Source organism: Triticum aestivum, chromosome 1A (genome assembly GCF_018294505.1).
Source record: "Triticum aestivum cultivar Chinese Spring chromosome 1A, IWGSC CS RefSeq v2.1, whole genome shotgun sequence".
NCBI classification, from domain to species: Eukaryota; Viridiplantae; Streptophyta; class Magnoliopsida; order Poales; family Poaceae; genus Triticum; species Triticum aestivum.
The window spans coordinates 567,457,322-567,529,410 of NC_057794.1; the positions used below are offsets into that span (position 1 = coordinate 567,457,322).

General features: G+C 44.9%; 1 protein-coding gene and 1 long non-coding RNA gene across 4 annotated transcripts; one reads left to right on the forward strand and one right to left on the reverse strand.

Moving 5' to 3' along the window:
* Positions 1 to 10,102: 10,102 nt before the first annotated feature.
* On the reverse strand, positions 10,103 to 13,545 carry LOC123068520 (uncharacterized). Of its 3 annotated transcripts, none has more exons than XR_006431816.1 (3): positions 13,287 to 13,545; positions 11,793 to 12,792; positions 10,103 to 11,040 (listed from the first exon to the last, which is right to left on the reverse strand). It is a non-coding gene; the product is annotated as an uncharacterized lncRNA (long non-coding RNA). The 3 variants fall into 3 exon arrangements; XR_006431814.1 differs by having other exon boundaries at positions 10,103 to 10,689; positions 10,778 to 11,040; positions 11,793 to 13,545; XR_006431815.1 differs by having other exon boundaries at positions 11,793 to 13,545.
* Positions 13,546 to 27,629: 14,084 nt separating this feature from the next.
* Positions 27,630 to 30,927, forward strand: LOC123181632 (WRKY transcription factor 28). The gene is made up of 3 exons (XM_044593949.1): positions 27,630 to 28,362; positions 29,695 to 29,853; positions 29,964 to 30,927. The coding sequence occupies exons 1-3, from the start codon at positions 27,884 to 27,886 to the stop codon at positions 30,520 to 30,522; spliced, it is 1,197 nt and encodes a 398-aa protein (XP_044449884.1). The 5' UTR covers positions 27,630 to 27,883; the 3' UTR covers positions 30,523 to 30,927.
* The last annotated feature ends 41,162 nt before the right edge of the window (positions 30,928 to 72,089 follow it).

Genomic DNA, 72,089 nt, shown 5'->3' on the forward strand with positions numbered 1-72,089 from the left:
GCCCCGGCTCTAGGCTGTAAAGCATGCCGCACTGAACGAGGGAGTAGTCATCAGCACGTGTCTGCCAGGCATTCATAACGTCTTGGTTCTGTGGGACGGGTGGATCACCTAGCGGTGCTTGTAGGACATAATCTTTCTTGGCAGCTATGAGGATGATCCTCAGGTTCCAGACCCAGTCCGTGTAGTTGCTGCCATCGTCTTTCAGCTTGGTTTTCTCTAGGAACGCATTGAAGTTGAGGACTACATTGGCCATTTGATCTGCAAGACATATTGTAAAGTTTTTAGATTAAGTTCATGATAATTAAGTTCATCTAATCAAATTATTAATGAACTCCCACTCAGATTAGACATCCCTCTAGTCATCTAAGTGTTACACGATCCGAGTCGACTAGGCCGTGTCCGATCGTCACGTGAGACGGACTAGTCATCGTCGGTGAACATCTTCATGTTGATCGTATCTTCCATACGACTCGTGTTCGACCTTTCGGTCTCTGTGTTCCGAGGCCATGTCTGTACATGCTAGGCTCGTCAAGTTAACCCTAAGTGTTTTGCATGTGTAAAACTGTCTTTCACCCGTTGTATGTGAACGTAAGGATCTATCACACCCGATCATCATGTGGTGCTTCGAAACGACGAACTTTAGCAACGGTGCACAGTTAGGGGAGAACACTTCTTGAAATTGTTGTAAGGGATCATCTTATTTACTACTGTTGTTCTAAGTAAACAAGATGCAAAACATGATAAACATCACATGCAATCAAATAATAATAGTGACATGATATGGCCAATATCACATAGCTCCTTTGATCTCCATCTTGGGGCTCCATGATCATCTTGTCACCGGCATGACACCATGATCTCCATCATCATGATCTCCATCATTGTGTCTCCATGAAGTTGCTCGCCAACTATTACTTCTACTACTATGGCTAACACGTTTAGCAATAAAGTAAAATAATTTACATGGCATTTCTCAATGACACGCAGGTCATACAAAAATAAAGACAACTCCTATGGCTCCTGCCGGTTGTCATACTCATTGACATGCAAGTCGTGATTCCTATTACAATAGCATGAACATCTCATACATCACATATAGATCATTCATCATTCATCACAACTTTGGCCATATCATATCACAAAGCACTTGCTGCAAAAACAAGTTAGACGTCCTCTAATTGTTGTTGCAAGTTTTTTACGTGGCTGAAGTAGGGTTCTAGCAAGAACGTTTTCTTACCTACGTGAAAGCCACAACGTGATTTGTCAACTTCTATTTACCCTTCATAAGGACCCTTTTCATCGAATCCGCTCCAACTAAAGTAGGAGAAACAGACACCCGCCAGCCACCTTATGCAACTTGTGCATGTTAGTCGGTGGAACCGGTCTCACGTAAGCGTACGTGTAAGGTTGGTCCGGGCCGCTTCATCCCACAATACCGTTGAAGCAAGATAAGACCAGTAGCGGCAAGAAAGTTGACAACATCAACGCCCACAACAAATTGTGTTCTACTCGTGCAAGAGAACTACGCATAGACCTAGCTCATGATGCCACTGTTGGGGAACGTTGTAGAAAACAAAAAAAATTCCTATGGTTTCACCAACATCCATCTATGAGTTCATCTAGCAACGAGTGATTGGATGCATCTACATACCTTTGTAGATCGCGAGCGGAAGCGTTCAAAGAACGGGGATGACGTAGTCGAACACGACGTGATCCAAATCATCGGAGATCCTAGCACCGAACGGACGGCACCTCCGCGTTCAACACACGTACGGTCAGCGTAACATCTCCTTCTTCTTGATCCAGCAAGGGGAGAGGAGAGGTTGAGGAAGATGGCTCCAGCAGCAGCATGACGGCGTGGTGGTGATGGAGCTGCAGTACTCCGGCAGGGCTTCGCTAAGCACTATGGAGGAGGAGGAGGTGTTGGAGAGGGAGAAGAAGGCAAACAAAGGCGTGGATCAAAAAGCCCTCCTTCCCCCACTATATATAGGGGTGCCAGGGGGGCGCCGGCCCTAGGAGATCCAATCTCCTAGGGGGGCGGCGGCCAAGGGAGGTTTCCCTCCCCCCCCAAGGCACCTAGGGGTGCCTTCCACTAGTGGGACTCCTCCCCTTTGGAAACCCTAGGCACATGGGCCTATTGGGCTGGTGCCCTTGGCCCATGTAGGCCAAGGCGCACCCCCTACAGCCCATGTGGCCCCCCGGGGCAGGTGGCCCCACCAGGTGGGCCCCCAGGACCCTTCCGGTGGTCCCGGTACAATACCGATAACCCCGAAACTTGTCCCGATGGCCGAAATAGCACTTCCTATTTATAATTCTTTACCTCCGGACCATTCCGGAACTCCTCGTGACGTCCGGGATCTCAACTGGGACTCCGAACAACATTCGGGTTACTGCATATACATATCCCTACAACCCTAGCGTCACCGAACCTTAAGTGTGTAGACCCTACGGGTTTGGGAGATATGTAGACATGACCGAGACGACTCTCCGGTCAATAACCAATAGCGGGATCTGGATACCCATGTTGGCTCCCACATACTCCACAATGATCTCATCGGATGAACCACGATGTCGAGGATTCAAGCAACCCCGTATGCAATTCCCTTTGTCAATCGGTATGTTACTTGCTCGAGATTCGATCGTCAGTATCCCAATACCTCGTTCAATCTCGTTACCGGCAAGTCACTTTACTCGTACCCTAATGCATGATCCCGTGACCAGACACTTGGTCACTTTGAGCTCATTATGATGATGCATTACCGAGTGGGCCCAGTGATACCTCTCCGTCATACGGAGTGACAAATCCCAGTCTCGATCCGTGTCAACCCAACAGACACTTTCGGAGATACCTGTAGTGCACCTTTATAGTCACCCAGTTACGTTGTGACGTTTGGTACACCCAAAGCACTCCTACGGTATCCGGGAGTTACACGATCTCATGGTCAAAGGAAAAGATACTTGACATTGGAAAAGCTCTAGCAAACGAACTACACGATCTTGCGCTATGCTTAGGATTGGGTCTTGTCCATCACATCATTCTCCTAATGATGTGATCCCGTTATCAATGACATCCAATGTCCATAGCCAGGAAACCATGACTATCTGTTGATCAACGAGCTAGTCAACTAGAGGCTTACTAGGGACATATTATGGTCTATGTATTCACACGTGTATTACGATTTCCGGATAATATAGTTATAGCATGAATAAAGACAATTATCATGAACAAAGAAATATAATAATAATACTTTTATTATTGCCTCTAGGGCATATTTCCAACAGTCTATCCGACCAGGTGGCTGCTTTGATATTTGGTTGTGGGGGGTCTGAGGCCTCCTCATCGAATTCGGGTAGCAGCTTCCACTTTGGGTAGCTCTTGTAGGGGCGATTGTCGCCGTACCTTGCTGCAGTGTTGAGTATTTTACTCCATATGATTTGGAGTGTGTCTTGCGCGGCCTTGAGCCTTTGCTTCTGCCTTTTAAGACTCCTCGTGGTGGCGACAAGCCTTTTACGGGCAGTCTACTACTCCGGGTGCCTGTCCGGCGTTATGTCGTTCGGACCATTATCCTTGGTAGGATTTGTTTGTTTGGTTTGATTATCCAGATTGCCGTTGTCCGGCAGCGGTTCGCCCTGCTCTAACGCTGGGTCTGTGTGATCGCTATTTCTGTCGAGCCGGGATTTGGGGCGGCGCTTGCGACGCCGCTTTGGCTGCTTTTCGAGGGAACAAGCCTTCGGTGCGTCCTTTCGCTCCTCGTTGTCATCTTTTGGTGCATCCACCATGTATACGTCATATGATGAGGTGGCATTCCAGGGCCCAATAGGCGCTGGTTCTTCATCGTCTCCTGCATCGGTGTCCATACCGTCGATGTCTTCGGAGTCGTAGTCGAGCATGTCGGTTAAATCGTCGACAGTGGATGCAAAGTGGGTGGTGGGTGGGCTTTGAATTTCTTCATCGTCCATATCCCAACCTTGCTGACCGTAGTCCGACCAGGGCTCTCCTGATAAAGAGAGAGACTTTAGTGTCTTCAGAATATCACCGAAAGGCGAGTGCTGAAAGATGTCTGCGGTAGTAAACTCCATGATCGGCGCCCAATCGGATTCGATCGGCAGGGGCGCGGAGGGTTCGTAGTCCGGAGGGGAGTCCGGCTCCTTGGAGTCACGAGTCTCGCGGAGTGCGGGGCTGGTGTTCGGCTCGATCGCCGTAGAGATCACAGCCCCCGAGGCGGCGTCCAACCACCCATCCTCGATCGGCGCAGTTGGCTCCGAATTAAGGGTCGAAGCCGATGCGGGTGCGGCCTCCAGGGCACTGTTCGGCGGCAGAGCTAGATCATGCTCGTCGTGACAGTGCGGTGCGCTTGGCAGTGGCTCGAATCCGTCGAGGATCAAGTCCCCGCGGGTGTCAACCGTGTATTTAAACTTCCAAATCTGACCTGATGGCCAGGGGCATAGCTTTCGATCTGCTCCATATGGCCAAGTGAATTGGCCCGCAGTGCGAAGCCGCCGAAGATGAAGATCTGTCCGGGGAGGAAGGCTCACCCTGGACTGCATCGCTATTGATGATCGTAGGAGCCATCAAGCCTAACAACGACGACACAGAGGAACTCTCAATGAAAGCACCAATGTCGGTGTCAAAACCGGCGGATCTCGGTTAGGGGGTCCCGAACTATGCGTCTAGGCCGGATGGTAACAGGAGGCAAGGGACACAAAGTTTTACCCAGGTTCGGGCCCTCTTGATGGAGGTAAAACCCTACGCCCTGCTTGATTGATATTGATGATATGGGTAGTACAAGAGTAGATCTACCACGAGATCGGAGAGGCTAAACCCTAGAAGCTAGCCTATGGTATGATTGTTGTTCTGTATGTTGTCCTACGGACTAAAACCCTCCGGTTTATATAGACACCGGAGAGGGTTAGGGTTACACAAAGTCGGTTACAATGGTAGGAGATCTACATATCCGTATCGCCAAGCTTGCCTTCCACGCCAAGGAAAGTCCCTTCCGGACACGGGACGAAGTCTTCAATCTTGTATCTTCATAGTCGAGGAGTCCGGCTGAAGGTATAGTCCGGCCATCCGGACACCCCCTAATCCAGGACTCCCTCAGTAGTAATTTCAAAAAAATTCCTACGCACACACACAAGATCATGGTGATGCATAGCAACGAGAGGGGAGAGTGTGTCTACGTACCCTCGTAGAACGAATGTGGAAGTGTTAGCACAACGCGGTTGATGTAGTCGTACGTCTTCACGATCCGACCGATCCAAGTACCGAACGCACGGCACCTCCGAGTTCTGCACACGTTCAGCTCGATGACGTCCCACGAACTCCAATCCAGCAGAGCTTCGAGGGAGAGTTCCGTCAGCACGACGGCGTGATGATGGCGATGATGATGCTACCGACGCAGGGCTTCACCTAAGCACCGCTACGATATGACCGAGGTGGATTATGGTGGAGGGGGGCACCGCACACAGCTAAAAGATCAATGATCAATTGTTGTGTCTCCAAGGGGTGCCCCCTCCCGGTATATAAAGGAGTGGAGGAGGGGGAGGGCCGGCCCTCTCTATGGCGCGCCCTAGGGGAGTCCTACTCCCACCGGGAGTAGAATTCCCCCTTTCCTAGTAGAATTAGGAGCCCTTCCAAGTAGTAGGAGTAGGAGAGAAGGAAAGGGAAAAGAGAAGAGAAGGAAGGAGAGGGCGCCGCCCCTCCCCTAGTCCAATTCAGACTAATCATTGGGGGGCGCGCAGCCTCTCTTCTCTCTTTCCCCTAAAGCCCAATAAGGCCCATATACTCCCCGGTGAATTCCCGTAACTCTCCGGTACTCCGAAAAATACCTGAATCACTCGGAACATTTCCGATGTCCGAATATAGTCGTCCAATATATCAATCTTTACGTCTCGGCCATTTCGAGACTCCTCGTCATGTCCCTGATCTCATCCGGGACTCCGAACTACCTTCGGTACATCAAAACACATAAACTCATAATATAAATCATCACCGAACGTTAAGGGTGCGGACCCTACGGGTTTGAGAACTATGTAGACATGACCGATACATGTCTCCGGTCAATAACCAATAGCGGAACCTGGATGCTCATATTGGCTCCTACATATTCTATGAAGATCTTTATCGGTCAAACCGCATAACAACATATGTTGTTCCCTTTGTCATCGGTATGTTACTTACCCGAGATTCGATCGTCGGTATCTCAATACCTAGTTCAATCTCGTTACCGTCAAGTCTCTTTACTCGTTCTGTAATGCATTATCCCACAATTAACTTATTAGTTGCATTGCTTGCAAGGCTTATAGTGATGTGCATTATCGAGAGGGCCTAGAGATACCTCTCGGACGATCGGAGTGACAAATCCTAATCTCGAAATACGCCAACTCAACAAGTACCTTCGGAGACACCTGTAGAGCACCTTTATAATCACCCAGTTATGTTGTGATGTTTGGTAGCACACAAAGTGTTCCTCCGGTAAACGGGAGTTGCGTAATCTCATAGTCATAGGAACATGTATAAGTCATGAAGAAAGCAATAGCAACATACTAAACGATCAAGTGCTAAGCTAACGGAATGGGTCAAGTCAATCACATCATTCTCCTAATGATGTGATCCCATTAATCAAATGATAACTCATGTCTATGGCTAGGAAACATAATCATCTTTGATCAACGAGCTAATCAAGTAGAGTCATACTAGTGACACTCTGTTTGTCTATGTATTCACACATGCATCATGTTTCCAGTTAATATAATTCTAGCATGAATAATAGACATTTATCATGAAATAAGGAAATAAATAATAACTTTATTATTGCCTCTAGGGTATATTTCCTTCAGTCTCCCACATGCACTAGAGTCAATAATCTAGTTCACATCGCCATGTGATTTAACACCAATAGTTCACATCACCATGTGATTAACATCCATAGTTCACATCGTCATGTGACCAACACCCAAAGGGTTACTAGAGTTAATAATCTAGTTCACATCGCTATGTGATTAACACCCAAAGAGTACTAAGGTGTGATCATGTTTTGCTTGTGAGAGAAGTTTAGTCTACGGGTCTGCTACATTCAGATCCGTATGTATTTTGCAAATTTCTATATCAACAATGCTCTGCACGGAGCTACTCTAATTAATTGCTCTCACTTTCAAAATGTATTCAGTTTGAGACTTAGAGTCATCTGGATCAGTGCCAAAATTTGCATCGACGTAACCCTTTACGATGAACCTTTTGTCACCTCCATAATCGAGAAACATATCCTTATTCCACTAAGGATAATTTTGACCGATGTCCAGTGATCTACTCCTAGATCACTATTGTACTTCCTTGTTAAACTCAGTGTAGGGTATACAATAGATCTGGTACACAACATGGCATACTTTAATGAAACTATGGCTGAGGCATAGGGAATGACTTTCATTCTCTTTCTATCTTCTGCCATGGTCGGGCTTTGAGTCTTACTCAATTTCACGCCTTGTAACATAGGTAAGAACTCTTTCTTTGACTGTTTCATTTTAAACTACTTCAAAATCTTGTCAAGGACGCTCAACTGAGAGGAATGAGTGAGGGGAGTTTTGTCTAAGCCCTAGGTACGGTGGATGTCCGGACGCCTACAAACCTCACCCAACTTTGCTTTTCTATTTGTGACATCCGGCCATGCGTGGACGTTTGCTACATGATGTTAGATGACCTAAAGTGTCCGGACAGCACGATCGAGACATTAGCTGATGGGAAAATGGTTAGACATTTACTTGTTTTAACTACAACATTTAAGTAAAAGAAGCACAATCCACAATCCACAATACCATATTATCTAGATAAACAAATTATGCATAATAGCTCATTTTTTCCGTGCAATAACACAATATCCAAAAAATAAATAGCCGCTTCTTTTATATATACGCACACGGAGAAGAGAGATCTGACAATTCTTTATAGAGAATGCACATTGGTACCTTTGGATTTTTGGATAAACGAATGCTCATGATGCCACATGACATGATCATATGTAGCTAAATCTCTATCCAAACGATGAAGCATTGTTACCTATAACTCATGAAAATCTCAAATGAAAAATATATTAAATAGAGGTATTTTATGCAAACTAAAAGGGCATCTCAGCATGATCTATCGTTTTCTAATTAAGAATTCATGGGTAAACTTAAAAGAAAATCCGGTGGAGGAGAAAACTGATTGGAGCAGTAGGTCCCAGATGATTATATTAGAACTTGTATCTACCTTTTCTCTTGAGGGAGATTAGAAGTTGTATCTAAGACCATTGATGTCATGTGTTCATGTTAAATTAGAATAGCGCAGCCAAAAGTGGTCAATGCCACCGGCTAATAGTGGCCCTGCTGCCTAGCATGCATGTTTATCTTGACGTACGTTGCATGCAGATATTTGTTCACGAATTTATGCAAGTACTGCAGCGACGACCCCATGAACTCCGGCCTCTCCTGCAGGCCATCACTCGATCACGAGCATACTGATCAGCATGTTCGTCCCCCCACTCCTTGCCTTTATGTGGTCTCTTTCTTTCTTTTTGACTTGGATTTAATGGATCTCTCTTGGCTGGTTGATTTTAATACAACTCACGTGCGTATCTAAAATGATGGGATTTGATTTAAAAGAGCGAGGTTGGACTAATAAATATCAAATCACGTCTTTAGCATAGGCTGAATATATATCGGTTGGCTACCAACTACGTGAACCAAATCAGAGGTTGGGAGTTCGATTCATAATTGGAACATGTATTATAGATATAGATTATATATTATGTGGTCGGCCGATGGCCAGCGCCGGCCGAACTTCCGCGTTCGTGTGCATTCAATTGTTCTTTGTAATCTGCATGTTTATGTTTATAAGAATCAATCTGTTCAATCCACGGAGAGGCTGACCTGTCCAACAGGTCGCATGCTCTGGCATCATTTAAAGTTTAGCAGCTTACAAATCCCTCCGTCCAATCGTTTTACCAAGAGGCTGAATCGACTCACCATCCTGCCCAGTTGAACATGTCCGTCAGTGGCAATGCTGTAAAGAAAGGCTACATGGCACTGGCATGCATATAAGTAGGTTGAACCTTCCACTAAGGGCACAAACTTTGTATAGCTCAGTGGTTGCAGCGGTAAGGAAAGATCGTGAGATTGCAGGTTCGACTCCTTAGCAATATCTTTTGCCTAATTTTCTACTGGGCCTGCTTCATTGGCGGTAAGGCCTTTGCCTACTTTTCTATTTTCTATTGGGCCTGCTTCATTGGCAGATAAGGCCCGAGTGGGCTGTCTGCACGCGGACAATTTCTTTAGACGTCAACCGTTTTCTCTGCGGGTAATTAGTACCACCTCGATTGTGTATTTTTATAATACACCTAACATAGGATCAGATGCGGGACGAAACCAAGAATATCATCTTGCTTTTATTAGTATATATATATATATATATATATATATATATATATATATATATATATACTAGTAAAAATGCCCGTGCGTTGCAACGGTAAAAAAAATCAGCTTCCCTAGTACAACGGCTCAAGACCACATGATGCTGCATCACTCACATGCTCTCTATCGCTACCTATCTATCTATTTATCTCATTCAGACATTTCGCGAATTATCGGGCGTTTTATCGACAATAAAAAAATGTGCATGCATGAAGTGGCACACTCTCGGTTATAAAAATATGGAACTGCTGACCTTGATGCATTGGATTTGCGTTAATTGCGATCTCTTTTTTACCAAGGAGACATGTGCATCCCTTCAGACATCACATTTCTTGCTAAATGAACTCTGTGCAAAACACAAACAATTCAAAGAGTATTTATTGGCATGAAAAAAATCCCAGATCATTTTAATTGAGGAACAACATTCATCAGCCGAGCTAATCAGGCATGCAAAGCCAACAGCAACCATAGCATTTTATTGCAACTAAATATAAAATAAATTGCCCCTGAGCTCACAGTTGCATCGGCAGAAATTTTTATGGCACAAGGAATACATTAAAAATCTGATAATCACAGGATCGTCATTGATTCAGTTCAGAATTCCAAGTCAACTCTCATTTTCCTACAGTTCTAAATTATTGCTGGCATCGTACGGTTTGAGGTCATAAATTACATGAAATAAAAATAATTTGTTTTCTCACACTCCACAATAGATCCTTGGTTTTTTTTGAACAAAAATCACAAATGACAGCCACTCCTAACTCTACAACCTTTTAGGATCTCTTTTTCAGTTTCCTTCCACTGAAGACACACCCTAACCTCAGTATTGTCAGACAAAACACATATTCTGCTAAGTTATCCAATACCTCTTAGTCTACCGTGTGCTCTCGAATTTGGTTTCAGTGCAGACTCTTCGGACTCCGCGGGGCGCTATCCCTACTGCAATCGTCATCCAGCCCACCGCCACTGTAATACGCAACCACGAATGATTCCCACTGCCCCATTGCCCCCTCTGTCCAATCTTGCTTCTCTTGTTTAGATCAGTCCCGCACCCCGCTCGTGTACACATCAATGTGCGTGTGCGATGGCCAGTGCAACATCTCTCTACATTGGCATCATAACAATGTTATGCTTTACCCGGTGCTCCATTGTATACCACCCATTATCTGATGTCCGTAGCAGCCTTATCATCGCAGGACACTCACAGCGGCACAACCTTGTATTCTCACGCAAAGCCTCCCCCTGCTCCAACAGATGTTTTATCATCAGACCAGACCCTCCATCCAGCGCAAATGTGAAGGAGAACTGAATTTTTAATTGATATACATACTGAGCAACCACAAACAGTCTCTTGCATGGTCTTCCGCTTGTCGGGATTCAATCGGCTCTTCCCATGCCTGATACTAAACCCATTTTCCCACTAATACAGGTTGTAAAAGACGTATGCCTCTGTCAGCGAGGCAAATGTGGTGCCCAACTCCGGCTTGACGACCTCTTCTACATGCCTCTGTGAAAGCCCTTATGGACTTCTCAAGAGTACCCATACTAACGGGGCATAGGGTTCGCTCTGTAGGATTCGCTCCCACAAGAACTCTGTGATAAAGCAAAAGCCAAATCAGCGACCTGTCGTTCAAGGCGAAACACTTGAGACACAACAAAATTACCAATACAACGCAAAATGATTAAAAAAGATAAGACAAAAAAAACCACACGGAAGGCCGTGAGGGCTTTCAGAAAAACACACAGGCCAGAGCACTGTTTTTCTTTCCTGAAATTACCCCAAATGGCGCCTGTCCCCCGTTTTTTGGCGACCGCATTCCTGAACTACGGTGCAATTTTATTCACTGAGCGATGCAAAACAGACCCCATCCTCCCACCATAAATCATGAACTCATCACCCACCCTCTGTACACGGATTTAGGTACCAATTTTTTCACTACCCCTACAAAATCTTATGCGCGTGATCTACAGCTCGTTTTTGCATCCAACACTGCATCAAAAATAACTCTAAATGTACTGTATGACGGAAAAATCAAACACACAACTTAAGTCCATGGACGCGCAAAATCTGAGGCGCAGCAACGCAAAATCTTTTTGCAACTCTCGCAGTGACCTGGCAGAACAGCCTAACCTCTTTCAGCAACATAACTACATGCATTTTTTCAGTACAGAACATTGATTCACAATAGCGCCTCTATCAGAAAATTACTTTCACCACAGCACCCTACCCCACCACACGCCAACACTACATCAAAATGAATGCCTAATTCCATTTTCTAACCCTCGTCACAACTCGCCAGAAAATTAGCACAAATATTCACAACACGGAATTCAGACACGCATACCTCTCGATCCACCCTGGTCCCTGGTGACTGCGGATTTGGCTTCATAGCTGACTCACCAGACTCCGCCGGGCCGATGTCCCTAATGTCCTCGTCACCGGGATCACCACAACTGTATTGAGCAGACATCGACGAATCACGCAGCCCAGCCTAACATCGGAAAGGATATCTTGAAAAGCAAGTGCTTGGCTAACAACACACATGAGAAAAATGGTGAGCAGAGTATGCATTGCTTAATGCCCCAAAAATCTGTTTAAACAAGACTGCCATGCAAGCTATACATCTAAATAAACGGGGGCTTAATATATACTTATACTAATCTAGGGGATAAAATGAAGTGAAGGTATCCTTTCAGTAATCTTTCCAAGCAAAATCTCTTCATAGCTTTACGCCAGATTGGTTGAGCGACCTCAAGAAGTCTAAAAACTTGACAAGACCAGAAGACTAACAGTGATAATCTGAACCACTGAGCAAAGCTTATATGCCAGATCGCTCAATCCTGCTGCTGTCTAATTAAGCAGTTAATTGCATTGAAGATTCAGATACAATAAGCAGATACGCAAGATGCATCACTATTATGTGTGTAAATAAGTTAAATGCATACATGTTAGAATTGCAAGATAATGATGTTGTTCATACCAAATAGTATCCCATTGCTACGCATGTGTCTATGCAAGATGGATCATACATGAAGATAGAAAAATCTTGGTAGTTCGTTCAATGCATAAAGGCCTTAAGCTGGTTCCTTACAGTAAAGAAAACAACATTAATGGTCTTGGAAATAATATATGAAGGTACTGTTTCGTTCAGTCTTCTGCTTGCCTGATGGATTAATTCCTGGTCGATGGGATCTATGCTCTTACCATTATTTAAAAAAAGGATAATGCCTATGCTCTTAGAATTACTTGACATCACCAAGTTCTCTTTCAGATTGCCCCATGAACCGAGTCAGAACTTTGTAACTCTAATTCCTCTAATTAAAGTGTTTCAAGTACTGCATAACCTGTCAGCACAAATACATCAACAATTCTGCAGTAGATAATCGTGTCTTCAAATAGTAGCACGTATCATCAGCTCATCTCATGTTATCTAAATCTACATGGACAAATGAAATAATGATAGATCGGTGAAAGACAATGAAAGAAATAAAAACAATCTTCAGGCTCTGTAGTGATTGTTCCTATTCTCCGTAGGTTACATACATATAAAGATGTGCAGCAGATGGGTGTGTTGCGGATAACCGTGACGGTCGTTCAGAATAGTGGCTGCGGGGCCGACCACAAGAGACAATGAGCGGCCCTAGATCACTCAAAATCGTAACGACGTTTTATCGCAGCATTAGCAGCCAGATCCCCAAATCACCCCAGTGCCCATCCAGCTCAATCCACATACAGTGGCAGGAGCTCGTCAGCCCCAGCACCTTCAGGCTTCAGCCCTCCACAACCAAGTCGCCGCCCACCTCCACCCAGACTTGACCGAAAGGAAGGAGGGACGAACCTAGGGCCGCCGGAGACGTGCCGTTGAAGCCATGTCCGAAACCCTAGCCACGGAGGTGGGGTTGCGAGCGGGTGGTAGAGGCTGGGAACAGAGAATCTAGCCGGAGGGGAGGGAGGCGCGGACCGTGGGGAGCTCGGGGGCGTTCTGCGCAGCGCCGGAGCTCGCCGGAAGCGTGCGGCGTGGGTGGTGGCGGCGGCGAGGCATGGGCGAGAGGAGAGGAGGCGAATTCATGCGCCGTGTGTGGTCCTGTTTTTTTTTCTTTACGAATTTGCTCGTACCGAGGGTTGAATACCCCAAACTACAAGGCCTTTTTTGCAAGAACGAAACATTTTCTCATATTAGCAACTTAAAAGGGGACTACGGGTTGAATATCAGAAACCACGGGGACTTTTTTGCAAACCGGCCGGTGACGTACGACCAGAAGCAATACACGCTTTATTAGTAAAATAAAGGGTATATATATATATATATATATATATATATATATAAGGTATAGGTATAGGTATAGGTATAGGTATAGATATAGATATATAGATATAGATATAGATTAGCAGCGGATTTGGTCCGTGGAGTTTGAGTTGCTCTTACCGAAGTTGACCTCGGGTAAACACGCAGCTGCATACATGCATTTGTCAGTGCCACGCACGGGCACGCGCACGCGCTTGCCTCCATCGTAGGTCTCTGCTGACCTTTGCTCATACTGCAACGCGCTTCTGCTGCGTACCGATCGATAGTGTAGCCGTGACCACCATCAGCAGCAACGTACGCCATGAGTCTGCATGCATGGATTGACTGGACCAGTTCGTGTGCTCTTGTCTCACTCACGTCGGTCATGAAAGTGTTTTGTCGCCTACAAACTAAAAAAGATCGGCGGAAAACTGGTTGCGAGTGTGAAACACCCTCTACGTAGCCGATGCAGAGGTTGACCTCTACGTAGTCTGTGCATGGGCATGGCTCTGTGATTGTCAGGGCAGCATGAGTTTGGCTTGGTTGCGCAGATCAAACAGCTGAGGCTGTAGAAATCAAACAGTCGTGGCCGTAGTCCGGAGAGATGGAGTGCAGCAGAACAGAGCATGCAGCTCGTGCATGTGACACAGTAACATTCAGGGGTGATATGTAGAAACGCCACTCTATCCACTCACTGAAATAATTTGGATGTTCCCTGCAGCAAGATGGGGACAAAATTACTGTTCTGACCCTTAAGGCAAACTAAATCCCGATTTGACCTCGTTCCGAAAAAAATTTCGTTTCTGACCTTTTCTGGTGACGCCAAGGTCCCTGGCGTCTGGGTTACGAAGCAGACGCCGGGGTCCCTGGCGTCTGGCCCCTGGCCCGCACTGCCCGCCTGCCCGCCTGGTCCCTGGCGTCTGGGTTACGAAGCAGACGCCAGGGGCCAGACGCCAGGGACCCCGGCGTCTGCTTCGTAACCCAGACGCCAGGGACCTTGGCGTCACCAGAAAAGGTCAGAAACGAAAAAAATTTCGGAACGAGGTCAAATCGGGGTTTAGTTTGCCTTAAGGGTCAGAACAGTAATTTTGTCCGCAAGATGGAGTGTGAACCTAAGGCTGCGTTGTGCTGATCCAGAAAAGGAGGCAGAATATGCCCTAAAAATAATAAAATAATGAAGGTGAGCAAGTCAAAAGGGTCCCATGTATGGAATGATTATTTGTGAATAAACACCATCCATGCACCACCAACTGCTACAGTGATCAGCCTGGCTGAAAGGGTCCGATCTCCAATGTTTATACTGTGTGGCACTGGTGCAAACGGCATCTCCACAGATCGAATTGCCCTTTGCAACAGGGGTCATCTCGTCCCTTGACTTTGCACGCCAAAACTCAGCATGCCAGGTACAGAACATGTACTTTTAGTTCTGTTCCGCTGATGAATCGCTTCATCCCCCAATAAGTGCTTTCCATATGTAACAAGTGTTGATAGATGAGTAAAGGAGAAGGAGGGATGGGTTTTAGGGATTTTGAATTATTCAACCAGGCTATGCTGGCGAAACAAGGCTGGAGGTTGCTTACATCACCAGATTTTCTATGCGCTAGAGTCTTAAAGGGTAAGTACTATCATGATCATAAATTTATGTCAGCTAAGAACAAAAGAGGATCTTCGCATATTTGAAGAGCCATTCTTCATGGCAGAGAGGGTCTAAAATTAGGCCTGATAAAGAGGGTTAGTGATGGTTCTTCTATTCACCCATGGGAGGATCCATGGATTCCTTTTAACCATGGTTTCAAACCCCTAATTCAGCTTCCTGATGCAGCTATCAGTAGGGTGGAAGAATTGATTGACGCAGACAATGGTGAATGGAATATGAATTTGATTAATGCAAATTTTGTGGAACCGGATGTTAGTGTAATATGCAGGATTCCGATTAGTAATTCAGCTGAGGATATTTGGGCTTGGCAACCAGAAAAACATGGTCATTTCACTGTGAAATCGGCATATAGAGTTCTTCTCTCTAAAAGTCATCAAACTTACCAGCCCGGGTCTAGCATCAATCAGGAGAAGGTATGGAAGAAAATGTGGAAACTTGAGGTCCCTCCCAAGGTGAAGAATTTCTGGTGGCGTATTATCCATGACTTTATACCCTGTCGTGCCGTTTTGAAGCGACGACATATGGAACGTATTGATTTCTGTGACACTTGTGATCAACAGGAAACTACAATGCATGCTATCTTTGATTGCACTTGGGCAAGGATCTTCTGGGAGCAGGTGAAGTCCCTAACTGGCATAAAAATTCCTGACCTACATCCACACTCTTGGATGTTCGATGTGGTGGATGGTACAAAGATACCCCAATCTGAAGCTTGTATAATTTTAAGTGGAGCATGGGCGATCTGGACTGAACGAAATGCAAGAAAGCATGGAGAGTCTGGGCGCTGTATCATGCAATCAGTAAGATGGGTGATAGACTCGGTAATGGACTCAACAAGTGCTGGAAAAGTAAGCAAGCCGAAGCAATCAAAACAAATAAAATGGAATCCACCTCATGAAGGCGTGATGAAGATTAATCTAGATGCATCCTTTGATGATGTTTCTTGTCAAGGTTCGACTGGGCTGGTTATTCGGGATAGGGAGGGTGCATTACTTCGTGCACAAGCCCTTTGGTATAATTTTGCAGCTAGCTCATAGTCCATGGAAGCAGAAGCAATTCGAGATGGGGTTCGAATGGCTATTGAGAGAGGTTTCAGCAAAGTTGAGGTGGAAACTGATGCTCAAGCTATTGTTAAGTTGTGGGAGTCAGATACCTTCGATCGTTCGGAGATAGCTGCCATTCTTCAAGAGATCAGAGAGCTTTCTGATCAATTTGAGAGTTTTAGGCTGAAATTCGTACGTAGAGAAGCTAATGAAGCGGCTCATTTATGTGCGAAGCAGGCGACAAGTGTTAGGAGAAGATGTTTATGGCTTAATTACACTCCTGTTTTCCTAATGAACACGTTGTATCGTGACTGTTTGCCTGCTTAAGTAAGCAATAAAACTCTTTTATGTTGCAAAAAAAAAGTGTTGATAGATGAGGATTCTCTCTTACTGTAAATGGTGCGAGAGAAGACAGGTTCTGAGCATCTGAATGCCACAGTAGAGTTCTGAGCAACTCTATCTGTATAAATTTGTCATATGAAATGCAGCACTTAGAGCAACTTCAATGAAACGACCCAAACGAACGGCGCATTTGTCCGCTTTTTGTCCGTTTGGATTGCCCGCCCGCTCGTCGTCCGCCCCGTTTTGCATTTGGGTTGGCAATGCGCCCAACACGCCGACCCATTTCATGTCCGCATTCAACTTTTAAATAAAAAAGGCCCGCGGCCGATCATGCCAGCGGCCATGTCTCATGCCGGCACCATGCCAGCGCAGGCATATAAAGCCGGCTTCAGAAAACACCACAGTTCATGCTGACGCACTCGCCAGCCGGCCGACACACATGCCAGCACACACAAAATGGTGGGACTTGAGTTCGACCACGCCATCGCGGCTCCCCTAGTCATGCCGGCACACCTGCCGGCATACAAAAAAGATGGTCCCTCGACGCCATAGATCACTCGTCGTCGAACTTGAGCATGTCGTCCTGCATCTTCTCGAACCATGGCCTCTTCCTTGGCGACAAGGCGTTGAGATCCACCTTCATGATCTCCACCCCGGTCATCATGCTTGCAAGAGCCACTTCTTTCGCTTTCTAGCATCTTGGCTTGCTTCTCCGCCTCGAGCTCGAACATCTTGGCTTGCTTCTCGGCGTCAAGATCAAGCCTCCTCCTTTGGATCTCCATGAAAGCATCCATTTGCTCCGCCTTGAAACGCCGGCGCTCCTCCTCCCTTGAGTCCTTCTTATTCATCATGCCGTCCACGCTTGTGATCAAGGCGTTGGTGGCCGCATCTCGCTTGTCCTCCTTGGAGTTGGTCTTCCCCCGCGGCGGCGACGGCGGCGGCCTGCGCAGCGGCCTCATCCCTCGCGTCCGCGGCGTGCCTCCGGCCCTTCCTCTTGGCCAACTCCCTTGCCCGATGTTCGGGCGTCAACGCCTTCTTCGGCTTGGTCGCCGCGGCGGTCTTGCGCGGGGCACGAGGCTTGCCTTTTCCGGAGGGGGCGACGGCGCCGGACGATGCGAGGGAGGCGAGGCCGGCGGCGTCGTCGAGGTCAAGGTCGAGGTCGATGGCATTCTCCATGGCTGGTTGGGGGGTGGGGGCGCGCGCGGGCAGGAGTGTTTTGAGAGAAAATGGGAGGAAATGGTGGTGGCTGTCACCGACAGGCCGGCCCGGGGAGAGGAGTAGGCGCGCGCGTGACCGTCTCCTGTCCGCGCTGACGCAAATCCGGCTCAAAATTGAGCCTGGAATGGGTCACCCGCGGACGAAAAACGGACGCGCATCCGTTTGAATCGGCGCGTTGGGCCGTCACTTTTGTCCGCGCCGACCCAAACGGACGCGGGCGGACGAAATGGGTCGCCTCATTGGAGTTGCTCTTAGGTTCTAAAAATGATAGTACTATTATTGAGCAAGTGACATGTATCCATAGATTACTTACTCCTCACATGTGACAGTAGCCACTCACTTTGGAATCGTTACAATTTTCTCGGATAAAAAGCATGAGCGATAACCCGGTCCGAGATCCCCAGGATTAAGTCCAAGATAACACCAAATGCAATCTCAATCCACAGACAACGATAATTCCTCTGACCAGAAAAGGGATCATTGGACCCTGTCTGCATGCATGGCCGTCAGCTCCATCTCTCGCAGCTCAATCGCTTTCAGCATCTATCGACGGGACGTGAGGTTTCATACTACAAAAGTGCAGAAAAAGATTACATAAGGCCACCTTTCTGCATCATGTCTCTCAGTGGGGGTAATATGAGAAGATTTCGGAATATGAAACTAGATCTTCTTATGTAGCCACTAGCACCGGAAAGCTGCGGCCTATTTCTTAAGCTTTCTTATATATGCGGCTTTCAGGCTTTGCGACCCAGTCATGATGATGGCTTAGCCCGGTAAACCAGCTGACAGTTGAAAAGATTGGCATTTCTAGCTCACCTTTTGACAGTGATCAGTGACCAGAACGTGCCTGATTTGGACATGTTGTTACAGTGGAATGTATACGGCTCTTGTACTACTGCCGCTGCTTTTCGAGTAAGACTGCATGAGTCTCCGTTTGAACATGGAAATGATTCGGGCTTTTTCTGCAACTTTGTTTCTGTGTGCCTGGTGCTAATTTGACAGGGCAAGGCAGCAAATGGGATGTTGTTTTCATCATATATGTAGGAGCTTTTCAGAGATTCTTGATTTAGAAAAGGAATAGTTTGGAAAATCTGTCTTGTGAGCAATTCAGGGTATTATTCATCTGAATGGACATTTTTTCGATAAAGTGGTAGAACTAGAAGGTGGATTCAAAGATGCATGCCTGAGATTTTACTGACTGTTGTACTATGGAAATTCTATCTTTTTCTTGGACTGATAAACTAATCGGTGGCTCGCCATTTGAAGGCGGAGACAATATGGTCACTGGTCCAAGTTAAACCATGCCGGAGCGCAGTCCAAGGGCTGAACCTTGACTTGGGGTGAGGTTAATTAACTAGTAGTCCAACTATTTATCCGGATTCAGTCAAGCTACCAACTAGCCTCCTTGAGTCATGATTGCATCATGCCTTGCAAGCATCAACCATCTGGTTTTGAATTCATTTTTCCTGCCCCAGTCTCAATAGGTCTCTTACGCCATAGGCAAACTCTCGAACATAAGGAATCTCTATTTGTTTTAAACTGTTGACCAGTTGACATGGTACACTCCTATGCTTGGATTAAGAATCTTTGAGCTTGTACTTGCGTTGGAATCTTGCAGAAGTTACATATTTACAATCCTTATTTCTAGACAGATATGATGTCGCTAGCTTAGATTAGCTAAGTAGAGCTGCAGAAATTTTTGTGTCGCGTGCACTCTTTGATCCATGTATCTTTCTGCATGTGGAAAAACAACTAGCAGAAAGGGTGGTGAGTTTCCAGGAAAGCGTGTAGTGCTTTCAACAGGCTATTCATTCCGATGAAGCCTAACCCACATAGCTCCAATTTGGCAACTATTCTCTTGTTCCAAAAATGCAACCATAGAATAGTCTATCTATTTGAAGTTTGATTGAGTTTATAGAATAGTTACATACTTTCACGTTGGGAATCAGTTTATTTTTATCTTTGCTCTCCTCTGCCCCATCAAGGCGATAAAGTAGAGCCTCCATTCCTCACCATACACCGTCGACGTCGAGCCTGTGTGCTCCCTTCCCCTTCGAGGCTTCGACTACCCCCTAGTGGCGAGAGGTGTGGGAAACATTGTGCCTCAATGTGGGCTTGTAGATAGGTTAGCATTCCATGGCGGAGCGTTTGCGGTGGGGGCAGCGCGGTCCAACAGATGTGGTCCCCTCAAGCCTTCGCATATCAACGGTGTCATCTGCGACAGCGTCGATGCCTTGATGGGTTAGATTCCCACCGGCAATTTTAATCTGTTGGTTAGGGTTTGCAGGGTTTGTCAGCGGTGGATTCCCTATGCAGTCGTTTTTGTCATGTTGGTGCGGCCTTCGATGCGGCATGAACATCTTTGTCAGAAATAATGGAGTTTTGGACCCGCGGCTCTTTCGGCGGTCAAATTGAGGCGTTGATTCAGCAGGACCGAAGCCTTGGTGGCTTCACGTGTGCGATCAGTGACGACAGGCTAACTGCAGATTAGGTGAGGATGGGATGGGCCCAACTATTTTACTACCCCAAACTTTTGTACAATGTCAACCCAAACGTACATGAGCCCTCACTACAAAGGTAGCCAATTACAATAAATTAATTGCGGTGTTTGGACTCTGGCTAACATGCTAAATTGAGCACTAAAATAAGGGTACCATATGGGTTTGCAGCTTGGCAGTTTGCTCTGCCGTTTGACTCGCATGCTGTTGTGTTCATGTGCGTAAACATATTATCAACCGAGCTAGCTACCAGGTCGCATCGATCATGTCACTAAATAAAGTATTATCCTTTCTTTTCTCTAGAAGAAGTTGCTGTGTCATTTTAAATTTGTGGACACCAGTGACCCTGCTGCGTCTGATGCAGATCTGCATTTGACTCTGGTTTGGCCGGTTGCAATTGCAAGTTGCAGCTGTTTATGTGTTTTGTCTGACAACAGCAATGCCGAAGACTCTTGGCAAACCGCCGAATTACTAAACAGTGGCAAAGATTCCTACTCCATCGTAGTGCCCCTATACTATAATTAATCGATCAATAGATCTTCAAGTGGTATGCCAGCCATGTCCGCGTCTCAACTACTCTGAATCTCTGCCTTGACTGATGAAGCATTTGCATTCAGACCAGGCGTTGATGGGCTTCAACGCTTGACTATATGTGGTGTAGATGTCTGTGGATTACCAACTATGAATTCAAGTTATATATTTGCATGTCAATTTTGTTGCAATCTTGAAATCTCATTATTGACATGGTTGTTGAATGTTGAGTAAGCATGATCAGCTTAAAATAACTTTGATGACTCGTAGAAATGTGGCTGTGTTGTGTCAAGACCAAGTCATATGTGTTGAATCGATGAATGTGTCATTCATTTCGACTGATGTCCTAATTCAAATAGTCAGTTTAATTACCTTGAGATTCTGTTAGATGTGAGAATCTTTCTATCATATATGCCTCGATATGTCATAATTAACTATATATAGTGGCATTGGCCGGGATTGACCAAAATTTCAATTTTGCAGCCATCATTACATGAGTAAGCATTTTTTTTACCGTCATTTTACTCGTGCAGTGTGGCATCTAATCTATGTGACACCTAAGTGTTACTAATATGGTTGGTAACTGGATATGCTGACTTAACTATAAGCTAAGGACTCCCACCTTGGCTGGAGCTCGCTGATCTTTGTTGGTCACCATTTTTTTGACAATTGATGGAATTATTGACTTAGAATGAAGCATTAAGAGGATACAAACACAATGAAAAACACACCATGCCAAGTATGCCAACTCTGAGAAACACATGAATAGTTGATCCCCACTTACTCAATTATCTTAACATGCAACTATGCCAACTCATCATGCATAAATCTCTCACTAAATTTAGGTCTCTCAACATGCAACTATGCCAACTCACAATGCCACTATGCATGAAAAATAACAACTTAATATGTAGCATGCATGTTGCTAAATTCTATAAATATTGTAGAATTAGCTAATAATCAAACATAATAAATTATATGCACTTTAGTTTCAATTCTCATATAACTAATTCAAATGCTAAAGTTTTATAGTGACAATGCACAATAAAATAATTGCACCAACTCCCGCAGGAACGCGCAGGTATCGTCTATAGTTCCCTTATAAACCAGGTCATTCTGTATTTTGTCTTTTTAATCGTCAAAGCTCCAGCCTTGCATTATAAAAAATGGAAACACATATGCAGGCTCAAAAATCTTGGTGGCTTGGGGTTATTAACAGCTCTATCATGACCTAGTTCCTCATGGTGAAGTGGTGATGGAAGATCTCTCAATATGACTCTTATCCTCTTTGCTGAGAGTGGATCAAAGGTAAATATTTCTCTATCAGAGTCCCCTTAATGTTAAGCCTAGAGTGGGTTCACAGTTATGGAAAGCGAATGTTAATATTTGCAACGAATTTAGATCCCACATTGCGTTTTCTGATGGCAATGATACCACCACACGGTTTTGGTTGGACCGGTGGTATGGCGAGGGCCCCTTTACAAACTTGTACATTGATCACTTCTCTTATGGTTCGAATCCAGAGATTACTGTTTCTGAGCCGAGTGCTAAAAATTGGGACCTTGATTTATATCGCTCCCTCTGCTCGTATGAGTTGGTTGATTGGCCATCCCTTACTGCCTTGTTCCCTCCTCTCAGAGGATGAGATTGTTTGGTCCCATTCGTCCTCTATAAAATTCTCCATTAGATCCTTATAACCGAGACTATCCAAGGCAAATGTAGTCGAAAGATTATGGGCATATGGCAAGATCGTGTCCCCCTTAATATTATGATTTTTCCTTGGCAAGTTATTAGGGGTCGCCTACCTGAAAATGATCAGATTTTGCAATGCAACCACATGCCTACCGCCGCATGTTTTCTTAGTGAAGAGAATGAAAATACTGAGCATATCCTTATTAGATGTGTTTTCTTGCAAAAATCTTCTCTCGAATTATGTTCGATCTTGGCTCAATGTGCAGTGGAACCCAGATAATTTGTCTCTTCTTGCTAATTTCAGTAAAAAATGAAAAATAAATAAATAACCTCTTGCCATCAAAGTAAAAATAGTTTTCCATGACGGATAGCATGAATTTGCAAAAATTGTCAATAAAAAACTGCCATTGATAGTATGGAATAAAAACCCATATATTTTGCCATGTTGTAAACACAAAACTTTGCCAAGTAGAAAAAGAGAAATCATAAATATTATGAAAAAAAGCCACTAAAAAGGGCATGCCACAAATGTCATTTTACAAGAAAAGTAAAAGTTGTTCTGATCCATGGTAAAAACTACATAAAAACTAAAACACAACAAAACACAACAAAATTTCCATGCTTTCACATTTTGCAATGCCTTATGAAATAAAAAATACTTAAATGCCATGGGGAAAAAAGGAACAATACAAATAAATTGCAACAAATTGTCTTGTTTTGAAGATCAAAGCCTCACTAGTTGCCATGATACATAAACCAAATTTGCAATGCTCACAAAAAAATTCATGATCTAAAGCTAAATTTGCCATGATCCCTAAACTAAGTTTTCCATGGTTCATAAATAAGATTTGCCATGATCCATAAACTAAATTTTCCATGAACAATTAGCAATGGAAAATTACATTATGGTGCCATATGAATTTGCCAAAAGATTTTCATTTGCACATTGGAAGTTTAGGGAAAATGTTCTCTTAAAAAGATGGCAACTTCAGGATTTTTCGTTCACTAGAAGAAACATAGCAACCGACTGGAAATGACATATATGCATAGTTGTTCAAAATCTAGTATATAACTTCAAATGCACATGGCAAAAAACTAAAAAAGTTTGCCATGTATAGTTTAGTAGCTATACCGCAAATAAATTTGTTGTGTAATGAAGGTAGATCTACCAAAAACCTAAAGGTGCCATGGCAAAAAACATATGTGAAGTTGTCATGGCTATTATACAGATGTTGTAAATACTAAATACTGAAATTCCAAGATATGGAGCTCAGTTCTAAACGCATACTTTAGTCCTCTTCAGGAAGTTACTTTGGCGACTGGACTCTTGCATGTTCTAGTGTCCATTGTTCCCTGACGCACCTCCATGAATTACAAGAAAAAGATACATATGCTAAGCGTTGGTTACAGAGTTCGGCGACAATGGCCATGGTCTGGCAGAAACAGGGAACAATAGGATCATAGGAGGAGGTTACTGAAGAATCTCTTGAATGTCTCCAAGTGCTAAATCAATGCGGGCTAAGCTAGCAAACAATACGGTGTTCAATGGCCAGAAAGAGATGTTAAACATGTGAATCCGGCTATCCGTAGCTGGAGGCAAAATCGGTGTACCTCTGTGGCGCGGATGTTGTCCTCATGACACCCGGTTTAGCCACCGGAGAAGATGACCTTGAAGTAGGCCTGCTCCTTGGGCACCCACTCTCATAGTAGACGCGGTCACCAGGGACCGCCCGTCGGTTCATAGGCGACCTACATATGTTAGATTTAGAGCAGCTCGTCATGGACCCAATTAAATATATAATGCCTTTTCCTTTTATTCTCTAGTATAGTGCTCCCGCACTATTAAGAGGGGATTGATGAGGTCGCATAAAAAGATAAGCTCATGATCGCGGTTTCGAACATATTCCACTTCCACTGATATGTGTTTCCCACTTATATCTAATGCTCATATGACCCCCATGCGCATGCAACTATCCATGATCCTTTTCTTCACCAATATCTCATACAGGCCAATTAAACCATAACAAGTGTTATCTATGCCACCGGATGTCTAGTATACATTGGATGTACAGTACATCATCACTGCACCGGATGTCCGGTACATCACCTGATGTCCGGTCTCACCTTCACCTAACCAGAGCACCATATTGAAGTCCGGAATTCTGGTCCATACCGGATGTTCGGCTTCTACTTATGCCACCGGATGTCCGCTACTTACGAGAAATCCGGTACCCACCTATCCAGAGAGCATGCACTCCAGGCCAGACTTCTAGTACCCACCGGATGTCTAGTGACCACATATGCCACTGGATGTCCTGTATATACCGAATGCCCCCCCCCCCCCAGTTTTGTTTTCACTGTGTTCTACGTATAGCTGTGTGCACTTTACAACCACGGGGTATCGGGTACTTACAGACTGTTTTACAATCAAACGACCACATTTGGTCGGACTATATATACCCGTCTCCCACTCCGGGAAAGGGTGGAATACCCACTTTGAAAGAACCCTAGAACACCAAGTGCTCCCTCTCACTTCCTCCTGCACCAAATCCAAGATCCTGGAATGATCTGTGAGAGTTCTTGATGGATTTCCACCAAGTGATAGTTCCACTCCTTCCCCCTCTCTTGACCAAAGGACTTCTTGATTTGAGTGATTCTTGAACTTTCCCTCCTTGTTCTTGTTACTCTTGGAGGTTGGAGACTTCTAGATGGTAGGAGTTCTTCGGAGAGGAATAGATTGTTGTGATTACCCCCGGAAAATTTGTGAAGGTTTGGAGACCGCCTCAAGGTCTACCACTTGGGGTTGAGAATCGCCTTCATGGTGATATCTCAAGGGAAGAATAGGGTGAGCCTTCGTGGTAACATTTGTCCCTTCAACGGTGACTAGCTTCCCTCCAAGGAAGTGAACACCGGAATACATCTTTATCTCTAGAGTTTCGGTTATCCCTAACCCTAACTCTCTACTTGTGACTATTTATCTTCTTGTCTTTACTAATATCATATTGTTCTTGCTTGCCTCTCTACTAGTTGTTGTTGTTGTTGTTGTTGAATATATTGCTAACCCTTGAATCGCCTATTCAATTGTTAGGCTCACTTTCATATTCCATTTAATTACGTAAAATTGCTACATAGAAATTAAAATTTGTAATTGTACCTAATCAACCCCCCCCCCTCTAGGTCCATCTTGATCCTGTCACCAGCAAGCCGAGAATCATGTCCGCCGGCGCCATCATGTTGTCGCCCTTACGATTCCTCGTATCCCTATCAGGCCGCCACACCTACGCCGCCTGCAGGCCTGTTCTCCTGACCACATCACGCATGCTCCCTCGGGGACTGCCGCACCTCCTGGAGCAGCCGCAAGCAGGCAAACTGTGCCACCGGGAAGACCACGTGGCTCGCTTGCGAGGCCGGCTAGTGGCTGCTTCCCCTCTTTCTTCGGCAACCACATTTCCTCTTCCAACAGCCTCCTTATCCTCGACTCAACCTCCCTTCCCACAGCGTATAATGGTGACGGGCTGCCGCGCTCGCGCTAGAGCTCCATGTGCAGCTCCCAAAACCATGGCTCCTCTGCCACCGCCACATGCTTCCCGTGCCAACACCTACTCGTCGCATGGAGAATCAACGGATCTGTTGAGGTCGCCGCATCATCAACCCCAGGGATCGCCGGTGAGAAGAGAAATCGAGTGGGGAGATGAGAGGGAAAGGGGTAGTGGAGCTGTTCTGGCTAAGAGGATAAGGCGTGAAAGAACAAAAAAAGGTTTTTTCGCATCAAAACCCGCTCCATCGCACTTTTTTTTGGCTAACATGACACCCTTCCCTACTTCAAGATTTGTGCTCGTCATCCAACGGTGCTGAGCGCGTTCACCCCCAAATGGTAAAAATCTGCTGTCAGATTTTTAGTTTCCGAAAAAAACGTACTACTCCTCTTGTAGTAACAAATAATTTATCTTTGAGCATCGTATAAGTAAGGATCGGAAACATATGCACCGGCGGTGGAGCGTGCACGCTCGATAAATCAGTCGGCGCACGTGCACGTTTACACGGTGGGCATGCATCCGTCGCCGTGGCCGCCGTCCGTCCCGGCCGCGCGCGCCGGCGCCCGAGACCAACGTACGCACGCTCTTTGCTGGCAAGAAGAGGGCCATGCAGGAAGTCGCCGTCGCATGGTCGGCCCGCCCGCGACCAGCCCCCCTCCCCTCGTGATCGAGATCGACGGCTGGCCCGTCCTGTCCCGTTCCGTTCCACCGCCGGAGACCCGCAGCCCTGAGATCAGCATCGGACGGCCGAGGATCCCGCTCGTCATGCACAGTGGCGGCGTCACGCTCGCGCCATCCCAGACGTGGCCCGTCGTGGGCCACGGGGCGGGGCCAGGGTCAAAGCGGAGGCGGACACGTGTCTGGTCTGAACGGGTTGACCTGGCGCGCGGGTTTGACCGGCTGCCCGCCGGTGCGTGGCCGTCATCCATGGTTGACTCGTCGGGAAGAGGAGAGCCGTGTGCGACCTCGCACTCGTCCGTACGGCCTTGCCCAGTGTTAATTACGACTTGGAGTGTGCACTGATGCTATGCTACCCGTTCTTCACCATGTCGCCTCCCAACAAATTTGACTGCTAATCTTTATTTGTTTTCCTATTAAAACTGAAATATTCCTCTAGGTTTCATGCACCGTGGTGAACTAAAAACTACGTTTCATAGCGGTTGAATTAGTGACATTCGACATTTTGAATTGGTAAAACCTACTCTAGTAAAAAACTAGCACGTGAGACCCCAAAAATCCGAGCAAGTGTGCATCTCCAATTGACGAAGCAAATGAATAGTTAAGTAGAACCATTCCGGATGGAGAAGCACTTTCCCCGCAAGAAGAAAGAAATAAAGAAGAAGAAGGCCTTGACCATGCACCCCCACCCAACCACCTATTCCCATCCATCTTTCCCCGCACACAATCACACACTAGCCCAAGCCTTCTACTCGTCGTGCTAGCTAAGCTTCCTCTCTCTCCCTCCTCAGACCCTCACACACACCCCTCTCCTCCCCTTGCCTTCCCCCTCCACTGCACCGCCACCTCTACACATCCGCTAGTACGGCAAGAACCAAGAAGGCCACCGGGACTTCGATCCGATCGATCGAGCTAGCTAGCTCCAGCTCCGATCTATCCATCTACCCATCCATCCATGTCGGGCGCGAGCCATGACCAGCACCGCCGCCACCTGTCGGGCGACTTCGACGAGCTGGCCTCGCTCTTCGCGCAGCGGCCGGCCGACGCCGCCTCGCCGTCGCCCATGATGCTGATGCAGCCGCAGACGCCGTGGTTCTTCGCCGACTACCTGCAGACGCCGGGGATGGACTACGATGACGCGTTCGCCAGGGACTTCATCGGCTCGCCGGCCGGCGGCGTCGGCGGCGTCGAGGAGGTGAAGAGGGAGATGCTGGCGAGCGACGGTGCCGCTGGCGCTGTTGTTGTGCCTGGCGGCGGGCCCGGCGGGACGGCGCACAGCGTGTCGGTGTCGTCCACGTCGAGCGAGGCCGGGGTCGGCGGCAGCGGCGGCGCGGTGGAGGACGAGGCCGGGAAGTGCAAGCAGGAGGAGGGCGAGGGCGACGACGAGAGCAAGCAGGCGGCGGCCGATGGAGAAGCGGACAAGACCAAGAAAGGGTAAGATCTGATTTGATTTCTTGCAAAAACTTTACCTGATTGATCTTGGCTTGGAGTTCTAGATCAGATACCTAGAGGTTGATTGATCTGCATACAGCATACACTTCAGTGATGATTCTCATCTGCTATGTGCTAGATTTTGTTCGTTCACGTTCGATTGTTCTTGTTGGTAGCTTGTTGAGTTGTTCTTCACTGATCCAAAATTTTCCAACCGGCCGGGCTAGCCAATCCCCTTTCCACTGGATAATACTAGAATCATTAATTAACCAGTTCATACCAGATATATAGCTGGGTGGATATATATTAGTTAAGCCAGTTGATCGATCCGATTTAATTAGATCTACCATGCAGCGTGGATGTGTTCGATCCTTTCCATTCCATTCTATAATCTCGTCTTCTATTCGGTCAATGCACCGTATGAACTCGATCTGTTTCTAGGGTTTCCCACCAGCTAACCTGTTGGTCCTAGATCGAATACAAAATTGTACTAGTACCACTGGAGCAAAAAGAGCTTGAACTTTAGGGTTCGATCAGCTGCAAAAGGTTGATGAATGGTTGTTGCTGCATATATATATGCCCACAGCTTTTTGATTAGACCGTCTTTTCTTCCTTTCATGATTTCTTCATATCTTGTGTTCATCGACATCCACTACTTTCAAGTCTTCGAATTTGACTGCACCAACCCTGCTGCGTCCTTGTTAATTAATCCACCGACAATATCACGTTAATTAGGAAATGACTTAAGAGAATCTGGCTAGGTCCTAAAGATACTCCGATTGATCCATCAACCATCAGATATCTAAGCTACTAACGCCGATCACTTGAGAGTTCATTTTCATGGAAAATTACTTCACAGCTTCTATGGTCACATCGTGATGTACTTGTGCGAGTGACCATACAAGCATGATGGATCGATAGCCAAATCCATCCATATCCATGAGTACAAATAAAAACTATTACTACTGTAGTAGTAGCAAACAAAAGAGAAAGACCAGGCTAGTTGGTGTACGGTGTGAACCTAAATCATCCATGTGTGTATGCATGCAGTATGTATGCGTGCGCCGGCTGTGCCGTACACACACGCACCTACTTAGACATGTATACGTACGTACAGCCACTATGTTTGAACGGACCATGCAACTAACTAACTAATATAATCTCTCTAGTATGAACAAACATGCATATGCATGGCATGATTTCTCCGTACCATGTGATGCACAATGGCTAGATCAATCGTTTGCTTTGTGCTAGTGCACTTTGATTTGATTTCTTGGTAGTATCTGTGGTTACAAGTTGTATAAGATTGACCGATCGGAAGCTGATTAATTGCAGGGCGGCGAAGGGGAAAGGGGCGGCGAGGGTCAAGGGGGAGAAGCGGCCGCGGCAGGCGCGGTTCGCGTTCATGACCAAGAGCGAGGTTGACCACCTCGAGGACGGCTACCGCTGGCGCAAGTACGGCCAGAAGGCCGTCAAGAACAGCCCCTTCCCAAGGTACCTACATAGTACTCCCAAATGGATTAGGGTTACGATGCACAGTGCGATGTTTGCATGCGGCTAACTGCGTAGAAGTGCCCGGTGCAACCTTTTGGATGATGATGCAGGAGCTACTACCGGTGCACGACGCAGAAGTGCCCGGTGAAGAAGCGGGTGGAGCGGTCGTACCAGGACGCCGCCGTGGTGATCACCACCTACGAGGGCAAGCACACCCACCCCATCCCCGCCACGCTCCGCGGCGCCAACCACCTGCTCGCCGCGCACGCCCACGCGCATGGCGGCCACGGGCTCATCCACCCCGGCATGTTCCGGATGCCGGCGCCGCCCGGCGCCTTCCGCCCCGGCGACGCGCTGGGCAGCTTCCTGCAGCAGCAGCACGCGGCCATGCAGCACCAGCAGCAGGTCGCCGCTGCAGGGATGGCGATGCGGCAGGCGAACGCCATGGCGAGCGGCCACATGCAGGCGCCTCCCGCTGATCGTGGCCTGGCCGCCGCCATGGCCGGAGGTACGACGGGGAACAGTACCCATACTGTCAGCAGCAGTAGTGCCGATCCGCTGCGGATGGAGCAACTGATGGCGCAGGACTACGGCCTGCTGCAGGACATGCTGATGCCGCCGTCCTTCGCCCACAGCGACAACAGCAATAACAACTCCAACCGCCATTGATCGAGAGAGATCGAGCTTCCAGCTTGCCCTGACAGTGATCCATCGGTCGATTCGGCGCCCTTTGCTTGTTATTAATTGACTTTTTTGCATGGTACTGATATATCTATCTATAATTGATGAACGATGAGGATATGATCTAGCTTAGCATCAGCACGGAGAGGATGCTTGCGCACGTACGTGAGCAGTAGTTGCATGTTAGCGTAGTGTTAGTACCAAGAGTCGTTGTAAATTATGCATGCATGCATGCGTGCGTGCGTGCGTGTGTACCTGATTGATTCTGATGAGCTCGTGCATTGTTGCACTTGGAGCCGTATCTATCTAGTGGTACTACCTACTGTACTACTGATGGGTGGTGGTGATTTTGCTTGATCCTGTTCCGTTTCCTTGACTTTGAACCGAGTACAAAATTAGGTGATGCTTAATAACTTTCAAGGACTGCATGCATGCATGCATGCATGCAAGATTAATTGATTGTTTCTTGATGACAAAATGATGTACCACAGCATTATTTGCTACCTCTGCCATGATGGGAAATCAGGACGATGCTCTTGCGGTACGTTGGTCCATGCAATGCATATCGGTACAGAAAGTTAGTTGATTCATGGGGGAGAAGGAATCGATCGAGGGCTAGCCTAATTTTGCATCTCACGTTCGGTTTGATAATCATGAATTATATCGATGCAGAAGTGCAGCAACGTACTGGGACCTCGATCAAGCTACTAGTCCTTTTGTTCACTTGATGATTACCTTCACTAACTGTTGCAAAACGTGATTAATTTGCAGACATACATGCATGGAGTATGTGTCAGCAATTCGGCACATATACATGATGTTGAAAGATAGTACGGATCAGGAGAGAGGCCGGTCCAGACACGTAACATGGGAGAGACCATCGGGCAGCTAGAGCTAGAGCTAGTAGTGTGTGATTGCAAGCTAGCTAGCTACCCGGAACGGAACAGAAGGGATGAGACTATTGGATGCTAGGGTCAAAAGCATTGAAGGCACGCGCGGTGCAACAACGTACGCTTCTATCTCGCAAAAAGACACTGACTACGACGGTGCACGTAGACTACTCTGACCATGTACGCACGTAAGTTGAAGCCCAGGGTTTCCTGAGAGCGACTATTCTGCACCCCGCACCCAGGCTCGTCTAAAAATACAAATTTTGGGTGTCTGAAAAACTTTGAAAAACAACACTATTCGGATCCGATTTTGTTTTGTTTGTACAAGCTCCTCATATGTCTAAATGCACCAAAATTTACACGCATCTTGCGCACATGAGCATCTTAAATGCCTAAAAATTCAGTATTTTTTTAATTGTCTAGTTTACTGTTCACCGGGTGTAGATGTAGCTTGCCACCGTTTTGGATTATTGTGTTTTCCTTTTCTATTTTGGGACAGGTACTCATCAGGATACATACCTTTCCAAATATCGCGTCGTAGTATAAGCTGTCGTTTTTGGACGAGAGTAGAGTCAAGCCAATTTTTCTTTTACTAGCACAAATGTCCGTGCGTTGCAACGGGGTAGATCGATTTAAAAAAAAGCTAGTTTCGCCATTCACCAAAACGCCCATCAGGGCGGCATATGCGTCATGCATGTATGCTTTTATCATGTCATTATTTCCTTTAGTTAGAGTCATGCATGTCCTTCCTCTCATTTAATTAATTAGATCCAATCAGGTCATGCCAAGCCCACAAATCCTTCTAATTAAAGCCAATACAGCATGCTTGCGCCGTGCATGTCCCCTCCTTTATGGAATTTTCTCTCCTTTGGCAATGCTGTTTCCTCTCTTTCTTGATTTTGGAGGTGACTTGCTGATATTTAAGACAACATGCAAATCCATATAATTTGGTGGGATTTGATATTAAAAAATCAAGATGGGACTATTAGACGGGGAACCATTTAGTATGGCAGAAAAGTATGCTAGGTCGGTTGGCATTGGCCTTTTGTGTGGCCGGTGAGGTTGTGAGTTCGAACCTTCAATGGACATATTTTTTTTTCTCCTCCCAAAACGCCAAAAAACTGCAGATTAGTCTCAGGTCGGCCCGTGCGATGGATGGACGGAAAATATGGTGATCTAGGCGGCGGCCCAAGTAGAGAGGAACGCAGGCCTGCCCAATACGAACCTTTTTGACTCTACGAATTAGTACCACCTCGTGTATTTCATGTAACGTAGGATCATATGCGGGACGAAACTAAGAATATCACCTTGCTTTATTAGTAGGTATAGATAATTATTAGTATATTTATTTATTTATTTATTTTGCCAAAAACTTCCAATATATTCCTCTTCAATCATGATAGTACATCGAATAGTAGAAATAATAAAAATTACATTCAGATTCGTAGACCACCTAGCGACAACTAGAAATACTAAAATGAGCCGAAGCCATGTCGCCGTCGTCGCCCGTTCCTCGCTGGAGCCAGGCAAACCTTGTTGTAGTAGACAATCGGGAGTTCGTCGTGCTAAGGCCCCATAGGACCAGTGCACCAGACAACATCAATCACCGCCATTGAAGAGTAGCATTGATCGAAAGGATCCAATCTGAAGACGCACGAACATAGACAAACTACGACAAGATCCGAGCAAATCCACCAACGATAGATCCACTGGAGACACACCTTCATAAGCCGACCGACGATGCTAGACGCACCACCAGAACAGAGACTAGGCTGGGAGAACCTATTTATTACGAGTACATGTGTTTTTATTCAAAAAGCACCCTCCCCCTTCCCCAATCTATATTCAAGGACCAACTGAAGTACAAAGCTATCCAAAGAAACCAGAAATTACATCCAGTTCCAAGGAGCACCTAACAATCTAACATATTAGAGTGAGTCGAAGGCATGCCACTACCGCTTCTTTATATCAGAAGCTGGCTAGACCATGTTTTGCACGACACGTTATGCAATCCAGCTGGACCAGCACACCGTAAGAGATGTCATCCCCGTTGGGGAGACAAGGTGGTCAAGAAAACTGTCGGATCCGTAGATAGGTTGGCCACCCGCCTTGCTCATCCCGACATCATCGCCAAGGAGGGGTGAGAGTGATGGATCCATTATTTATACGGGCATCCGACCTCCACCAAAACGACGCCCCATGAAGCAAAGCGAACACTCTGGTCTCTCGGTTCCCCCTCCCTTCGCCGCCATTAGAGTGGCCAAGGGAGGAAAGGGAAACCCCAACTTCATTCTCCTGTCACTAGCAAGGGAGGGGAAAATATCTTTCTTTCATGTGAATTTATCTCAAAATGTACATAAGATCTTTGAGTAAATAGCATAAAACTACTACAATTGGGGTTAGGACACACACAAAATACCACACTTTCAAAATCTTGGCTGATACCTACCACTTTTTTGTAAGTTTATTGCAAAAAGCTCCTGATGGCCGGTTTGGTTAAGTTTCACCCTGATTATGATAGGTCGGGTCCACTTGCCAGGGTGAGAAGGCAGTAAATATTAATACTCTTAGATTAAAATGTTAAATTGAATGAGGGCCCACCCGCCAGTTTCTTCTTTCTCCGCTTTCTTCGCTGTCCAAAATCTCGGTTGCCTCGATGTTGTGGATGACACCGACTTCCTCCTCAATGGGTGCGGCTCAAACGCTGGCGACAATCTAGACAGAGGCGGCTCAACGCGGCTGCCACCGGAGGGAGGAGAGCCAGGAACAAGAGAAACATGGGGGGGGGGGGCTCCTCAGCCGCGCTCGCCGCTGGTGATCCCCGACATGGTCGGGCAGGAAGAGTACTGGACTGGGATCGTGCCGTCATCCCGAGCCGCGTTGGGGGGGGGGGGGTTGGCTACAACAATCCACTTTTTCCATCAAGCTTTTTTCTTTGTGTTTTTAGAAAACCAAGTTTTGTCTATTGTAAGTGGCTATTTCTTTACACTACTATAAAAGGAAGTTTATCAAGAATCCAAGCCAAGTATTAATACTGTTAGATTGAAATGTTAAATTGAATGAGCGCCCACCCGTCAGTTTCTTCTTTCTTTGTTGTCCAAAAACTCGGTTGCCTCGATGTTGTGGATGAAGCCGACTTCCTCCTCAATGGGGGCGGCTCGAACGCCGGCGACAATCTAGAGAGAGGCGGCTCAATGCGACTGCCACCAGAGGGAGGAGAGCCATGAACAGGAGAAGCAGGGGAGGGTCTGGGCCTCCTCAGCCGCGCTCGTCTGGTGATCCCCGACACGGCCGGGCGGGAGGAGTACTGGACTAGCCGCGTCATCCCGAGCCACGTTGGGGGCGCGATCGGCTACAACAATCCACTTTTTCCATCATGCTTTTTTCTTTGTGTTTTTGGCAAACCAAGTTTTGTCTATTGTAAGTGGCTATTTCTTTACACTACTATAAAAAAGAAGTTTATCAAGAATCCAAGCCAAATATTAATACTATTAGACTGAAATGTTAAATTGAATGAGGGCCCACCCGTCAGTTTCTTCTTTCTTCATTGTCCAAAAACTCGGTTGCCTCGATGTTGTGCATGAAGCCGACTTCCTCCTCAATGGAGGCGGCTCGAACGCCGGCGACAATCTAGACAGAGGCAGCTCAATGCGACTGCCACCAGAGGGAGGAGAGCGAGGAACAGGAGAAGCAGGGGAGGGTCTGGGCCTCCTCAGCCGTGTTCGTCTGGTGATCCCCGACACGGCCGGGCGGGAAGAGTACCGGACTATGATTGCGGCGTCATCCCGAGCCGCGTTGGGGGTGCGGTTAGCTACAACAATCCACTTTTTCCGTCAAGCTTTTTTCTTTGTTTTTTTTAGCAAACCAAGTTTTGTCTATTGTAAGTGGCTTATTTCTTTGTACTACTATAAAAAGAAGTTTATCAAGAATCCAAGCAAAAAAGAGTGGAGTACGAGGCACGCATTCGACCGGTGTCCCCTATCGTTTAATTGCATTAACATTTCGCATTCAAAACTCATCAGCGTCGCTAACTGCACTGCATTTTGCATTCAAGTCGTCAACGTCGCCACAAATGGAGATTGATGCCTGCCATTAAGCCGGGAAACGGGCCGGGGATAGCTTTGAACCAAAGGCAAGTCAGCTCCATCGCCGGCCTCTCGCCCGGCCGGCCTGCCGGGCAGCCAACCGTGAGCCACGCATGATACCGACCCAGCTTGGCGGCGGGCTACATAACTCGGCTCGCTACACCAGCTAATAGTAGAACAGTTCTGTTGTGCGGGTGTAGGTTGGGCATGCGGCAAATTTTCATGTTTTGACCATTTTCTAAAAACTATTCGAGATTTGACCCTAGTTTAAAAAAAATTCGAGATCTGATCTTTTTTGCTACCGCCAGAGTCCATGGCGGTAGGGTCTAACAGCCTACCGTCGGGGACTTTGGCGGTAGGAAACATCACTACCGTCAACTGGGCTGTCGGTAGCCTGCACAACTCTGCTGCCAGGGTGCTTGACGGTAGGCACGAGCAGGCACTGTGTTCAATACTTAGGAGGTTTTTGGCGGTAGGGCATGCAACCCTACCGCCAGTGATCTTGGCGGTAGGCTGTTATACCTATCGCCATGGTCCCTGGCGGTAGCAAAAAGGTCAGATCTCGAATTTTTTTTAAACTAGGGACAAATCTCGAATAGGTTCCAGAAAAGGGTCAAAGCACGAAATTTAGCCTGGGCATGCATGCAGATGGCAGATCATAAAGACTACTCCTGTGCAGTGCTTAACCAGAGTGCCAGTACTACTATGCATGACCAGGTCTAGGTCAAATTAATGCATGCCTGATCCTTACGCGTACGTACGTACCGCGCCGGAAGAAACGATCAACCTCGCCGTGCCCCGGCCGGTTTGACGTACGTACTTACCTGTCGCGGTCACATCGCCTGAGACGTCCGGCAGGTAGTACGTAGCAGCCTTCGGGAAGACTCAAAGTGCACCGCGCGGGAGCAGTTATTGGCGTGGCCGGCGCCGTACGACTGCTGCGTCGCAGCGCGGCGGGGACGACGACGGGAACGGGAGTGGTGGTGCTGTGGCGATGGGCCCGTCGACCGACCGATCGATCGCACGGCACCGTCAACAGCACTTCGGTTGCAGCTGTCACGTGCGTCCGCGACCCAGCACGAACTGTCCCTCCCCTCCCCCCGTGCGGCAACTACGAATATCGCATGGAAGGTTGTTGTTGATGGGATATTGCTATTGCCTGCTCTTAATTAAGAGCATTCCAATAGGCACCGAACGCGCCGCGCGTAAAAAATAGTTTTGCCGCACGCCCATTATCTGGTTTGGCGCGGCGCGCAGTGCTGGCTCCAACAGCCGCGCTAAAATGCAGCGCGCGCCGCTCCAGCAGCGCGCAAAAATGCAGCGCGCGCGACTCTCGCACAAATAATATATGCATTCAAAAATAGAAGCAAAAAGATCAAACATAAACAAAAATAAATCAAATAAATAGTTTAATTTCGTTATTACAACTCAAACAAACAGTTTATCGTTCATGTAACATCCCAAATTTGCAATTTGGAATGTTATACATAGATCATCATGCATACCATATTTTCTTGCATTTTGGTTGATCCTAGAAATTTCACGCAACTCAAGGACCCTCGGAGAGAGTTGGAGATTTCGTTATTTTCATATTTGAGTTCTCTCAAATTTTGAAAAGAGGATCATTTGATTTATTTATTTTATCTTCAATTATTTTCCGGTGTCAAAATATATGAGAGAGGGAATAATATGACTTTCCCAAATTTAGGAAAAATGAAGATTTAATAAATAGATTAATTTTGTTTTTTGCCGGAGTTTTATTTGCGTTTTATTTGGATAGGGAAAAATGCGCGTTTTCAAAATTGCATTTTAGGCCCGGAGAAAAGTTCATTTTGTTCGGCTCATTTTTAGGACTCGGAGAAAATTTACTTTAGATATTTCAGAGTTCGTTTAGATTTTGTTTTTGTTTTTTTGCGCGGAACCGATTTAAAAAAAGAAGAAGCCTCCCGCCAGGCCAGCCGGGCCAAAGGCCCAGCCAGCCGGCCCCTCCCCTCGCGCGCAGCACAGGCGCCAGGCGCCAGGCGCCCAGGCAGCCGCCGCCGCTCCCTGGCCGAGTCCCAGCGGGACTTAGGTCGGTTAGCCCCTCCCCTTTCCTTTGTTTTGTTTTCCTATTCCTAGTCTATTTCTTGTCCCCTACCCCAAGTCTCCTCTCCCCTCACCTATATAAATACCCCCACACCCCCTCCCTCTAAAACATCAAATCAAAAGCCCTCTCCTCCCCAAGCCCCACACCACTCTCCGCCTCCCCAAGCCCCGCACCACCCCGCGCCCCTCACCACCGCCGCCGCCGCCTTAGCCGCGCCGCCCCTCACCACCGCCGCCGCCGCACCTTGCCCACGCCGCCACCGCCCTACACCGCCGTTCACTGGAGACCTCGCCGGAGGTTGCCCCGCGTCTCTTTTCCTCGGATCATTTTCTTCTAATCGTTCCGATTCTTTTCTTCTCTTCCGATTCGTTTTCTTTCCGGTTCTTTTCTAAACCGTTCCGGTTTCTAGATCGGCTTTTCGTTTCGGTCTTTTTCTTCGAGAACCCTAGATCGGTTTTCGTTCTTCTTTCGGACCGTTCGTCTCAACGAACGTGATCACCGATTTTTCCCCGGTTAACGACGCCCGTTCGTTTAATCGTTCTTCTTTTCTTTTCGTCGGATTTATTCCGCGATCGTGATCTCAGATCCGATCTTCGTTCTAGTCTTTCTTCTCGCTCGTTTATTAGAATCAGGTGATTCAAGCGCCTGGAGTTTCGTTGCGAAACCGCCGTTCCGTCTAATCAACTTGAACAAGTTTTTGCCCCGGTAAAAAAATTGACCTAGTTTCAACTTGCTAGAACTGAGTTGTTTTCTTCCGCCGTTTGTTTTTTCGTCGTCTGTTCGGTTCTTTCTTTCTTTGCAACCGGAGTTCTTAAATTGAACTTTCTGATTCGTTCTCTTGTTCGAGTTTTACATGTGCATTAGATGAGTACTTATTGTATGCTTGTTGTTTGTCTGCGATAGATCACCCGGATTGCGCTGCTTGTTACTTCGAAACCCTAGGACTCGCGGATCATCAGCAAGGCAAGTAACACTTTGATCATACCTTTTCTTCAACCCAGTTTTATTGCATTAGATCAATCCTTTCACATTGCATGATTAGGATCTAATTAAATTATGGGATGGGAAGTAGATGAGGTAGTACCTATTACCTGTTTATTATCAAACCTTTGGGAGTTACTTCTGCGTTTGCTTATTATGCCATGCTATGCTAGTAGACGTGGATTGGGTGAGTGAAATCCATGACAGATGTGAGTTGATAATTTTAATGGTTTATCTAAGGTGGCAACTTAAACACACATCTGGGTGGATTGAGGCTCCTGATGTCTATCAGGACTTGCCTGGTTTTTTTTCGGACCGCCACCCAGGCTCAAAGGGATCATAAGATAATTCATGCTAGAAACTTCCGTGTGCAGCCATATGCTACTATGGGCTCTGGCATAGTTGACTAAGTTGTGCGAACTCTTACGGGGTGGATTAGCAGATGTAGGGGTTGTAGGTGGTACGGTCTACCCCACATGTAAGGTGCTAGCACTTCTGAAAGACTATGTCTCGGTCATCCGTTTCTCAAACACCTTGTAGTGCGAGAAAACAAACGGAGGCGATCGAGTCATGTGGGGAAAAATGCGCAAACCTCTGCAGAGTGTACAAACTAATCATGATTAGCCGTGTCCCCGGTTATGGACAACTTGAGTATCTAGTACTTGAATATCATTGGAATCTCAACATGTTACTTCTAATTAATGTTGATTGGGTTTTAATTATTTTTAATTGGGATTGAGAATGCTGTCAACCATTCTCAATGTTTCACAACCACCATGATAGTTAAATAAATTTATTCCTTTGCAGTAGGGAAAAACTGGCTTTACGCAAAACTGTAACCATAGAGCTTTCCACCAGCCATATATGCATAGAGTATAGCTGTTTCATTCCATTACTCTCTATGTGTTACATTGCCAGCATATTCCATGTGCTGACCCGTATTGGGGCTGCAATTTCTTATGTTGCAGACTTTTCAGACGACGAGTAAAGTGCCTTTAGGTCGTGGCCCTATACTCAGTGATGTCGTTGGAGTTGATGGTCCCATTTACCTTCCAAGTCTTCCGCTATTTTCGACACTATATGGCCTTAAGCCATATTTATTGTAATAAGTCTCTTTAAGACAACGATGTAATAGGTGTGTGATTGCCCCTCTGCTATAAATCCTTCGATGTACTGTGTGGTGTCAGCATTACTAATCCAGGGATGACACCTGAGCACAGAGATCAGACTGTTTGAGGTCTGGTCGCTACAGAGATGGTATCAGAGCACACGCTGACTGTAGGACACGACCACTAAGTTAAAGCCATAGATCATCACTCTCTTCTCATTTTCTAACTCCTCATCTTTTCTACTCTTTTAGGATGACGAACGCGAAGATTAAGTACGCCCAACCAGATGAAGGCACACCTTTTGGATATCACTTGAAGGAAGTCACCAAGTACCTGAATATTGGATTACCAAGTTTCACGGGAACCTTCAACGCCACTCTGCCTGAAGAGGAACGCTGGAAGATTCAAGCTCACGTTCCGGGAAGAACATTCGCGCCAATAACGAAGCCCATAGATAGTGTTTTCAATGCACCAACCTGGAGTCTGGGAAGGAGCATGGCAGCTCATATCACCATAGGACGCATTGGAGAAGTTTATCAAGAAGACCTCAAGGACACTATCTACCAGATTTGCGGACGCCGAGATGAACAATGGGAGTTAGTCAGCACCAAGAAGGATAGATCCATTGCATCTTTCATCCAAGAGTTAAACCAGCACATCCGACGCCATGAGAACCAGATGTGCAATGACATGATAGAGTTGAAGAATGCGAAGGCAAGGATCATCGAGCTAGAAGGAGAACTGAAGTCAACGCGCAAGGACTACATGGACGAGATCGTAGCTCTAGCAAGACACAATGTCGATCTTAAGCAGGAGATTGAAGAACTCAAGAGGAAGTTAGGATCCAAGGAGGAAGACGAGTACGTCACATGTCCGGAGACTACATCATCATCGACAACACCGATTCGGATCCAAGTGAACCCGACTTTGAAGACGAAGCTGGAGCGGATATCATGGAGTCTTCCACCGGTTCAAATTTCTAGAAGACCACCAGATAGTAGTAGTATTCCCCCTGTAAACACAATAGTTCGAGCACTTTTGCGATAGTTAGACCGTTGTAAGCCCTTGTTTGATTGAATGAGGTGATTTTTGTGTGCATTTGCTCATGTGCATTGGGGTAGTGTTTTCCCTTTAGACCTCTCTCTACTCTTAATTCTCGTCTTTTCTAAACCCTCAGATGCCTCCGAGACGTGACAACGGATTCCCACCTGAGCTCACTCAGTTGATCCAGCAGCAGAATCAATTGATGCAGATGTTAGTTCAGAACCAGCAGAACAACAACAACAACCCACCACCACCACCACCTGTTGACCACTTAGCCCGTTTCCTTAGGCTGAATCCGCCGGTGTTTTCTAGTAGCACCGAGCCGATTGTAGCAGATGATTGGCTCCGTAAGATAGGAAGGGAGTTGACCACTGCAGGATGCACGGATGGTGAGAAAGTGAAGTTTGCCGCTCACCAGCTTGACGGACCCGTGGCAGCATGGTGGGAGAATTTCACAGCCACCTACCCAGTAGACACTGTCACATGGGATCAGTTTCAGCAAGCTTTCCGCACTGCCCATGTTTCAGCAGGAGCTATGGCCATAAAGAAGCGTGAGTTTCGCAACTTACGCCAAGGAGGAAGGACAGTTGGCCAGTACGTTGACGACTTCAGCAAGTTAGCACGTTATGCCCCAGATGACGTTGCTACGGATGCAGCTAAGCAGGAGAAGTTTCTGGAAGGATTGAATGATGAGCTAAGCATGCAGTTGATGGTAGCGAGTTTCAACAACTACCAGGAGTTGGTAGATCGTGCCATCATGATTGAAGGGAAGCAACAGCAGATTGAAAACCGTAAGAGGAAGTATGGACAGGGGAAGTATAACTCTGGAGCCCAGCAGAAGCCCCGTTTTACCCCTAAACCGGGATTTAAGTTTCAGCACACCCATGGAGGAGGTAGCTCGCACAACCATAATGGCCACAAGAATGGTAATGGGAATGGAGGAAGCAACGGCCAGAACCGGACCACCCCATCGACCCCAACCAAGAGAGACCTGAGTCAAGTCACTTGTTTCAAGTGTTCCAAGACCGGACATTATGCCAATGAATGTCCCGAAGGCCAGAATGGAAATGGCAATGGAAGCTCTGGGAAGAAGCCGAACCCTTTCAATAGGGGACAGGTGAACCACATTAATGTGGAGGAGGTTGAAGATCAGCCCGATGCAGTAATAGGTAAGTTTTTGGTTAAGTCATTTACTGCACTCGTTCTTTTTGATACTGGAGCATCGCATTCATACATATCAAGGGGATTTGTGGATAAATATAACCTGCCTACCCAAGCCCTTAGGTCACCCATGTTAGTAAGCTCACCAGGAGCGGAGTATACGGCTAGACGATGGTGTGATCGGTTACCATTAAGGATTGGTAACTATGTGTTCCCCTCAGACCTAATAGTATTGGAAACTCAAGGATTGGATGTGATATTAGGCATGGATTGGTTATCGAAGTATGAAGGGAACATTGAATGTGCTAGTAAGTCAATTTTGCTTACCACACCAGAAGGAAGAAGGATCAAGTATGTATCCCGGCATGTGCCAAACAGGACACAAGTAAACTGCCTAACAGGAGTTGTGCAAGAAGAGGTACCAGTGGTAAAGGATTTTCCTGATGTATTTCCAGAGGAATTGCCAGGCATGCCACCGGATAGAGACATTGAGTTTTTGATTGAGTTATTGCCAGGTACAGGCCCAATATCGAAGCGACCGTACCGGATGCCAGCAAAGGATTTGGTGGAAATTAAGAATCAGATTAAGGAGTTATTGGATAAAGGTTACATTCGCCCAAGTTCTTCGCCTTGGGGATCACCCGTGCTTCTAGTGGAAAAGAAGGATGGATCATTAAGGATGGTTGTAGATTATCGGGGATTGAATGAAGTAACCATCAAGAACAAGTACCCACTGCCAATGATCAATGATCTGTTTGATCGATTGCAAGGAGCTAAAGTGTTTCCCAAGATCGATTTGCGATCAGGGTACCATCAATTGAAGATTCGAGAGCAGGACATACCTAAGACAGCGTTCACCACAAGATATGGACTGTATGAGTATACCGTTATGTCATTTGGATTGACTAACGCACCTGCCTATTTTATGAACCTGATGAACAAAGTGTTTATGGAGTTTTTGGATAAGTTCGTCGTAGTGTTCATTGATGACATCCTGGTTTATTCAAAGAATGAAGATGAGCATAAGGAACATTTGCGTTTGGTTTTGGAGAAACTAAGGGAACATCAGTTATATGCCAAATTCAGCAAATGTGAGTTTTGGTTAAAGGAAGTTGGATTCCTCGGACACGTTATATCTGGAGAAGGTATAGCAGTTGACCCCACAAAGGTTGAGACCGTAACCGAATGGGAAGCACCAACAACAGTTGGAGAGATCCGGAGTTTTCTTGGACTCGCAGGATACTACCGGAGATTCATTGAGAACTTTTCAAAGATTGCAAAGCCTATGACTGAATTGTTGAAGAAGGATACTAAGTTCAAATGGACTGAGGAGTGTGAGGCTAGTTTCCAGGAGTTGAAGAAACGTTTGGTCACCTCACCAGTATTGATTTTGCCAGATCAGACCAAGGATTATGAGGTGTATTGCGACGCTTCACGTCGAGGACTTGGAGCAGTGCTTATGCAGGAAGGAAGAGTTGTTTCGTATGCTTCACGGCAACTGAAGCCTCATGAGTTGAATTATGCCACGCATGATTTAGAGTTAGCAGCCGTAGTGCATGCATTGAAGACGTGGAGACATTTCCTTATTGGAAATCATTGTGAAGTGTATACGGATCACAAGAGTTTGAAGTACATTTTCACTCAGAAGGAGTTGAACCTCCGACAAAGGAGATGGTTGGAGCTCATCAAGGATTATGACATGAGATTGCATTACCATCCCGGAAAAGCTAATGTAGTAGCTGACGCATTGAGCCGTAAGAGCCATGTCAATACTCTAATGACGGGGAAAATACCAAAGGAGTTAGCAGAAAACCTTCGTGAGCTATGTTTGGAAATAGTTCCGAGAGGCTATGTAGCAGCATTGGAGATTCAGTCAACATTGATGGATAAGATCAGAGAAGCTCAGAAATCTGACAAGGAGATTGCTGCTATAAAAGAGAAAATGAGCAAAGGAAAAGCAAAGGGATTTCGTGAGGATGAGCACGATACCCTATGGTTTGAGGACCGTGTTTATGTGCCAAAAGACCCGGAGATCAGGAAGTTGATTTTGCAAGAGGCACATGATTCACCGTATTCGATTCACCCAGGGAATACCAAGATGTATTTGGATTTGAAGGAAACATTCTGGTGGACCGGAATGAAGAAGGATATTGCAGCATATGTAGCAGTTTGTGACGTATGTCAGAGAGTAAAGGCAGAGCATCAGAAGCCAGCAGGATTGTTACAACCATTGCCGATACCCGAATGGAAGTGGGATAAGATAGGCATGGATTTTATCACAGGACTACCCAGGACGAAAGCAGGCTATGACTCGATATGGGTAGTAGTTGATCGTTTGACGAAGGTAGCACATTTTATCCCAGTTAAGACCACTTACACCAGTGCTAAGTTGGCAAAGATCTACATGACTAGGATCATTTGTTTGCATGGAGTTCCGAGGAGTATCGTATCAGATAGAGGAACCCAATTTACCTCAAAGTTTTGGAATCAGTTGCATGAAACTTTAGGAACCAGACTAGAGTTCAGCACAGCTTTTCATCCGCAGACAGATGGACAGACCGAGAGAGTCAATCAGATTTTGGAAGATATGCTGAGAGCTTGTGCACTAGATTATGGATCTAGTTGGGACGATAACTTGCCGTATGCGGAGTTTTCTTATAACAACAGTTACCAAACCAGTTTGAAGATGGCACCTTTCGAAGCTTTATACGGAAGGAGGTGCAGGACACCGTTGTCATGGGACGAAGTTGGAGACCGTCAATTCTTTGGACCAGATTTGATTAAGGAGTCTGAACGGAAAGTTAAGTTGATTCGCGATAGGCTCAAGGTAGCCCAGTCCAGGCAGAAGAGCTACGCAGATTCTAAACGCAAGGAGACAGTTTACGAAACCGGAGACAGAGTTTATCTTCGAGTATCCCCACTTCGAGGAGTTAAGCGCTTTGGAGTTAAGGGAAAATTAGCACCGCGTTTCGTTGGACCGTATAAGATCTTGCAACGTATGGGAGAAGTCGCTTATAAGTTGGAATTACCAGAGGGACTGTCAGGAGTTCATGATGTATTCCATGTTTCTCAGCTGAAGAAATGTCATGCCGAAATGGCGGAAGTACCGCTAAGAGATACAGTGCCACTCGAAGCGATTCAGTTGGATAACGACTTAACGTATGAGGAGAAGCCAGTAAAGATTCTCGATTATGCCAGCAGAGTTACTCGCAGCAAGGTTATCAAGTTTTGCAAAGTTCAGTGGAACCACCACTCAGAGGATGAAGCCACCTGGGAGAGAGAAGAGGATTTGCTCAAGGACCACCCTCACCTATTTTCTAGCCAACCCGAATCTCGAGGGCGAGATTCATCTTAAGGGGGGTAGGTTTGTAACATCCCAAATTTGCAATTTGGAATGTTATACATAGATCATCATGCATACCATATTTTCTTGCATTTTGGTTGATCCTAGAAATTTCACGCAACTCAAGGACCCTCGGAGAGAGTTGGAGATTTCGTTATTTTCATATTTGAGTTCTCTCAAATTTTGAAAAGAGGATCATTTGATTTATTTATTTTATCTTCAATTATTTTCCGGTGTCAAAATATACGAGAGACGGAATAATATGACTTTCCCAAATTTAGGAAAAATGAAGATTTAATAAATAGATCAATTTTGGTTTTTGCCGGAGTTTTATTTGCGTTTTATTTGGATAGGGAAAAATGCGCGTTTTCAAAATTGCATTTTAGGCCCGGAGAAAAGTTCACTTTGTTCGGCTCATTTTTAGGAGTCGGGGAAAATTTACTTTAGATTTTTCAGAGTTCGTTTAGATTTTCTTTTTGTTTTTCTGCGCGGAACCGATTTAAAAAAAAGGAGCCTCCCGCCAGGCCAGCCGGGCCAAAGGCCCAGCCAGCTGGCCCCTCCCCTCGCGTGCAGCACAGGCGCCAGGCACCAGGCGCCCAGGCAGCCGCTGCCGCTCCCTGGCCGAGTCCCAGCGGGACGTAGGTCGGTTAGCCCCTCCCCTTTCCTTTGTTTTGTTTTCCTATTCCTAATCTATTTCTTGTCCCCTACCCCAAGTCTCCTCTCCCCTCACCTATATAAATACCCCCACACCCCCCCTCTAAAACATCAAATCAAAAGCCCTCTCCTCCCCAAGCCCCACACCACCCCGCGCCTCCCCAAGCCCCGCACCACCCCGCGCCCCTCACCACCGCCGCCGCCGCCTTAGCCGCGCCGCCCCTCACCACCGCCGCCGCCGCACCTTGCCCACGCCGCCACCGCCCTACGCCGCCGTTCACCGGAGACCTCGTCGGAGGTTGCCCCGCGTCTCTTTTCCTCGGATCGTTTTCTTCTAATCGTTCCGATTCTTTTCTTCTCTTCCGATTCGTTTTCTTTCCGGTTCTTTTCTAAACCATTCCGGTTTCTAGATCGGCTTTTTGTTTCGGTCTTTTTCTCCGAAAACCCTAGATCGGTTTTCGTTCTTCTTTCGGACCGTTCGTCTCAATGAACGTGATCACCGATTTTTCCCCGGTTAACGACGCCCGTTCGTTTAATCGTTCTTCTTTTCTTTTCGTCGGATTTATTCCGCGATCGTGATCTCAGATCCGATCTTCGTTCTAGTCTTTCTTCTCGCTCGTTTATTAGAATCAGGTGATTCAAGCGCCTGGAGTTTCGTTGCGAAACCGCCGTTCCGTCTAATCAACTTGAACAAGTTTTTGCCCCGGTAAAAAAATTGACCTAGTTTCAACTTGCTAGAACCGAGTTGTTTTCTTCCGCCGTTTGTTTTTCCGTCGTCTGTTCGGTTCTTTCTTTCTTTGCAACCGGAGTTCTTAAATTGAACTTTCTAGTTCGTTCTCTTGTTCGAGTTTTACCTGTGCATTAGATGAGTACTTATTGTATGCTTGTTGTTTGTCTGCGATAGATCACCCGGATTGCGCCGCTTGTTACTTCGAAACCCTAGGACTCGCGGATCATCACCAAGGCAAGTAACACTTTGATCATACCTTTTCTACAACCCAGTTTTATTACATTAGATCAATCCTTTCACATTGCATGATTAGGATCTAATTAAATTGTGGGATGGGAAGTAGATGAGGTAGTACCTATTACCTGTTTATTATCAAATCTTTGGGAGTTACTTCTGCATTTGCTTATTATGCCATGCTATGCTAGTAGACGTGGATTGGGTGAGTGAAATCCATGACAGATGTGAGTTGATAATTTTAATGGTTTATCTAAGGTGGCAACTTAAACACATATCTGGGTGGATTGAGGCACCTGATGTCTATCAGGACTTGCCTGTTTTTTTTCGGACCGCCACCCAGGCTCAAAGGGATCATAAGATAATTCATGCTAGAAACTTCCGTGTGCAGCCACATGCTACTATGGGCTCTGGCATAGTTGACTAAGTTGTGCGAACTCTTACGGGGTGGACTAGCAGATGTAGGGGTTGTAGGTGGTACGGTCTACCCCACATGTAAGGTGCTAGCACTTCTGAAAGACTATGTCTCGGTCATCCGTTTCTCAAACACCTTGTAGTGCGAGAAAACAAACGGAGGCGATCGAGTCATGTGGGGAAAAGTGCGCAAACCTCTGCAGAGTGTACAAACTAATCATGATTAGCTGTGTCCCCGCTTATGGACAACTTGAGTATCTAGTACTTGAATATCATTGTGAATCTCAACATGTTACTTCTAATTAATGTTGATTGGGTTTTAATTATTTTTAATTGGGATTGAGAATGCTGTCAACCATTCTCAATGTTTCACAACCACCATGATAGTTAAATAAATTTATTCCTTTGCAGTAGGGAAAAACTGGCTTTACGCAAAACTGTAACCATAGAGCTTTCCGCCAGCCATATATGTATATAGTATAGCTGTTTCATTCCATTACTCTCTATGTGTTACATTGCCAGCATATTCCATGTGCTGACCCGTATTCGGGCTGCAACTTCTTATGTTGCAGACTTTTCAAATGACGAGTAAAGTGCCTTTAGGTCGTGGCCCTATACTCAGTGATGCCGTTGGAGTTGATGGTCCCATTTACCTTCCAAGTCTTCCGCTGTTTTCGACACTATATGGCCTTAAGCCAGATTTATTGTAATAAGTCTCTTTGAGACAATGATGTAATAGGTGTGTGATTGCCCCTCTACTATAAATCCTTCGATGTACTGTGTGGTGTCAGCATTACTGATCTAGGGATGACACCTGAGCACAGAGATCAGACTGTTTGAGGTCTGGTCGCTACAGTTCAATACAACAAATAGTGCAATTAAACATAACAAATAGTTTAACAATACAATATCGAACACACAAATCATGATGCTCTTTGTCGTCCATTCCAGGCACACCACTCCTTAACGAGATCCTTCTGAAGATCATTATGCGTTGCGGGACGTCGAATGACATGATAGGAGGCAACGAAACGGGCCACACTTTCAGCCCTCCGTCGCACTCGCACCGGATGTCCCAAAAGCTCATACTGAGATTAGTCTACATCTTGGTCATGCTCATTCTCGATGATCATGTTATGCATGATCACACAAGCATGCATGATGTACCAAAGCATTTTCTGATCCCAAAATCTAGCCGGTCCTCTCACAATAGCAATTTGGGCTTGCAAAATCCCAAAAGCTCTCTCCACATCTTTTCTAGCCACCGCCTGAGCATTGTGGAAATCAAGTTCTTTCTTACCTTCTGGCTTTTTCAACGGCTTGACAAAGGTTTGCCACTTTGGATAGATACCATCCTCTAGATAATAGCCATAGTTGTATGTACGTCCATTTGCTACAAACTGCACCGGTGGCAACTCACCATTTGCAATCTTATTCATCAGTGGTGACCGGTTGACAACATTGATGTCATTCAAAGATCCAGGCATTCCAAAGAATGCATGACAAATCCAAGTCTCCTGATCGGCAGCCGCTTCAAGGATTATAGTGGAACTCTTTTTTGGCCGTGGAATTGTCCATGTCATGCCTTTGGACAATTCTTCCAACTCCAATGCATGCAATCTATTGAGCCAAGCATGTCAGGAAAGCCGCGAGCTTTGTTCATCGCCAATAGCCTTGCGACGTCTTCAGCATTGGGAGATCTCAAATACTCCTCGCCAAACACTTGCACAATTCCTACTGTGAAGCACATGACACACATGATGGCTTGGCTCTCACCCATAGCCAAGTGGTCATCAACTAGATCAGCCGGTATACCGTATGCCAACATATGCAAAGCGGCTATCACCTTCTGAAAAGTGCTATGCCCGAGCTCTCCGGCGACATTCCTCCTTTGCTGAAAAAAATGGTCATGGCTCGCTAGTTTCTCTGCAATGCGCCTGAACAACTCGGTGCTTGCTACGTCTTGAGCATGCGTTGGTTTTCCCCAAAGAGGAAGGGATGATGCAGCCGAGTAACGTAAGTATTTCTCTCAGTTTTTGAGAACCAAGGTATCAATCCAGTAGGAGGCCACGCTCAAGTCCCTCGTACCTGCACAAAGCGATAGCTACTCGCAACCAACGCGATTAGGGGTTGTCAATCCCTTCACGGTCACTTATGAGAGTGAGATCTGATAGATATAATAGTTTTGGTATTTTGGTATAAAGATGCAAAGTAAAAAAGTAAAGGCAAAGTAAAGCAAAGCAAGATTAAAGTGATGGAGATTGATATGATGAGAATAGACCCGGGGGCCATAGGTTTCACTAGTGGCTTCTCTCAAGAGCATAAGTATTCTACGGTGGGTGAACAAATTACTGTTGAGCAATTGACAGAATTGAGCATAGTTATGAGAATATCTAGGCATGATCATGTATATAGGCATCACGTCCGTTACAAGTAGATCGAAACGATTCTGCATCTACTACTATTACTCCACTCATCGACCGCTATCCAGCATGCATCTAGAGTATTAAGTTAAAAACAGAGTAACGCCTTAAGCAAGATGACATGGTGTAGAGAGATAAATTCATGCAATATGAAATAAACCCCATCTTGTTATCCTCGATGGCAACGATACAATACGTGCCTTGCTGCCCCTTCTGTCACTGGGTAAGGACACCACAAGATCGAACCCAAAGCTAAGCACTTCTCCCATGGCAAAAAGTACCAATCTAGTTGGCCAAACCAAACGGATAATTCGAAGAGACTTGCAAAGATAACCAATCATACATAAAAGAATTCAGAGAAGATTCAAATATTATTCATGGATAGACTTGATCATAAACCCACAATTCATCGGTCTCAACAAACATACCGCAAAAAGAAGATTACATCGAATAGATCTCCACAAGAGAGGGGGAGAACTTTGTATTGAGATTCAAAGAGAAAGAAGAAGCCATCTAGCTACTAACTATGGACCCGAAGGTCTGAGGTAAACTACTCACACTTCATCGGAGGGGCTTGGATGATGTAGAAGCCCTCCGTGATGACAGTCCTCTTCCGGCGGAGCTCCGGAACAGGCCCCAAGATGGGATCTCGTGGATACAGAAAGTTGCGGTGGTGGACTTAGGATTTTGGCTCCAGTTCTGGTCGTTTGGGGGTACGTGTGTATATATAGGAGGAAGAAGTACGCCGGAGGAGCAATGAGGGGCCCACGAGGCAAGGGGGCGCGTCCTAGTGGGGCGCCCCCCACCCTCGTGACCGCCTCTTTTGTTCCTTGGAGCAGGGTCCAAGTCTCCTGGATCACGTTCGGTGAGAAAATCACGTTCCCGAAGATTTTATTCCGTTTGGACTCCGTTTGATATTCTGTTTCTTCGAAACACTGAAATAGGCAAAAAAACAACAATTTTGGGTTGGGCCTTCGGTTAATAGGTTAGTCCTAAAAATAATATAAAAATGGAAAATAAAGCCCAATATAGTCCAAAACAGTAGATAATATAGCATGGAGCAATTAAAAATTATAGATACGTTGGAGATGTATCAGGCATCCCCAAGCTTAATTTCTGCTCGTCCTCGAGTAGGTAAATGATAAAAAGAGAATTTTTGATGCGGAGTGCTACTTGGCATAATTTCAATGCAAATCTTCTTAATTGTGGTATGAATATTCAGATTAGAAAGATTCAAAACAAAAGTTTATATTGACATAAAAATAACAATACTTCAAGCATACCAACAAAGCAATTATGTCTTGTCAAAATAACATGGCCAAAGAAAGTTATCCCTACAAAATCATATAGTCTGGCTATGCTCCATCTTCACCACACAAAGTATTTAAATCATGCACAACCCCGATGACAAGCCAAGCAATTGTTTCATACTCTAACTTTTTCAAAACTTTTTCAATTTTCACGCAATACATGAGCGTGAGCCATGGATATAGGACTATAGGTGGAATAGAATGGTGGTTCTGGAGAAGACAAAAAGGAGGGGAAGATAGTCTCACATCAATTAGGCATATCAACGGGCTATGGAGATGACCATCAATAGATATCAATGTGAGTGAGTAGGGATTTCCATGCAACGGATGCACTAGAGCTATAAATGTATGAAAGCTCAACAAAAGAAACTAGTAGGTGTGCATCCAACTTGCTTGCTCACGAAGACCTAGGGCAATTTTTGAGAAAGCCCATCATTGGAATATACAAGCCAAGTTCTATAATGTAAAATTCCCACTAGTATATGAAAGTGACAACATATGAGACTCTCTATATGAAAAACGTGGTGCTACTTTGAAGCACAATATATGAGACTCGCTATATCATGGTGCTACTTTGAAGCACAAGTGTGGAAAAAAGGATAGTAGCATTGCCCCTTTTTTTGGGCCTTCTTTTTTTTTCTTTGGCCTTTCTCTTTTTTTATTGGGACAATGCTCTATTGAATGATGATCGTCACACTTCTATTTATTTACAACTCAATGATTACAACTCGATTCTAAAACAAAGTATGACTCTATATGGATGCCTCCGGCAGTGTACCGGGATATGCAATGAATCAAGAGTGACAAGTATGAAGAAATTATGAACGGTGGCTTTGCCACAAATACTATGTCAACTACATGATCATGGTAAGAAATATGACAATGATGAATGTGTCATGATGAACTAGATGGTGGAAAGTTGCATGGCAATATATGTCGGAATGGCTATGGAAATGCCATAATAGGTAGGTATGGTGGCTGTTTTGAGGAAGGTATATGGTAGGTGTATGATACTGGCGAAAGGTGCGCGATATTAGAGAGGCTAGCAAAGGTGGAAGGGTGAGAGTGTGTATAATCCATGGACTCAACATTAGTCATAAAAAACTCATATACTTATTGCAAAAATCTAGAAGTTATCAAAGCAAAGTATTACACGCATGCTCCTAGGGGGATAGATTGGTAGGAAAAGACCATCGCTCGTCCCCGACCGCCACTCATAAGGAAGACACTCAATAAATAAATCATGCTCCGACTTCGTCACATAACGGTTCACCATACGTGCATGCTACGGGAATCACAAACTTTAACACAAGTATTCTTTAAATTCAAAACTACTCAACTAGCATGACTTTAATATTATCACCTCCATATCTCAAAACAATTATTATGCTTCAATCTTTTCTTTGTATTCAACACACTCAAAAGAAAGTTTCACAAATCTTGAATACCAAGCATATTATTATTAAGAAAATTACCATGCTATTAAGACTCTCAAGATAATTTAAGTGAAGCATGAGAGATCAGTAGTTTCTTTAAAATGAATCCACCACCATGCTTTAAAAGATCTAAGTGAAGCACATAGAGCAAAATTATAACGCTCAAAAGATATAAGTGAAGCACATAGAGCAAAATTATCTAGCTCAAAAGATATAAGTGAAGCACATATAGAAAAACTACTTAGCTCAAAAGATATAAGTGAAGCACATAGAGCAAAACTACTTAGCTCAAAAGATATAAGTGAAGCACATAGAGTATTCTATCAAATTTTAATTCATGTGTGGCTCTCTCAAAAGGTGTGTACAGCAAGGATGATTGTGGCATACTAAGACACAAAGACACAAATAATACAAGACGCTCCAAGCAAAACACATATCATGTTGGTGAATAGAAATATAGCTCCAAGTAAACTACCGATGGAAGTGGACGAAATAGGGGATGCCTTCCAGGGCATCCCCAAGCTTTGACTTTTTGGTGTCCTTGGATTATCTTGGGGGTTCCGTGGGCATCCCCAAGCTTAGGCTCTTGCCACTCCTTGTTCCATGATCCATCAAAAGAATTCACCCAAAACTTGAAAACTTCACAACACAAAACTCAAAATAAAAAACTCGTGAGCTCTGTTAGCGAAAGAAAACAAAAGACCACTTCAAGGTACTGTAATTAACTCATTCTTTATTTATATTGGTGTTAAACCTACTGTATTCCAACTTCTCTATGGATTATAAACTATTTTACTAGCCACAGATTCATCAAAATAAGCAAACAACACACGAAAAACAGAATCTGTCAAAAACGGAACAGTCTGTGGTAATATGTAGCTAGCGCAAGATCTGGAACCCCAAAAATTCTAAAATAAATTTCTGGACGTGAGGAATGTATTTATTAATCATCTGAAAAAAATAATTAACTAAATAGCACTCTTCAAATAAAAATGACAGCAGTTCTCGTGAGCGCTAAAGTTTCTGTTTTTTTACAGCAAGTTCAACAAGACTTTCCCCAAGTCTTCCCAACGGTTCTACTTGGCACAAACACTAATTAAACACAAAAAACACAACCAAAACAGAGGCTAAATAACTTATTTGTTAAATAACAGCAAGTAAAAATATTGGGATGTCTCCCAACAAGCGCTTTTCTTTAAAGCCTTATAGCTAGACATTGATAATTTTAATGATGCTCACATGAAAGACAAGAATTGAAGCACAAAAGGAGCATCATAAAGCATGTGACAAACACATCTAAGTCTAACATACTTCCTATGCATAGGTATCTTATAGGCAAACAAATTATCAAGGCAAGCAAAAACTAGCATATGCAAGGAAGAGGAAAGAAACAATAGCAATCTCAACATAACGAGAGGTAATTTAGTAACATGAAAATTTCTACCACCATATTTTCCTCTCTCATAGTAATTACATGTAGGATCATAAGCAAATTCAACAATATAGCTATCACATAAAATATTCTCAACATGATCCAAATGCATGCAAAGTTGGCACTTTTCCGAAATTGTGGGATTAACATTACCTAAAGTCATGACCTTTCCAAACGCACTTTTATCAAAAAGTTCATAAGATTGAACATTCTCTAAATATGTGGGATCTAAAGTTGACATTCTTCCAAACCCACTTTAAATAATATTGCAAACAATATTATCAATCTCATATTCATCATGGGGCTTAAATAAATTTTCAAGATCATAAGAAGAATCACCCCAACCATGATCATGGAAACAAGTAGTAGACATAGCAAAACTAGCATCCCCAAGATTAGGGTTTTGCATCTTATTAGCACAATTGACATCAAAATAATTTATAATAGAATCATTGCAATCATGCTGTTTATTCAAAGATCTATCGCGAGTCACTTTACGGATTTCAGGCAAAACCTTATAAAGATAATCTAGTGCATCCAAATCACTAGGAATTGGTTCATCATAATTGGATCTCTTCAAAAGATTGGCAAGTGGATGAGGATCCATAGATCTTAGCTTCTCTGTTTAGTAATGAATAAATGACTATTCCAACCATACGAGCAAACAAAAAGCAAACGGGCAAAAGAGGCAAATAGAGAGGGAGGATATAGAGAGAGAGGGCGAATAAAACGGCAAGGATGAAGTGGGGGAGAGGAAAACGAGAGGCAAATGGCAAATAATGTAATGCGAGAGATAGGGATTGTGATGGGTACTTGGTATGTTGACTTTTTGCGTAGACTCCCCGGCAATGGCGCCAGAAATCCTTCTTGCTACGTATTGAGCTTGCGTTGGTTTTCCCCGAAGAGGAAGGCATGATGCAGCAGAGTAGCGTAAGTATTTCCCTCAGTTTTTGAGAACCAAGGTATCAATCCAGTAGGAGGCCACGCTCAAGTCCCTCGTACCTGCACAAAGCGATAGCTACTCGCAACCAACACGATTAGGGGTTGTCAATCCCTTCACGATCACTTACGAGAGTGAGATCTGATAGATATAATATTTTTGGTATTTTTGGTATAAAGATGCAAAGTAAAAAGTAAAGGCAAAGTAAAAAAGCAAAGCAAGATTAAAGTGATGGAGATTGATATGATGAGAATAGACCCGGGGGCCATAGGTTTCACTAGTGGCTTCTCTCAAGAGCATAAGTATTCTATGGTGGGTGAACAAATTACTGTTGAGCAATTGATAGAATTGAGTATAGTTATGAGAATATCTAGGCATGATCATGTATATAGGCATCACGTCCGTTACAAGTAGATCGAAACGATTCTGCATCTACTACTATTACTCCACTCATCGACCACTATCCAGCATGCATCTAGAGTATTAAGTTAAAAACAGAGTAACGCCTTAAGCAAGATGACATGATGTAGAGAGATAAATCCATGCAATATGAAATAAACCCCATCTTGTTATCCTCGATGGCAACGATACAATACTTGCCTTGTTGCCCCTTCTGTCACTGGGTAAGGACACCGCAAGATCGAACCCAAAGCTAAGCACTTCTCCCATGGCAAGAAGTACCAATCTAGTTGGCCAAACCAAACGGATAATTCGAAGAGACTTGCAAAGATAACCAATCATACATAAAAGAATTCAGAGAAGGTTCAAATATTATTCATAGATAGACTTGATCATAAACCCACAATTCATTGGTCTCAACAAACACACCGCAAAAAGAAGATTACATCAAATAGATCTCCACAAGAGTGGAGGAGAACTTTGTATTGAGATTCAAAGAGAGAGAAGAAGCCATCTAGCTACTAACTATGGACCCGAAGGTCTGAGGTAAACTACTCACACTTCATCGGAGGGGCTAGAATGATGTAGAAGCCCTCCGTGATGACGATCCTCTTCCGGCGGAGCTCCAGAACAGGCCCCAAGATGGGATCTCGTGGATACAGAAAGTTGCGGTGGTGGAATTAGGTTTTTGGCTCCTGTTCTGATCGTTTGGGTGTACGTGTGTATATATAGAAGGAAGAAGTACGCCAGAGGAGCAACGAGGGGCCCACGAGGCAGGGGGCGCGCCCTAGGGGGGGTGCCCCCCACCCTCGTGACCGCCTCTTTTGTTCCTTGGAGCAGGGTCCAAGTCTCCTGGATCATGTTCGGAGAGAAAATCATGTTTCCGAAGATTTTGTTCCGCTTGGACTCCATTTGATATTCCGTTTTTCGAAACACTGAAATAGGCAAAAAACAACAATTCTGGGTTGGGCCTTCGGTTAATAGGTTAGTCCCAAAAATAATATTAAAGTGGAAAATAAAGCCCAATATAGTCGAAAACAGTAGATAATATAGCATGGAGCAATCAAAAATTATAGATACGTTGGAGACGTATCAGTGCTCATCCTAAACCGGCGACGAAAATATGACTCGGGGTATGTGGGATTCTTCGCAAAATAATGTCTGATCAATATGTTGTGGGCATCGATCCTATCCCTACAAATTTTCTGCCGACTCATAACCGAACCACCGTGCTTCGGTTTTTTATTGATATGCATAGCTAGGATCATTGCAAGATCCTCCTCCTCTTCCATGTCAAATTCTTCTTCGGAAGAATCATACGACGAACTCATCTACAATGTTCAATACTATGCTATAAAAAACTACAATCAACATGCACGAAATTCATGGCTTTTGAGCAATACATACCTTCTAGGCGTTTTGTCCACACCTTGCGGGCGCCGACCGGCAGCGAGCGCGCGGGCGCTGTTCGTCGGAGGACCAGCGCGCGCGAGGGGCGGCGGGACTAGAGGGGGGCCGGAGAAGCAGCCGCGGGGCGGGGATAGGCCGGGGAAGCGCCGGAACGGTCGCCGGGTGGCGCGGTCGGCGGCGGCGGCGCGGCTGGATGAGGGGTGGGAGGTGCGAGCGAGCGCGCGAGAGTCCAGCGCGCGGGGGCGGGCGCAGCAAATAAGCGACGCGTGATTGAGTTTCGGCCCGCGTGCTGAAATACATATGCCGCGCGCGCCGTTTTTGCGCACCCGCTGGAGCAACTATTCCGGTTGCGCGCACGCTAAAACGGGGAATTTTGCGGCAGGACGCTAGTTTGGCGCGGCTGTTGAAGATGCTCTAAGCTTCGTGTTTGCAGGAGTACAAATATTATGAGAATTTTCTTCCCCTAAAGGAGGGCGTACCCTGGCCAGAAGTTGTATTTTCCAGATAAAGGACACTTTTATTAATTGAAAATGTAGCATCAAACGGATACAAAACATAGTGAGCAACACTAAGCCTCAGCATAGTTAAGATGCACAAGACCAGTACCAACAGTCAGTCAGACAAATCGAAAAAGCAAAATCGACATTTGGCAGTGAAAGTCATATGACAGACACTAAAACCTATGTCTAAGGGGGTTGTGAACTGATCCGGAGATTATGTTGCTACACATGTTGGGTAAAAACCTTCATAGCCACCTTCTTCAATCGCATACACACCATCTTGAACAACGGTTGACACTCCGTTTGATGTAGCATGAACCACATACGAAGCAAGTGCGTACAACAGAGAATAACTTGCAAAGGAGAACAAAATTTTGCTATTAAAGGCCAAATTATTTCTACATGGTCAAAATGGCCGTAACAAGGCATGCGCTCCCATCCTTATTAGTGTTTTAAACCTATCTGGAACACCATCCAACCAATGATCAAAAATACCGGCAACACATGTTGGCGGAGACACATTGGACGCTACTTGGATGATTGACCATGTAGAATGCGCAAACTGGCTGTAAGATATTTGAGTGAATATGTGACTTACAAAATGCTCAAATTTAACTTCCATTAGATCAACAGAATATAGATAGTGTCTCCATTTTAGCAGATAGCGTTGGAGATGCTATAAGCTACAACTTGAGTGAGAAATTTGAGGCATCCACTGACAGGATACCGGAGCCAGTCATTCAACCATGTCTCTCAAATAGGCATCAAATCTGGACATCAGAGGTGGGCCAAGCGAACCTAACGGACAAAGCACATGAGTTGTAAGGACATGGTCCAACTAACAATGGGTCAAGCGGACCTCCGCATGGTGTTCGGAATCCCGCAAAGCGGACCACCAACAACTCGTTACTCAAAAAAAATGTTCAGGGGTTCATGACACATATACGAAGCGACCTCCAAAAGGACATCGCCACTGCCTCACTACCTCGATCGAGACACTAAGATTACCTTTAAACGATGGGATAACTCCCGTCAACGAGGGGCCGGGAGCCGGGGTCAACGAGGTGGGTCGTCGGGGGAGGGAGGGTAGGGGTGGAGCCACTTAAGGACCCATTATTTTGGAGAGTGGAACTAAAAAATCCGTGTCAATCTTATAATTAGCTAGTAAAACATCAGGCTTCATGCTCTTTGCACACCCAATTCAAGAATCCTGCCTCCGCCAATGCGGTTCGTATCGGAGGTAGTGTCGGCAAGGGGAGCCGGAACCCTAATAGCCTCTAGATTGCCTCTGGAGGGAGAGGGGAATGATTCAGAAGAACTTTAAAGTACTTAAGTTAACTGTTTTTGAATTAGGACATCAGACGAAATGGGTGACGCATTCATGGGTTCAGACACATATCGAATAGACAAAAACTGCTATCAAATTGTTATGTTTGTGATGATTCTATGCACCGAGGTACTTTACGTCATTAAGTGCTCGGATCTACAACATACCACGACTCGGTCTTGACACACCACGACCACAATCTACGCGTCAACAAAATTATTTTAAGCTGTTGATGCTTACTCAACGTTCAACAACCATGTCAATAATGAGATCTGGAGCCCATCAACGCTTGGCCTGAATGGAAGTCCTTGATCAGTCTCAGCTGCAAACGGGATTCAGAGTTGACACACAGACATGGCTGATATAGTACGTGAAAAAACTTGTTAATTAACTATGGTGTAGGAGCACTATTCGAACGGAGTAGGAATCTTTTGTCACTGTTTACTAACTCGGCAGTTTGCCGAGTCATCGGCCCTGCTGTTGTCAGACAAAACATAAACTGTTGCAACCGGCCAAACCAGAGTCAAATGCAGATCTGCGTCAGATGCAACAGGGTACGTGAGGACAACTGATGTCCATAAATTAATTAACAAGGACACTTTATTTAACTTCCTCAAGGAAAAAAAAACAAGGATACTTTATTTTGTCCCGGAAACAATTGCTAGATGATGCGACCTGGTAGCTTAGCTTACTGGATAATATATATATATTTACACACAGGAAGACAACAGCATGCAAGTCAAATGCCAGACCAAACTGCTAAGCTACAAACCCATATGTACCCTTATTTTAGTGCTTAATTTAGCAAGTTAGCCAGAGTCCAAACCCCTTATAATTATTTATCCACCCTTGCTACCTTTGTGGTGAGGGCGCACGTACGTTGTAACTGCAGAGGTTTGACATCGTTGAACAGTTTGGGATAGTAAAATCGTTGGGCCAATGCCATCCTCACCTAATCAGCATCGATCGCTACGACAGCAAGCATCATGGAGCATCATGGTCCTTCTCCTCCTCCTAGATATATTCTGCTTCGGCGACACGTCAGAAAACATGGAGCTTATTTGGATTCAGAACAACAGTACGCTCTTGGATTCAGATCAATAGTATTTTCGATGATTTTGTGTCATGATTCCTTCTTGCGGTGGCAGGTAAAGTTCTTTTTCAGAACAGGTAGTTTCATGCGGTGGCTCTTGATGGACGGAGGAGAGAGCACGGAGTGAGACTGATTACGCCTGAGAATGCTGACCAAGAGGGCACGAGTTACGTACACTTGGTCACGCCCGGGGAAACTTGGACATGCATGACGACCGTTCTGGCCTTTGAACGGGGCTAGCAATATATAGCATAGCTACTATTTCTGGGAAGCCGGTGCTCCGCCCAAGTCCCTCTCCCCGGCCGCCGGCAGAGCTTGCATCCCCTTGCTTCCCCGGATACAGAAAGATGCATAGATCAAAGAGCGAACTACTTGCACGCGACACAAGTATTTCTACAACTACTCTACTTAGCTAAGGCCCCTCCCAATGCTCCACCTTGTACAGGTGCTAAGCCTTCCACGTAGGTAAAAAATCTGATGTGGCGAGTTATTTAAGAGGAGAGAGATGAGTGTGATGACCTCAGGAAAGAACAATGCTAAGCGAGTGAACCTAGGCAAAACATTTAAAGAAAGGAAGCCCACCAATACATGAAGAGCTTTAGTTGCTAAATTATTAAATGAAGCAAGCTTAGCAACTACTCCCTCATTTCTGGGGGCTTATCTTAAAATTTTAGTTTTTCCATTTTATAAGGCTCAATTTGATTGTTTCCCATCATATGTTCAGATTTCAAGGTGCATTAAATCATTGCATGCAAGAATTAAAAGAGAATTGACCAATGCATGTACTTTATGCATGTATACATTGCAATAATAAACATAATTTTTTGAGGAAAACAAAAACATTAATTAGGTGCTTTTGCAAACCTATAAAAAGTATTTCACCACTCACCATCTACCTTGGTTGGTGAGATTTTTGAATTGAGCCTTATAAATCGAAAAGGAGGAAGTATAAGCTAAGCACCTATGCATTGGGGAGTATAGTTGCTAAGCTATTTAATGTGCTTAGCACCTCATCTAAGCATCCATGCATTGGCAGCAGCCTAAGCTAGCTAGCGGCATCATATCTGTCTAGAAACAAGGACCGTATGTACTCCTCCGGTCCTTTTTAGTCTGGATATAAATTTTGTCCGAAGTCAAAGTATCTCTATTTTGGCCAAACTTGTAGAAAAGTATCAACATTTACAATGCCAAATCAATATCATTAGATTTATTATGAAATATAGTTTCATAGTATATATATTTCTTATTGTAGATAGTGATATATTATAATATAAAGGTGGTCAAACTTTACAAAGTTTGACTGGACACAAATCTAAAACGCAGAGTAAAAAGGATCGGAGAGAGGAGTAGGGCGTTTCAATGCCCAGACTCATATGCACCTGGTTAGAAAAAAAATCATAAAAATAATAAAAAATTGCAAAAAATGTGCGTTAGAAAATTTGATGGGTGAGACCCGCTTCAAATTTCAAATAATTTGGACATTTGAGAAGCTCTCAGCAAAAAAGATAAATCAGGCCAAAAGAGTATATAAATAGTAAACTTTTTTATAGATCCCTAATTTGTCTTTTTTGCCGAGAGCTCCTCAGATGTCCAAATGATTTAAAAATTGAAGCGGACCTCACGCATCAAATTGACTATCGGACCCCCAATTTGTCTTTTTTGCCGAGAGCTCCTCAGATATCCAAATGATTTAAAAATTGGAGCGAACATCACGCATCAAATTGACTATCGGACAAAAAAAATGGATTTTTTTGAATTTTTTTAGTATTTATTTTGATTTTTTTTCATCAGCGCGGGTGCAGAGATGGATTTTCACGGAGGGAGTAGCTTTCTCCGTGCACAGTGTCAACTGATCAACAGTTACAAACAACTGAAGATTCCGTACGCATGACAGTTTGCTTATGGCATAAGCGACCTCTATACATTGGAGCAGTTTTTGTTTTAATCAAAACCTTGATGGTTGATGCCTCCAAGTCATGATGCAATGGTGACTTGAGGAGGCTAGTAGCTAGCTTGACTTCAACCGGTTAAATAGTGGGACTAGTTAATTAACCTCACCCCAAGTCAAGTTCTGCCCTTGGACTGCGCTCAAAAGCATGGTTCAACTTGGACCAGTGGCCATCTTGTCTCTGTCTTCAAATACCGAGCCAGCTCTGATGATTGATTAATTTACCTGACCAAGAAGGGGATTAAATCTTTGGCATGCATCTTCTTCTTTTTTAACAGAGGGGCATGCATCTTTGAAATCACTGCTTGTAGGGGAGGAAAGAATCATGAACCCTTCTAGTTCTAGCACATGGTTCCTCAAATGACAGATTTCCCAAATTATTCCTTGTCCGAACTAAGAATCTCTGAAAAGCTCCTGCATATATATGATGAAAACGACGCACCATTTGCTAACTTGCCATGGGCTGGAATCTTTTCCATGTTCAAAACGGAGACTCCTGAGTCTTACCAGCTCGAATGCACCGATACTTTAGGCAACTAGCGTATCCGATACCGATACTTCTTCGATACGTCCCCGATACGTATCCAAGGAGTATCCATGAATAAAGGATTTAAAACAATTCAGATACTTGAAGGATACTTTTTTAGATCGTTTTCGATACGACCAAGCCCATATAAGAGACCACTCAGCCCAGTTAAGAGGCAGAGAGCAACCCTAGTACCGCAATGCCCCCTTCCTTTCCCTCCCAGTTTTCTTTCCTCCCTCCTGAGCTCACACCAGGCGGCGGCTGGTGGCTGCGTACCTAGCAGCTACTCACTCAGGGCCGGCGGCAGTGGCGGCTAGCCGGCGACGAGCTACTACTCCTCACCAATGCCTCTTCTCCTTTTTCCTGCCCAGCCAAGCTTATCCCCTCTTCTTTCTCCTCTGATCTGTGAAGATCTCATTTTTCTCATCTCCTCCTGCTGAACCTCCTACTGTACCTACAAATCTAAGGGCACCATTGTGGAGCCATGTTCAAATCATAGAGAAAACACCTGGAGGGGGCAACACTAAATGGAAATGCGACTACTGTGGTCATGAAGCTTTGAGTAGCTACTCTAGAGTTTCTGCTCATTTGCTAAAGAAGACAGGGAACCATGTAATCCATGGATGTAGAAAGGTCACGGTTGACATTCTAAATCCCTTTTTTTTGAAAAATAAATAAATAGTAAAACGTATCCGTATTGACACTTTTTCAAAATGATGAATTTACGTATCCGTATTGGCCCGATACTGATACCCGTATCCGTATCGGTGCATTCGAGCTTACCGGAAAAGCAGCAGCGAGCAGTAGTGCAGTACAACAGCTGTATACATTCCACTGCAACAGCACGTCGAAATCAAGCACGTTCTGGTCACTGATCACTGATCACTACTAATCCTGTCAAAAGGCGAGCTAGAAACAAACGCCAGAGTTTTGCTGGTTTACTTGGCTAAGCCATCATCAGGACCGGGTCGCAAAGCCTGAAAGTCGCATATATAAGAAAGCTTAAGAAATATTCTGCAGCTTTCAGGTGGGAAGATCTGTTCTAACATTCAGAAATCCTCTTATATTACCACCAGTGAGAGACATGATGTAGAAAGGTGGCCTTCCATAATATGTTTCTGCGTTTCTTTTCTTTGGGAAGTGTGACATTTCTGTAATCTGAAGAACTCACTCTGCTTTTGTAGTATGAAAGCTCATGTCCTGTTGATAGATGCTGAAAGTGATTTGAGCTGCGAGAGTTGGAGCTAGCTGACGGCCTTGCAGACAGGGCCCAAGAATCGTTTTTATGGTCAGAGGAATAATCGTTCTTGAGAATTGAGGACTGCATTTGGTGTTATCTTGGAATTGTTCTTGTGGATCTTGGACCGGGTTATCAGATGACGATTTATTCTTGTTCTCCGAGAAAATTGTTACGATTATAAAGTATCCATATGCCACTTACTAAAGTAGTAATGTATTTCTTTGGCCATATTAATGCAGATAGAGTTGCTCATGTGGCATTCGTTCAGATGCTCAGAACCTGTCTTGTCTCTTACCATTTACAGTAAGAGAGAATCCGTAGATCAACAGCTAGTACATTTATGACAGGTAGTTATGATGGATGAAGTGATTGGTCTGCAGAACAGATCTAAAAGCAGTACGTGTTTCTGTGCATTAGTTCATTGGCATGCTGAGCTTGGGTGCGCAAAGTCAAGGGATGAGATGACCCTGTTGCAAAGGAGATAGCAATTCTGCGAAGATCCTATTTGGACCAGTGTCACATTGTAACCTTTCAGTTTTCTAGGCTGATCACGCCCTATACGACCTGGTCATACGCAGCTGAAGAAGGCGAGAGTTTTCTATGTGCTCCCTCGGTTTAGTACAAAGTTGAGTCACTTATTTGGGGACAAAGAGAATAATTGGTATCTACTAACTTGTACCAATAATCATGCCTATGTACATCTGGGACCCTTTGACTTGCACACCATTGGCACCATCTGACTCTAAGACTCCTTTTCTGGATCCTATCGAGGTTCACACTGCATCTTGCTGGGGCAGGGGCATAGTTCAGTGAGTGGGGAGAGTGGTGTGGTGTTCCTATATTATCTTTCAGAAAAAGACATCGTACATCAAAAGCCTCGAGTGTACTGTACATTCATCTGTTACATGTACATGTGTATGCAAACCCCAAACGCATGCATATGCACGAAACGAATTAACGAAACATCAACACACTTGAATTGTGTTTTTATCACACATGCACGCGTGCAAGCTCTGACTGCTGCATTGTTCGGTGTGCTGAAAGTGTACCAAGCTCTGCGCTGAGCCACTGATGGTGCCATGCACGCATGGGCCTTCTCTGGTCAACCTCGATCTGCATGCATAGAGCATTTGAACCAGCGGTTCACACTCGCAACCAGTTCCATCTTCGAACTGTTGAGGGTCGAGATGAGACGTGCGCGTGATCACGATGCATGGCGCATCACAGATCACGCGCCCACATGGTCGATCGGGCTAGATTCCTCACCTGTCCGGTCCTCCTCGATCGGGGCCATCCGTGCATGCATGGACGTAGCTGGCTCCCCGATGTCAACTACACTCCATTGGGCAGTGCTCAGTAGCAACTGGAGTACACCGAGCCACGGGAGGAATATTAAGATACTGCATATAAGTATAGATCACATTAAGAAGTGGCAGTCAATGGTCATTGCACGAGCGATCACGTACAATCATGCATAAGCATGGAGAGGAGATGTCTGTCGGTCGCTCCTCTGAGTTTGAGCGCCCGCGCGCGTAATTTGTGCTGCTAGTACCTCTTTTCTTTGAGCTCTGAATTTTTAATGAACAAGAGCGTGCATTAGACTAGCCACAATGGGTAATAATGTTACTACCTCTATAATGGGGAGTAACATATGTGTGATAACATGAAACACTTCATTTATTAGATTATAGACACATCTTGTTTTGATATGTGTGATGTTACTTATACTAGTAGTAACTAGTTATGTTACCATTTTCATCCCTTTCTTCATTTCTTAGACTACCCACAATGGGAGTAACATAGGTAGTAACATCACACATATCTAAGTCAAATAGATGATGTGGCATGCAATAAATGATGAAATGGATGAAAGTGGTAACATAGCTAGTTACTACTAGTATGAGTAACATCACACATATCAAGGCAAAATGTGTCTATAGCCTAATAAATAAAGTTCTCCATGTTACCACACATATGTTACTCTTCACTATAGAGGTAGTAACATAGACTAATAACATAGGCATGTTACTAGTCTATGTTACTACCTATTGTGACTAGTCTTATGCCCACTGGTCGATCTCCCAAAAGTCAAAGTTAGGTTATGTCCGCGCACAACATTTTACTTCCCACTATGAAGATGTTTTTTTCCTTTTTTCAAAAAGAGGGAGTTCCCCGGCCTCTGCGTCAGAACGATGCATACGGCCAACTTTATAAAAAAACAAATAGGTTCAACAAGGTCTTATAGTATGAAGAAAAGTAAAGAAAAGCTCACAAAGAGCCTGAAAAAGTAGCCAAAAAGTCACAACTGACTGGCAGTAGAAAGATAGAAAAACTAATTGCCTATCCTATTACATGACCGCCATCCAAAGCAGTTGAAGATATTCCGAGCTACCATCTCCCACCGGATAGATCCAGTAACCAAACGCTCCCTGGCCTCCATCGGAGTGAGTAGAGACCACATACGGATCAACGCAGTGGCACGGATAACCTGCAAAAAAATGAATATTTGTTGTTCTGTTAAAAACCAAATCATTTCTGCAGTTCCAGACTGCCCACAATAAAGCGCATACTCCTACGCGAATGTGTCTCGCTGTTACGGACTCTATCCCGTTAAGCCACGTTCCAAATAACGTGCCGACAGAATTCAAAGGAGTAATGTTAAAAGCTAAGTGCACCGTCCGCCATAGAACCTGGGCCAACGGGCAATCAAGAAAAAGGTGTTTGATGGTTTCCCCCCGATCACAAAAACTACACCTAGTAGGTCCTTGAAAGATCATGGATGTCGCCTAGAGGGGGGCGGTGAATAGGCGTTTTAAAATAATTACGGTTTAGGCTTGAACAAATGCGGAATAAACCTAGCGGTTAATTTGTCAAGCACAAAACCTAAAACAACTAGGCTCACCTATGTGCACCAACAACTTATGCTAAGCAAGATAAGCAACTATGAGATAGCAAGATATATGAGAAGAACCAACATGGCTATCACAAAGTAAAGTGAATAAGTAAAGGGGCTCGGGTAAGAGATAACCGAGGCACGCGGAGACGACGATGTATCCCGAAGTTCACACCCTTGCGGATGCTAATCTTCGTTTAGAGCGGTGTGGAGGCACAATGCTCCCCAAGAAGCCACTAGGGCCACCGTAATCTCCTCACGCCCTCGCACAATGCAAGATGCCGTGATTCCACTAAGGGACCCTTGAGGGCGGTCACCGAACCCGTACAAATGGCAACCCTTGGGGGCCGTTACCGAACCCGTACACTTTGGCAACCCTTGGGGCGGTCACCGAAACCCGTCAAATTGCTCGGGGCGATCTCCACAACCTAATTGGAGACCCCGACGCTTGCCCGGAGTTTTACACCACAATGATTGAGCTCCGAACACCACAAAGGTTGGGGTTAACTCCCCAACGAGACCACGAAACTTCACCACAATGGAATATGGCTCCGAGGTGACCTCAACCGTCTAGGGCGCCCAAGCACCCAAGAGGAACAAGCTCAAGGGTACCAAGCACCCAAGAGTAATAAGCTTCTCAACTTGTAACTTCCATGTATCATAGTGGAGAACTCAAACCGATGCACCAAATGCAATGGCAAGGGCACACTGAGTGCCCAAGTCCTTCTCCCTCAAATCCCACCGAAGCAACTAATGTTAGGGAGGAAAATGAGAGGAAGAACAAGAAGGAGAACACCAAGAACTCCAAGACCTAGATCCAACGGGTTCCCCTCACATAGAGGAGAAAGTGATTGGTGGAAATGTGGACCTAGATCTCCTCTCTCTTTTCCCTCAAAAACTAGCAAGAATCCATGGAGGGATTGAGAGTTAGTAAGCTCGAAGAAGGTCAACAAAGGGTGAAGAACACGAGCTCAAAAGATAAGGTTCATTGGGGAAGAAGACCCCCTTTTATAGGAGGGGAAAATCCAACCGTTATGTGCTCAGCCCGCACACGAGCGGTACTACCGCTCAGGCGGAAGAAAAAGGGAAAAGGAGCAACAAAACATGAACCTTGGGGCGGTAGTACCACATATAAGCTGTACTACCGCTCACCCCAGCGGTACTACCGCTGGAGGAGAAGAACACAGGACCAAAAGAGGCAGGCAGAGGAGAGTATGGTGGCAGTGAAGCAGAAACGGTACTACCACCCAACCGGAGCGGTACTACCGCTTAGGCGATACTACCGTGCCTTACTGCTGTGCAACTACTACTAAACCCGACACAAAAAGAGAAGGACCCAAAATCGAGGCGGTAGAAGAGCAGCACTACAGCGGTACTATGGCTGAGAGCTCCAAGCGGTACTACCGCTTGGGCTCGCGGTACTACCGCTGGGACCAGACAAAAACCACACTCAAGAAAACAAGAACTGCCAAAACTTCTGCATATGAGCTCCGAATTGAGTAAACTCAAGTTTGTTGGAAACAAGACGACGAGTAGCATCAAAACAGCGACAGGGGAGGTATGCCTAACATCAAAACAAGACGACGAGTAGCATCAAAACTCAAGAGGCAGGGGAGGTATCCCTAACAAATGGAGGAGTGAGACCTCCAACAGAGAAGAATGAGCATAACCTCCAACATCGAAAACATCATAGAAGATGCATGTGAACTCCATTTTCGATGAACTCGAGCTTGTCATGAAGATGACCATAAGCTCTAAGACTCACAAAGAGAACCAAACAAGAACCAAGAGAGATGATGCAAGGATGCAATGGTTTGAGCTCTCAACGAACGATACAATCAAGCTACTTATCGAGAGCCCCCCTGATAGTACGGCAATCGATCCTATAACCCGGTCTCCCAACTACCAACATGAGACCGCTAAAATAGAAAACCTATCAACTGCAAACCTTTGCCTTGCACATGGTCCACTTGAGCTAGATGATGACGATCTTGACTCCCTCAAGTTGGACCACCTTTCTTGATTGTGTTGACTCGATGAAGACTAGTTGATTGCTCCCCCATACTCCACTATGGGTGAGCCACTCTTCCGCACATCTTCACAAGTCCATTGTCACCACAAAGGACGACAAGCTTCAAGCATTTGATCTCTTCGTGATGCTCCACTTGAACTTGCACACCGCAACCTAACCCCACAAAGAACCCTCACGAAGACCATGGGTGAGCCACTCTTCCGCACATCTTCACAAGTCCATTGTCACCACAAAGGATGGTAAGCTTCAAGCATTTGATCTCTTCGTGATGCTCCACTTAAACTTGCACACCGCAACCTAACCCCACAAAGAACCGTCACGAAGACCATGGGTTAATACACAAAGCATAATTGACAATGCTTACCATACCATGGGATCACTTGATCCTTCTCGGCACATCTTCTATGCTTTGTGGGTTGATCAACTTGATTCACTATTTGACTTAGTCTTGATCAACCTCTCACAAGACCAATCTTTAGGTAATTCCTTGAATAGTACCTTGGTCGACACAAACTCTCCTGGAAACCAACACATGTACTCCAAGAAAAGCCTATGGACAAAACCTTCAAATATAACTCAAGGCAACCATTAGTCCATAGAGATTATCATCAATTACCAAAACCAAACATGGGGGCACCGCATGTTTTTCAATCTCCCCCATTTTGGTAATTGATGACAATCACTTTCAAGAGAGTTTAAAACAAGGAATTATGCATCACCATGCAATGCAACAACCAATAATGCATGCGTATGAGATGCAAATGCTTAGGAACAAAACCAAAGCAAGGAGAAAACTCTAAAGACTTCTCCACAAAACTCTCTAAAACCTCCACAAAACTCTCTGAAACTTCTCCCCCATTGGCATCGATTGCCAAAATGGGCGAAAAGCTTAGAATGCCAATATAGATTGAGTTCCTCCATAAGTTGTGTATTTCTCAACAAGAGAGTGGAATGCAATACACATATCGAACGGTAAATACTTGGAGGAAGACAAACTATATTGAGGCCCAAAGATTGCAAAAGAAAGATATGCCACAAAGACATAACAAAGAGAGAAACAAGCAATCAAGCAATCAAAAGATACCAATTGAACCAACTAGACCAATGATCCTACGAGCCACAAGAATAAAAGATATTATGATATGAGCAAAGAAGTGTTCTAAAGAAACTAGTGAAGCTCCCCATGATTTGTGCACACATAAGAATATTTGTATTTGGATACAAAGTGCACAAAATAGGACCATAGCTCCCCCAAAATCAATAGAAACTTACAACAAGTGCAAGTGAGCATATAGGAAACAAAGCCTAGAACTTGCAACAAACACATGGTTGAGCAACAAATAAAAGAGGCAACTTAAGAATGGGCTCAACCAAAAAGATGTGTGTGAGTCAAGGCAATGCACTTGAGAAGACTAAAGTACGGATGAGCATTAAGAATCCATAAAGTCTTGAAGGAATGAGGCACACGGTGCAAGGCCTATCATTCCCACACACAACTAGAAAATGGGTTCACAAGCTTACTAATAAGCATATAAAGAACCTATGCTTGTGACAACCCGTGGTGAAGATAGAAGATGAAAGCCTCATCAAGACGAGGGATACCAATTAAGATGGCAAAAGCTTCGTAAAGATAAGCATGAGGAAAATAATCTCCACCACACAAGAGTGCATCAAGATGCAACGAAAGAAGACATGCACTCAAGGCAAAAGCTTTCATGGAGCCACCAAAGAAATAACATAAGAAAGACAAGGTGGACGTGAAAGAAAGGATATCAACTAGAGATGTAATTTATCTCCAGTGTATAAGGTTCTAGGTAGACAAAATCATGATGATATATATCTACAAAGAAGGATGTACACCCAAAATAGTTACAACACGAGGAACAAGATATCCACAAGGAAGTCATACATATACCAATAAGATATTTGCTTGGAAGCATAACACATGGATAGATATGGTCTTATTGTATATAAATGAATTCCTACCACACACCCATCAAAGACATCACAACTAGCAACAAGAGATCATTGTTGGGATGCTTTGAGAAAGGGAACAAGTATCACAAGATGGAATGAATATCATGCCAAGATACAACCTACACAAGGTTGAATGCATGAATAGATACTTGTTACCGAGATATCATTGGGAGGATGTAGAAGAAACCAATTGAAGGTAGTAGATAGTAGTTCATTGAGCATCCTAGCTTGACTCCAATAAGCACATGGTGACACCACCTTCCTTGTGAGTGAGCCGAGCATCCAATGCATCTCTAGTTGTTCATAGAACAACAACACAAACAAAATGGTACCCAAACTCATTGGGACCAAGGAGTTAGAAACACCAATATACATAGGACAAACTCCACATAGATATGTGCATATAGATAAGGAAATGAATTTCAGGCACATCTCATCCAATTTGAGACTTGGTGGAGTTTCCTCTATATATTGGGTCGAAGAAAGAAAGCATGCCAAAGATACTACACGAAGTTAATATGCATGCTCAAGACTTTCAAGAACCGATACCAAAATACAAAGAAAAGCCAAGAGAAGAAAAGATACCAAATGAATAAGTCATTACTTGGAAGATATCAAATGAAAGATACATCAAGGAATGAGATATCCATTGGCACACACAAAATAAAAGATATCAAACTCCCAAAAGAGAGGATGGTTCCAAACAAACCAAGCTCTATACAAAGTTTCATGATGGCACAAAGTACCAAAATGAAAACGGCTTGCCTTACACCAACACACACTTGATAAGGATCACAAGATGACTGTTCTATAGAAAATAGGATAGCTCCCCCAAGACTAGTGCATTAAAGAGAATTTGCATTTGAATACAAAATGCACAAGGTGAGATCACCACTTCCACTATATCTATACAAAAACTAGACAAGCTTAAGAAATAAACAAGATCCACAAGTGGTATGGAAAACAATGGGAGTTTACACAATCCTAGGCAAGAGAAAAGGCAAATAAAAGCAAAAGCCAATGTAAAGATGATCAATAAATTCTACCACACAAGTGAGTACCAATTGTCAAAAGACAAGAAGTAAATGGAAATAATTCTTGGTGGTAAATAGCAAGGATATCCGACATCATCTTCACACCAAACAAAAAGCAAATTGCAACTTGTAGAGCTAACATGCCACCTAGGAACAAGATAACTTACAATATCAACTCTAGGTGACAATATCTAATGTACACATTTTCTAGGCTAGTAATATACACATAGCATATTACTCCCCCATAATGTGATACCAATTAAGGATATACAAGAGGCAAAAGGAGGATCCAACAAGAGATAATTAATGGACTATTTAGAATTTGAATTTCTCATGAGAAGACATACCACATAGTGACTAGATAAGCTTGCAATATCAATACTAAGTGGTATTTCCCATGTACCCACCTTTATAGGATTGTGAAGTGCACAAAGCACATCACTCCCCCATAATGGGATATTCCATTAATCTCTCACAAGAGCCAACTAAGATATGAACAAGATGCACAAAGGCTCAACGAACGACACACATGTACACACTAGTAGAAAAAGGGTCAAATGTGAAGCACATTAGTGCCGGTTTGAATTTGAGCCGGCACTAATGTGACCATTAGTGCCGGTTCCAACGGCTAGGCGGGCGGGCATCATTAGTACCGGTTCATGGGCAACCTATAGTACCGGTTCATGCCACGAACCGGTACTAATGAGGCCAGTGTGGCTGTGGTTAGGCTGGGGCCCCCACGAAGATCTTTAGTACCGGTTCATGGCATGAACTGGTACTAGAGTTTCTTAGTAAGCTGATTTTTAGTCCCACCTCGCCAAGAGAGAGGCAGTATGAGCGGTTTATAAGCCGTGAGTGCAGAGACAATGACGAAGAGGCACAATGCTCACCTGCACGTTGATTA

Excerpts from the sequence above, each read along its gene's own strand:
- LOC123181632 (XM_044593949.1), top strand. The coding sequence starts at position 27,884 with ATGTCGGGCGCGAGCCATGACCAGCACCGCCGCCACCTGTCGGGCGAC. Across the intron at positions 28,363-29,694 it reads GCGGACAAGACCAAGAAAGG|GGCGGCGAAGGGGAAAGGGG; the intron begins GTAAGATCTGAT and ends GATTAATTGCAG. Across the intron at positions 29,854-29,963 it reads AAGAACAGCCCCTTCCCAAG|GAGCTACTACCGGTGCACGA; the intron begins GTACCTACATAG and ends ATGATGATGCAG.